Below are 70,035 nucleotides of genomic sequence, written 5' to 3' on the forward strand. Positions count from 1 at the left end.
CTTACAGACTGATAGTTCAGGGGCTTCCCCTCCTCGAGGGCCCTGAGAGTGGCCAAGGGGAGGTGCCCAGGCAGAGCCTGCAGGGGTGGTGGGACTCTACCTAAGTCTGTCATCTCTCCAGGCACAGGCTCCTGATGCCCTGCTTTATAGGTGAGGAAACTGAGGTGAAGTGACTTTCAAGGACATTTATGGAGAGGGTTCAGGTGCACTCAGAAGCTCACAGGAAAAGGTTCTCCCTAAACCGCTGCTCCAACGGGTACTGGCCCAGTGTGAGGCCACCAGGGCCATGCTGTGGTTTGTCACCCAGGGCTTGTTCTGTGACTATCAGGCCAGGCCCATGGTACCTGTACTGGCCCAGCCTGAGAACAGAACACAGCTGTGGCTAGGACATGTCTACGTACTATGGTAGGGGTGTGTGTGTGTGTGTGTGTGTGTGTGTGTGTGTGTGTAGGTCAGAGGTCAACCTCAGGTATTATTCCTCAGCTACCATCCACCTTGCTTTTTGGAGACAGGGTCTCTTACTGGCCTAGAATTGGCCAGTTCAGCCAGGTGTGCTGACAGGGATTCCACCTGTCACCACCTCGCCAGTGCTGGGGTTACAAGCACATGCCGCCATGCCTGACTTTTCTTGTGGGTCCTGAAGATGGAAGTCAGACTCTCAAACTCATGCCATAAGCACATTTTGGTTGCTGTAATAGAACATTGTTATAAAGAGTTTGACCTCGCTGTGTGTTGGTGCTTGATGGTACGTTCTCCTTGTAAATCTGATCCCATCATCATTATGCCCACTTGGCTCCTGGCTTTGCGCTGAGGGTTTTCAATGCCTTCACCTGCCACCTAGCGCCCATAGTGTTCTGCCTCTTCAGGCTTTTGCGCGGGAATCGCCTGCACCGCTGGTTGGCCAGCAGCAGGGTGAGGTGTAACCCTGCTGTTCCCTTTGGAGCAGGTAGCTAACGGAGACCAAGAAGACAGTTCAGTGCCTGAGGACCCAGGAAAGACTCCCTGGAGCTATAGGTCTCTGAGGTGGATTTTGAAGGATGGCGAAAGTTTGTTGTGCATTCATTATAGGACAGAGGAGTCCGAACAGTGGAGGCGGCATGCGCAAAGGCTAGAGACACATCCCCGTGGGTTGTCCTGAACCCCTTGTATTTCCACAGCTTCTCCTGCACAGCTCCTATCTGTATACCACACCACTGCCCGAGAACTCAGTCCACGCCAGCTGGCCTCTATATTGCCGTCATGAGTTAGCAAATGGAATGGAGCTGGGGACCGCCATGTCACCCATATGTTGAAGCCCCAGCAAAGCCATACTTGTTGAGGACATATTTCCTCAACTTCCCAATAGAGAGACAAGATGTGACAACCCTGGGAGAATGAAGGTGTCCAGAGCATATGCTGAGTCCCAAGGGGACAGCACTGGCACCAATAAAGAGGCTCAGAGTGTCATAGGTCAAAGTCACCAAGTAATCCCAGGGGAAATAGGTTGTGCCTTGCCTACGAGAAGGGGCTCATGGCAGCCACCTCTGAGGCTTTCCCGAGAAATCTCTCACTTTGGAGCATGGGCAGCTGATCTGGGAATTCTGAGAATGTCCAAACATTTGTGCAGGCTCTGGTCAGAGCAGCTCAAAACCCAGGATCGTATACTAAGGTGACCCAAAGGCAGAAGCTGTGGGTTACATGTGGACATGGCAGGAATGGCATGATGTCTTTGTTGGTCCGTCACGCTGGCCCCTTTCTCCCATTCCTGGATCATGACACCAGTTGAGGGCTGTCACCCTTCAGAGTTAAGGACCTCGTGGAGCCCTAGTGCAGAAGGGCCTCTGGGCGTGGACGTGGGGTGAGTCGGGATGTGGGCGGACAAGTTGGTCCCTACAATCTCAGTAAACATCTGGCCACAGGGCCCGGCAGGAACCTGACCTTGTGGGTACCACTCGGCTGGCAGCTGTGACCAGTCTATAAATACATTCTGAACTGGACCAGCCCACATGCATTCCTGCCTCCGCACCCCAAGTGCCCTCCCAGCGGAAGACAGGCCGCCAGGGGCCTTGTGCCTGGCCAGGCAGTCACTCCTGGTGAGTGGGACTATGTCCACCCTGGGGTCAGCTCAGGGCTCACAGCATCCGATCGTCATCTGCGTACCCGCAGCCTGCCCAGCACCGGCGTCTGCATTTAGCTTGGGGAAAAGCTCCCGTGCCGGCAGCCTGCTTTTCTTGGATGTCTAGGCTGTGTTTATGCCAGGCTGGAGCCTGGGGAGTAATTAGAGTCTCCAAGGGACCTGCCTGCCCTGGGTGGCCAGGGTCTGTGCACCAATGCTGTCAGAGCCAGGGACCCTCTTGGGGAACAGGAAAAGGGGAAAGGTGGTTTTGGCCCAGGCTAAGCAGCCAGCATTCAGCAGGAGGGGACTTCGAGTGGGGTCAGCCCTGAAGCTGTGAGCTTTGTTGAAGTATGTTACCTCTTGGAGCCTCTGATTTCATCCAGAGATCACAGGCCCAGCCTTTTTTGAACAGGGTGAAGCTGGCAACTGATCTGAAAGCCTTTGCACACCAGGGGCTGGCTCTAGTGCCCCAGGTTATTGTCCCCACGGAAAGTAGAGCTGGTGCTGTCCCCAGACTCTCACTCGGGGTATCTTAGATACATTGTCTAGCCAAGGCCACCAGGGCTCTCAAAACATGAGCAGTGTTGACCTCAGGCAGGAAGGTCCACATCCTCACCTGTACCCGCTACGCAAGATGAGTGTGACATTCAGTGTCCTTTGAGAAGTTGGAGTGGCCACATGAGGAAAAGCAATGGGTGGCAGGTCCTCGATGGGTGTGATTTATAACAAACCACTTATATTCCACATGAAATATGTGTTTTTAAGTATCTGAGATATGTTTTCTGGTTTTTAACTCCCAGATTCAAAGGCAAGGGTCTGTTTGTGTGCGTTGCATCTTGGGAGCCACACATGGCAGGGAGCACTGAGGGGCAGACCTGGAGCACACAAGACAAATGTCCCAACCCTGGCCCTTTGGGCCATTCCTAGAGTTGTCCTGGGGTGGTGTCCCCAGGACACTAGCTGTGAATTGTCATTGACTTGGTTCTAAAGACCAGGGGACTTCAGGGGTTCAGAGTCAGAGGATTGCATGTCTCCCAGACGGTGGCTGTGGCATCTAGAGTCTGCTCAGTGTGGCTCCCCTTGTGATCTGTGGTCACTGCAGGCACCCACGTCGACATCACCCATGACCCTCCCAGCAGCCTTTCCTCCCTCCCAATCTTCAGGTGACTTTACTGTCTCATCCTCTGCGGCAGCTTTACCAGGCCCAGCTTCTCTCTCTCTTCTGGGATCCGGACTTTACTGCCAGCTTGCCTCCTGCAGCTTTGAGATTTCACCCATGGTTCCCCTGGGAATGGGTTATCTCTAGTGACCTTTCACCTGGAGGGAGTTTCAAACAAGAGACGATTTCTCTTATGACTGTGGTGAGCTCACTGGGGGGGGCGGGGGTATGGGCAGGCAGATACATATATTTCATACATCCTTGTAAACGTGTACTTTTATGGAGCTATATGTTATTCATGTTATTACATAAATAACGTGTAACTATACATAGAAGTATATACCGTCACATGTGTGTGCTATGTATTTTTATGAATTGCTTGGTGATTGAGTTTGTGTGTGCCATTCTTGACTATCTCAAACATCGAGTGGGACTTCGCCCTGATTTTTGGTGCCTGTAGCAGGTGACAATAATATGCCACTTCCCACTTGGGAATCAGAGGCTGAAGTGAGATTGCAAGACCCCGCAGGCAGACAGGATGACGACCAATGCGTAGACTCTAAAGTCAGACTCCTGAGTTCTGCACTGGGTTATCTCCAATCCAGGGAGATAACCTGGCACATGGCACTTGGGATGTCGTGTCAAATGCACGCGTCAGCTGGCATCTTTGGCCTAGATCAGTTAGAAGCAGGTGCCACATCCAGAGAGCTCTTGCTTTGTCTTCAGCGCCTGTGCCCAAATGCTGTGACTTTGGCTGTGTAGGTTCCCTTGGCAGGGCAGAGGGCATCCACGGACAGTGTCCTAATGGCAGAGATGAGCGAGGGTATGTGCTGCCTGGGCTCAGGTTCCACATTCAGCAAGCAGAGGTCCTCAGAGGGCACCAAGCTCGGCTGTCATTTCTAGGTTCTGCTGTACATTTGACCCTGTCTTATTTCTCCCCATGACCCTGCCCTTTGGTTGGCTGTCCTTGCACTCCAGGCTCAAGAGTGAACAATAGAAATGCAATTCAGACGCACAGAAGGGAAGTTACTGCCTTGTGAGCACAAGATATATGCAGAGTGTGTTTCAGGCAGAGGTAGATCCAGGTTCCCTGGCAGTGCTGTCAAAATCAGCCACATCCCTTAGCCCCAGTCTCCAGAAACCCTCTCCAGAGTAGCTCAGAGACCACACACCTCAACCAATTTCTCTAATCTATGATGGACAAGCTCTTCTGCACCCAGCTCAGGTCACATCTATTCCGAAACCTGCAGTATGATCAGCCCCTCCCAGGGCTCCAGGGTGTGAGTGCTCTTCCTCCCTGCCCTGCATACCTTTGTCCCCAGCTCTCTAAGGCTGTTGTTTGAGCTAAGATGATTGCTAGGAAGGGCACAATGGTAGAGAAGAAAGGCTGGGCAGTGAATTTCAGACTCTCTGGGATAGAAGGCAAGGGCACACCGCTGCTAACTATGAGGGCATACATTACACCGATGATCAATGAATGGATGACTGGAGAGAGAGAGAGAGAGAGAGAGAGAGAGAGAGAGAGAGAGAGAGAGAGAGAGAGAGAGAGAGAGAAAGACAGAGAGAGAGAGAAAGACAGAGAGAGAGAGAGAAATGATAAATGCATAGATGGCAGAGGGATAGATGATTTTTAAAAATTGTTTAATGGTGCGTACTCCTCTGTGAGACTTAGGAGATTTGAACAAAGATGTCATGGCCTGAGAGTTGAGGGTCCCCACTGGAGAGGCCTAGGACTCTCCATTTGGAACTGTGTGTGGGCATGGGCACCGAACTCAACAGTGGTACATGTACCCATGCCCACCTCCCACTGGGGACAGGCCCCTGGAGATGAGAACGCTATACCTGCCCCTGTACACCCTGCCAGAGGCTGTCGCAGGGGCTACAGGGTGACCAGCAGCTAAGTGGGCAGAGGCCTTCATTAGGTAGCTACACAAAGCCTGTTAGGAAAGATGAACCAGGAGCCGAAGGCTCTGTCTATAAAGAACACTCAGGAAGAGGGCCCTGTGCTCAGCTTGGCCCTTGATCCTGACACCTGTGTGTGATCCTGCCACTGGGCCCAACTCTAGTCTCCAGCTCTTTGAAGTAGCAGTGGGCACTGGGTCCTCCTCAGCACTATCCCTGCCCTCACACACCAGAGGAAGGGTCTCAGAGTGGGCACTGCCCTTCGCCATCAGAGATGTCGGGCAGGGGGTTGCTACAGAGACACAGTACAGCTGTCTGCAGCTTCTCATTCTCTGCAGTTTGGGGCTCCTTCTGCTCTTGCCTACCCACTCATGGGGACTGCTTTCAGTTGGCAATTGGATTTTTATTTCAACCCCTGGGAGGCATTTTGGGGAGTCTCAGTGCCCTCTACTCCCCTCCCTCTACATGAGAGCAGAGACAGCAAAGCTCCAAGGCCCAGACTTTCAGGATGTCACTTCCTCCTGGTCATGTTAGTCGAAATAGGACAGGGGCCAGCCTGGGCCCTGGGTAGGGGACATAGTTCCTGTCTTGATGTGAGTTGCCACACACCCTTAGTGGCCACAGGATGTTCCCTGTGGTGTCTCTTGGTTCAAAGATGGTAACACTAGAGACTGAAACAAGTTTGGGTGAGGGGCTCTTTATGGTGGGTGCCATAAAAAGCCCCTCACCCAAACTTGTCTTTATGGTCTGGGAGCCACAGATGGCCAGGGAGTGCAGCATACGTGAGCCCAGTGGCATGACAGAGACAGTTCCCCTCTAGTGAGCCTCATGGACACAGGAACCTGATGTCCAGATCATCCACGATGTCTGCACTGTTCCTGTGCAACTATGCATCTAATCGTTGATGCCTTGGAGGGTAACTACAGCAGCAGCCCCCACCCTTCTCCTCACCGAAGACTCAGGAAGCTGGAGCCAGGACCCTCATTGCCCCCTCCCACCCCAGGGCTCTGCCATGCTGGGCTCAGCAGATGAGCAGGAGTCTGGGACACAGTGATGTGGTAGGAAGAACACCTTCCCGTCCCTGCTTTGGCTTCAGGTGGTAGAAGCATGGTGGCCCTGCCCCAGTGAGCTGTGTCCTGTGTGAGCTACTCTGTATGTCTCTGGACCTGGATTCTTTTTCAAGAATCCAGGGATTATGTCATTGCTGCCCCTTCAGGGATTAATACAAGAGTCAGCCCAGATATGGCAGTAGATCTTGGGGTCAAGGTGGCGTCAAGGAGGCATCTTTATTGTGGGGTCAGGTAGCATCAGGGGAACACTTCTGTCACCTTGTTCCAGAGCCACGGCTGAGACCCAGAGTCCACAGAAAGCCTTCTGGGGTTGCAGACCATAGTTGGGATCTCATTCTGCCTCAACCTAAGGGGTCACCCTGAGCTCCCATCCCTTGATAGGGTGGATGGATACTGGATGAGTGGCCCTGAGACACAGCCTCTGAACCCTAGCATCCATATGACCCCACCACCAGGAGTCCAGAAAGAGCTGTGCACACACAGGCCAGCAGCCCACAGCCTGGCTGAGGGACTAGCCAGCAGGGACGGCAGCCGCTCTTCAGATGTAAGAATGAGATAGACAGGGCCCAGGCTCAGCCTCTGCCTCCCTGGGATCATCCTCTGCCTGCCAGTCAGGCCAGGAAGGAGCTCTTTCTGGGCTGCTGTGGGTCATGGGACCTCCATGTCAGGTGGTCCCCTTGGAGCATGAGATGAGATGTTTGGGAGCAGCCACTTCCTCTCGACTGTGAAAACAGCATTGGCATCAGAAGGGCAGACCTTGTCAGCGCCTCACAACCTCTTTAAAAAACAAAGCAACAACAAAGAGTATATGTGGTGTGGTATGGGGGTGTGTATGTGAGTGCGTGCGTGCATGGGTACATGCTTGCGTGTATGTGTATGCCTGTGTGTGTGTGTGTGTGTGTGTGTGTGTGTGTGTGTGTGTGTGTGTAAAGAATCTGTGTGTAGGTGAGTACCATCTGCTGGGCACTGTGCCAAACGCCAGAAGCACAGCAGTGACCCTGTCCCAGGCCCTGCCTCCTGGAACTTCCTGCTGATGCAAATTCACCCTCGTCTTCTTGGGCTAAGACTTGCTCTTTCCGTGCTGAGATCTTTGTGTTCTGAGCAGACACTGCAGTTGGACCACAGAGTCACAGATGTATGACAAGAGAGGTCTTTGGGGGAGGAGAGGCCTGGAGTGCCTGTGGGCAGAGGGTGCTGCGTGGCCATGTTGCCTCTGAAGATCCCCACGGAGATGGATGTGTCCCTGCCTTAGTTTGCCCTATGTAAGTTTACCCTTTGTGGTCGATGGAGTCCGTGCCTGCGCCAAACTGGGTTCATCTCTCCATGGGCTGGCTCCCTTAGCCACTCATTTTACTAGAGGGGAAACTGAGGCGGGAGGGCCAGCCCAATGATACAGATTCTGTTAGGCTGTCCCAGGGCTCTGCTGACTAGTGGCTGGCTGTGACTGAGAACAGGAAACTGCCCTTCAGGGAGATGACAGCAGAAACCATCAGCCACATACATCAAAACAGAATGCCGTGGAGATAAGAGTCTGCAAAAGCCGCGTGAGCACACAGAGGAGAGAGGCAAGGAAGGAAAGCAAGCGTAAAGGAGGCCCCAAAGGAATCAGGGCCAGGCTGGTAGCCCCATGCAAGGTCCTGCTCCCCAGTTTCCTGCCTGGTATAGATTCCCCCTGGTCTATGGTAAGCCAAGGATTCACCCCTGTATGTAATGTGGCTGCTTCCTCTATATGTCCAGCAGGGTGACCGTGTGTCAGGGTTTCCCTAGAACGGTCCCTGATGCCCCATCCTAACTGGCCAAGTCTTTCCTGTGTTAACTGAGCTCAGTGGCCTCTAAAACCCTCTGAACTGGTGCATAACCCTAGGCAGGTCTCACACATGTCCCGGGAGATGCTCAAGACTGTCTTAACTAGAGTGGAATCAGACAGGCTTGCCCATGGGACCACTATCCCACACCCTGCAGACCCGCTGCCATCTCAAGAGCAATGGGAAACAGGGACGTGCTGCTTTCTGTGATACAACAGCTTCATACCAGTGGGATTTGTTTGAATCCGAATATTTCCAGAGACAGCCAGAACTTCCCCAGTGATGGTCGCGCTCATGTTTTTACTGTAGATCACTTTTACACCTCCGCAAAAACAGCCATTGAGGTGTCTCATGCCCCACATTCAGCCACCGGACAGACAGGGGTGCCACCCTGGGCATCTGATTTCATCAGCCTGTGTTCCTCGCTCGTTCTGTACTGTCAAAGAGCATCAGAGATGCCAGGCTATACTGCTGTAGGAAAGCCATATCACGTAGAGACTTCCGCCAAGACAGCAGGCACCCTGTGTGGCAGGTGTGAGAGACAGGGCTGGCATCTACACGGTGTGCTGACAAGCCACTAGTGTGAGTTGGTCATCTATGCCATCTCAGCTAGCACAGTGTCATGGTGACTGTGTCCTGGTGGTATCCTTTCTCGGCTTCTTGGAGAGAGGGAGGACCACAAGGAGACCCTACCCTAGCTACAGGTCAGGCCCTGGGGCCACCTGGAATCTTCTGAGACAAGAGTTCCTAAGCACTCATGCCTGGGCCAATGCATAACCGAGTGCACTCACCAGCTGGCTTAAGCTTTCTGGGCTGGTGAATGTGGGGCGTGGGCACCCTGGAAAGGAGCCACAGACAGCCAAGGCGGAGCAAGCAGGTATTAAATGAGGTCTAGTGTGATCGTGAGGCCTAATCCCCGTGGCAGCCACCCAGATGTGTGACAGACCCATGACCCAGCTGTGAGTACCCAGCAGGACCACCTGTGAGTCCCCACGTGGGTTCAGGTTAGTTATATACAGGGGGAAGAAACAATTTAAAGTAGGCTTAGCAGAAATGATACCATTGGCTCAAACAGCTTGGCTGCGGGGGAGTCCTTCAGGTGTGGCTAAATCCAGGAGCTGAAACATGGACTAAGATGGGAGAGGGGACCAGGGACAGATGCCCATAACAAGGGCCTTTTACAGGACGTGCCAGGGAGGAAAGCAGGCAGAGGAAGACCCCTGCCCAGACCCCCAACTGCAGACTGGCAGTCTTGGCCATCCCCACACAGCGTGTGTTTGCAAGCCCAGATGACTGACTGCCCAAGCTTTTGTAGAAGCAGGAGAGGTGTCCAGGCTGAGCCTGGGGGGAAATGTGGGGTTGGGCTAGGCTCTGGTGCATGGGTGGCAGCTGTTAGTTCTCATATTGCCCTGGGTCTCCAGCACGGTCTGTTTCCCACCTGCCTCGATTACCCCCTCACCCAGCACCCAGGGATACTGCACAGTGGACCTTGCTGGAGGTTTCCAGGGAGCAGACGCAGGTCTGTACTGAGGCACGGGAGGCTGTTGGCACAGCTGGGCCTGCAGACTCCAAGGGAATGCCAACAGATCTTGAGGTCTCCAGACCCCAAAGCCAACCCCTCTACACCTCCGTGGTGGGGACCTGACTCATCTGACCTGTCCCAGGCCCTTCCTGCCAGGACCTTGCCCTACCTCTGCCACTGACAGGCCAGACCTGCTCTCTGCTATGGGCTGTAGAAGCAGAAAAGTCCCTGCAGCTCCATGTGGCCCTGTGTTCCCCGACCCCCCGCCCCGACACACCCCAGAGCTCTTGGCAGCTGGAGAGCGCTAACGTGGCTGAATGGCTTTGGGGGACTTTGAAGGAGACTAATTAAAACCAGCTGAGATGTGGGAACTGGGAGGTGGGGAGCCAGGGGCACTTTCCACAGGATGTGGAGGGTACAAAGGCCCTTGTAGTGGCCCACTGCCTCTATGCTGTGACCAGGGAGTCTTGCTGGGCCCATGACCCTCCCAGTCCACCTCAGCCTAGCTAGAAGTGAAACCCTTCTATGAGGTGGGGGGCTGACTACAGGAAATGGACAGCCGTGTGGTATGTTTTAGGGTTCACGTGTGCGTGTGTGTGCACGTGTCTCACATGACTGTGTTTATAAGTGCACACATGGGATGAGTGACTCTCAGAGTGGTCCTGTGTGCATGCCTCAGTTTACCCACTGTCCAAAGTTGCCCTGCAGCCTTTGCTCAGTTGGGTGCTGCCTGCAGGGTCAGGGCCAGCCATTCAGCTTGATCAGCCAGTATGGTGTTTAGCAGAAGATGCAGGACTCTGTGGAAGACTTGGCTCTTGGTGTTTACATTATTAAAGCATCCCTTGCCGTGTGCCTGATGTCCAGAGAGGATAATGTGGGGAGAAGAGCGGTAGTCACCACCTCTGTGGGCACTATTACCTCTAACTGCACACACCTGGGCAGCAGAGGGCTCTGATTGGCTTTGGTGGGGTCAGAAGCCATGTTTGTGGTGGTTACTTTTCCATTTCACTGTTCACGGTGTCTGACAAGGAAAAAAAAGGAAGGGAGGGAGGGAGGGAGGGAGGAAGGAAGGGAGGAAGGGCTTATTTTGGCTCATACTTGCAAACCGTTGGTTCCCTTCCATCGTGGTAGGGAGAGCCTGGCAGGCAGCCCCATTCATGGCAGTGGGAAAGTGTGACAGAGGCTGTTCACATCACCATGGGCCAGGAAGCAGAGAGCACACAGTAAGAGCCAGTGGCAGGTACAGCCTTGCATGGCCTGCATCAGTGACCCACTTCCACCAGCCACGCCCCACCTCTTGGGGTTCCTAGGACCTCCCAAGATAGCTGGATCGAGCACTCAAAGCACTAGTCTGTGGTGGCCTTTCGGATCCTAACCACGGTAGTGCCCCCCTGCGTCAACCCGGCTGGATCTCCCCCTTTCCGTAGTGCAATGTGGTATGCCCCACTGAGCCAAGGGGAGACTGTGGCTGCTTCCCCAGAAGCCTAGGTATAAGAAAGCCAGCGCTGCGCAGGCCTCAGCCTCACAGCCAGGGCCGGGGAGATCCGTCATGCCTATTTTTTCTAATGGGAAAGTAGAGTCTGGAAATGATGTTTTCATTGCTGTTGGTTTTCATTTGAGCTGGATGTGGTAGCACAGACCCACAGTCCCAGAACTCGGGAGGCCTAGGCAGAGAGAAATCCACTCGTGTGTGTGTGTGTGTGTGTGTGTGTGTGTGTGTGTGTTTCATGGAGCTGAGAATGACCTTGAACTTCGGATCCAGTGCTGGGATCATAGGTGTGCACCACCACACATGGGGGTTGCTTTTTGGTTTTTGTTTTTGTTTGTTTGTTTGTTTAAATGTGGCTCTGAGAATCAAACCCAGGGCTTCATGCTTGCAAGGCAAGTACTCTACCAACTGAGCTATAGCCCCAGCCCTCAGCAGCCCCATTTATTTCCCTCCAGTGCAGGTCCTCACTCAGGCAAGACAACACCTTACTATGTAGCTACACCCTGGCCCCCAAATCACTTTTTTTAAATTTTTTTTATTTTAGGACAAATCCTTTAGGGATTTTTATTTATTTATCTATCTAATTTTTTTTGGCGTACACTGCATATTTATTTATTTATTTTCTCAATTTTTTTATTAAAGATTTCCATCTCCTCCCCTCCGCCTCCCCCTTCCCTCCCTTCCCTTCCACCCATACCCCCACTCCACCCCTCTCCAAGACAAGGGCCAATCTCACTCATGAACATCGATGCAAAAATTCTCAATAAAATACTGGCAAACGAATCCAAGAACACATTAGAAAAATTATCCACTATGATCAAGTAGGCTTCATCCCAGAGATGCAGGGCTGGTTCAACATACAAAAAATCTATCCATGTAATCCATCATATAAATAAACTGAAGGATAAAAACCATATGATCATCTCATTAGATGCTAATGGACCCAAATCACTTTTTAAGTAGCTGCATCCACTCTATGTTTAGACCCTGTCTCTGCCTCCCTAGTGCGGGTTGGGACAGACAGACACACAACAGTGAAGCCACAGCCAGGGTCACTGAGAACGTCACCTGCTGGACGGTGAAGCCACAGCCAGGGTCACTGAGAATGTCACCTGCTGGACAGTGTGTTCCCACAAACTCGGTTCTCAGACCTGTTTGCAGGTGGCACAGGAAGCTCAGAGAGGCTGAGTCAGTTGTCTGTGGCCACACAGCAAGGAAGTGCAGAGCCTGCCCTTTAACCAACACCTACAGAGAAGGATTTATAGCGGGATTTATGGCACAAGTGTGTGGGGCCAGGACCTTCTTCTCTGGGTCATCCTATCATTAATGCCCTGGCTGACCAAGTCCACAATCATGGACTGTCAACTGCAGTCAGGTCCCTTGTCTGTGTCATGTGTCTCATCCCAGGCCCTCCGGGGAGAATGGATCTGTGAACATGTGCCACCACGGCTGCCATCTTGGCCAGTGGAGCTTCCCCTCCAGCCCAAGAGGCTCTGGATCCCCAGAGCAGCAAGCCCAGCAGGCTGCCGATACACAGAGCACCCTGGGATCCTTCCCATCACCTTTACCCAATTAGCGGCTACTCCACTAATTACATTAGACTTTCATACTTTGGGGTGTGATGTCCCCAGGGGTCTAGACTGGTGAGCTCTCCTGTGATGAGGCCCATACCCTACTGTTATACCCCACTTGTGGAGGGGTCTGAGGTGAGTGATAAGGGACTTGTCGTGCCTTGACTCATGGGCAGCTGGGCAGAGGCATTGAGTCAGATGTGGCAGCACCGTCAAAAGGCGAAGGGGGCTCCGACTGGTTACGGCACCTGTGACGTGGGAATGCACCGAGCATCTGTGCTTGGTGTTGGCGTGTGTGTGATATACACTGCCTCCTCTAGATCGCCACACATTGTGGGGTCAGATTAGTTAGAAGAGTTCTCAGAGGACACTCTGACACCCTTCTGTACTCCCCTTTTGGGCAGAAAGCGGGAGAGACAATCTCACTGTGACTTATTCCCTTTTTGCCCTGGACGTCAGGAAGCTCCTCCCATACAGCTTATCCTTCCCCTTTGTGTTGTGAGCTCCTCATCTTTACTAAGCTTGTTTGATGCCTTTTGGGCAGAGAGTGCACAAGTTTTGAAGAAATGGAGTTGGGCTGAGAGGATTAAGGAATACATGGGGAAGGTTGCCACAGTGGGCCACTGTGGAGACAAGCCTCAAAATGGCCAGATGACTAGAAATCCATCCTGCAGTTATGTATAAAGCCCTGGCGTATGCATAGAACTAAATATAAACTCACTCCTTCCAGAACCCTCTGTCTCTTTCCTGCTTACCTCTGTTCTCATGGGCTTCTAAGATGGCCCTGTCCTCTTACCTGGGTCCTCCCATGTGGGACTCAAGCTGGGCCTCACACTCTTCACCCAACTCCCAGGCCTCTTGCACCTTAGCCCAGCAAACACCCTCCAACTGGAAGAAGAAAACACCACAGGGAGGGGGAGAAGCAGCAGGGAGGAAGGAGTGGAGTGGAGGGAGAAGGAAGGAGGGAGGAAGAGCTGTGCTGGCCCAGCCAACACAAGCCTGCAGCCCACGGAGCTGCCCGTGAGATGAATGTTAGCCTTATTCAACAGCACCCCATTTCCCTCAAACGGGCCCCTCTGTAGCCAGCTGCGGGAGCTGGGGCTGAGCCCAGTGAGGGGCATCCCTACTAGGCCCCTCTGCATGAGTGGGTCACATGACCCGTAACCACAGACTCAGGTCAGTGTGCAGGGTGAGGAAATTCCTGACCTCATTGTGCCTCAGTTTCTTCACCTGCAAAAGTTGGGTGGTGACCGAGCCAGAGTGGGCGTGTGAGACCAGGACTCAGTTGTATAATCTGTGACTTTGGTAGGACCCACAGCAGGGATGCAGGCTGGAAACACATCCATACTGGGGCAGGGGGAGACCACAGTGGAGAGGAGTGACCTTATGATAGAAACAGGAAGACCCCAGAGTGGGAAGGGAGATGGAGACCCTGAGGAAGGAATGGGGAAACCCCACGGTGTGAAGGGTGACTCTAGTGTGCATGAGTAGACCTGCTTAGCATGCAGGAGACCATAGCAGGGTACAGGAGATGAGATGCTGTAGGTTTCATGTGTGTGTGTGTGCACGTGTGTCATGTGCCCACGTCTTGCATATATGATCCCTGAGTACAGGGAGGAAAACAGTGCCCTGGAGACAGAGCTGGTTGAAAACAGGAGGAGCGCACACAGGTTGTGTGGCCGCAGTCAGGGGGCTTTGCTGTTACCTGGCCATCTGCTGGCAGCTTGGCCAGACCCAGGCTTCTAAGTCTTGACAGCCTCTACCCTGCCACGCCCCCAGAGCTGACCCTCACAGGGTCCTTCCCACAGCCTTCTGTGCAGACATGAGCACATTCCTGATCCCCTCTGAGCTCTGCTGCATGGGCAGCCTACAAGGTGGTTGTGAAAGTCACTAGAGCTCTCCAGAATATGTAAACCCTTTTAAACCCAGGAGACCTCTGAGAATATCCCAGCTGGGCCAGTGGGACCAGTCAGTCTCAGCCACAGCAGTGCCCCATTAGTGAGGCAGGGTGTAGTGTGTGGGTGAATGAATGAATGAGTGTGTGAGTGAATGAGTGATTACACAAATGGGTGAGTGTGTGAATAAGTGTGTGAGTATGTGAGTGTGTGAATAAATGGGTATGTGGGTGTGTGAATGAATGGGTCTGTGGGTGTGTGCCTGCAGTGAGTCTGTGAGTCTGTGCCTGCACTGGGTGGCGTGTGGTAACTGTGTGCGTATGTGCGTGTGTGCATGCCTGGGTGCGTGTGTCCGTGTGTGCGTCTGTGCGTGTGTGCCTGCCTGGGTGCGTGTGTCCCTGTGTGCGTCTGTGCGTGTGTGCCTGCCTGGGTGCGTGTGTCCGTGTGTGCGTCTGGTGCGTGTGTGCCTGCCTGGGTGCGTGTGTCCGTGTGTGCGTCTGCGTGTGTGCCTGCCTGGGTGCGTGTGTCCGTGTGTGCGTCTGTGCGTGTGTGCCTGCCTGGGTGCGTGTGTCCGTCTGTGCGTCTGTGCGTGTGTGCCTGCCTGGGTGCGTGTGTCCGTGTGTGCGTCTGTGCGTGTGTGCCTGCCTGGGTGCGTGTGTCCGTGTGTGCGTCTGTGCGTGTGTGCCTGCCTGGCTGCGTGTGTGCGTCTGACTGAGCGACTCCGTGCGTGAGTGCGTGGACAAATAAGTGAATAACTGAGTGTGTCTGTGAACAGGGAATACGTAGGTGAGTGTGTGAATGAAGGAGTGAGTGAGGAGACGAGTGTATGAGCCGGCTCTGGTGAGGACAGCTGACCCCGTGTGCCCAAAGGAAGGTCACTGTCCGCAAACCACAGGCTGCAACCAGCCGACGGCTCCAGCCCACGCGGTAGTTATTTTGCCGTAGGTGAATTTGTTGCCAGGTCTTAAAATGGGGAGATTTCACTTTAAAACTTGGACTTCAGACGTTTCCTGAGGAATCCTTAGTGTCCTGACAACTACCAGCAGCCTGGCTGCCACGGCACCCACTGACCAGGCAGGGATGCAGAGAGCCTGGGCATGTCATCCATCACACCCTTTCCTCCAGAAGATGCTGGCCGTGTCCTCTGTCCCAAGCAGTGTCCCTGGCAGTGGAGGACATAACTGTGCGTAGGACACAGAAATGTCAGCCCTCGGAATACAGTGCAAGAAGAGGTGTCGAGGGCAACAATTCTATGTCAGCGAGAAAGGAACTGCATAGGTCAGTCACCCTGAAAATGTCAGTACCAAGGAAGTGAGGGTCCCTGGAAACGGGTGGGCTTAGTGGGTGGCTTTCACACAGGGACCCAAAGGATGGGAAGGGTGGTGTGTCACCCCAGCCCTTGGCTTTATAAGCCAAGGTGGATTGAGACCGCCCAGGGTTCCAAGCCCCAGGGTGCAGAGCAGCCACGCAGACAGCAAATTACAGGCTGGGTGGGGCAGCAGCACTGGGGAGGATGTGGTAGGCCAGAAGAGCTTGCAAAGGAAGCTCCAGACTGTGAGGCCTTCTTAGGCCTGGGAGAATGGACATGGTGACCACCCTACCCACCTGTAGGCCCAGGTCTTGGGAGTGACCTGAAGTGGTGGGGTAGATCTGTAGGCATTTGTGCATTTGGTCAGTCCAACAGGCTATGGCATTAGGAGCAGTCAATGCCAGGGCTATGGTCACTGTAGTAGGCTTCTGATGTGGAGGGGATTGGGGGTAACAAAAGGGGTTCAGAGTCAGAGACCCAGGTAAGGGGTGTGTCTTGGAGCGGAGGGCAGCCTGCATTTGTTGTATAGCTTAGAAAGCCCTGACTATGAGGGAGGGAGTCCCTGGGACCACAGAGTCCTAGCAGCCCCTATGGCCTCAGACCCCCAGCAGGGGCAGCAAGAGGTGTGGACTCCTGTGTGAGCCATCCGAGAGAGCAGAGCAGCTAGGGGAGCCGGGAAGAACACAGCAAAGAGGAGGGTCTGGTACCCAGTAGGCAGGAACACCTATGAGTATGAGGGACAAACCCAGGTGACTCAGCAGGAAGGACCAGAAGCCAAGGGGGCCACTGGGAGAAGACAGTGGGCAGGCCCTGCAATAGGAAGCCATGATGGGATCCCGCAAGGCTTCCTTTGCCCTCCCGGGTTGGGGTCTCCTGCCATTGTTGTGGGCCATCTGGGGAGGACATTCTGGTAAGAGTCAGCTCTGATCAGGTACTTCGGAGTCAGGGTGCACTAGGCCACCCCTCTCCCAGGCTACCGTAGCCAGAGGGCACATGTGACATCCTCCGCCTTGTGCTGCTTTCAGCTGAGCAGGAACCTTGGCAAAGGGCAGGGACTAAGCCTGGACTATTTCTGGCCATCCTCCATCCACCCGAATGGTCTTCCTAGACCACTTTGTTTTGTTTGTTTTTCTGGAGATACAGTCTCACCATGTAGCTCTGGTTGTCCTGGAACTCTCTCTGTAGACCAGGCTGGCCCTGAACTCACAGAAATCTGTCTGCCTCTGCCTCCCAAGTACTGGGATTAAAGATGTGTGCCACTGTGCCCAGCCGAGATTGATACTCTTAGATGTCCCCATTAGTCACTGGCCAGCCAGTCTAGACGAGCAAACCAGGCCTCATGTTTCCAGCTGCCCAGTGACTGAGTGAGGTCACACACCTTGAGAAGGACAGCTGTAATTGAGACGGCTTCTGCTCTGAGCCACGAGGAAGTTCGTGGTCCCGGATGTCTTCTCTCTGTTCTATGGCCTTGGAAGAGTCCCTTGCCCTGAGCCTGTCCCTCACCTGAGTAGAATCTTAGAGAAGATGGCTGTGGTAGCTGTCTAGAGATATCCTGGGCCTTGGGGCTCTTGCTGGCTACAGTTGGGCAGGAGCCTTGACAAAGAACAGGGACCATTTCTGTTGGCAGACAAACCTAGGCCCACCCACTGCCCTCCTTTGGCCTCTCAAACCTCAACCAGGGCCAGTCCTAGAGGACAGAGGGACAGCAGCTGGGTGTGGCTTGGAGCATCCCATCCAGAGGGCCCTGTGCCATGGGAGATGTCACACCCATTTTAGAAGTGAGTAATCTGAGGCCAAGACCCCTATGCTGGGCTTGCACCACAGAGCTAGCTGGGATGCTATTGTGGGGAGGGGCACAGACACGCTTCCCATGGGAGATCAGGACATTCCTCGTGTTCCCCAACCGAGGGGAACCTAGCCCTTCAGTCTCACTCTGCAGAAAGTCCCTGGGGTTACAGCCACAGTCCAGGTAGCCACTGAGACACATTTGCCCAGGCGCCAGCAAGAGGCGGTAACCGTGGGCAGAGCCTGAGAGTGAACACGGCTGGAGAGAGTACCGCCCATGTGACAGCCGTCTGACCTGGAGCCCACACTCGGTGCCTTCTGTTCCTTATCTGTACTTGGGGAATGGGCGCCTGCTTCCTAGAGCGTGACATCAACAGTGACACCATGTAGCTCCCTGCCACGATTGACCGGACAGGGCTTGTCCTCACACGGTCAGCACTTGGGGGGCTTCCTTCCTGGAGCTGGGGCAAGTATGTAGCCCTAAGCAATGCCAGTCTTCCTCCCCCCGGCCTCTACTCAACCTGCTGACCCTCGTATCCGTAGGCAACAAAATTATAACCACTTTTGGTGGGAAAGGGGTAGACAGGATCAGAAACGAGATGCAGCAGGAGAACTATACGCAGTCCCCAGGAGTGTGTCAACTTCATCCCTTGGGACACATTTCTTTGCCCATACACGGCCTGTGTGAACCTCAGGAAGGAGACAGGCACAGATGATCACCAGGTCACATTGTCCCAGAGGGGCAGCTCTTAGGGGCTACAAATACAGTTCCCTCTTATTTACCCCAGGCACTGTCAACCCCCTCATCAGTGACCGGCTTGGATAAAGCCCCAAGCCCATAGGAAGGTGAGAAGACAGCCCGGCTCACCTCATGCCCACCCTCTCATCGTGTCTCACACCAATGCTGAGACTGTGTGGCATCATGCAGGCTTCCTACTGCATGCCCAGGCCCAGCCTAGGGCTCCAGTCTCATCACAGATAAGACCACTGAGAGCCAGGCAGCACAGTCAGTGTGGTCATGGAAGGCACCGTGGGCTGACACCCCAGGTGATGGAGCTGTGGAAGGCAGGTGCAGCCCCCTCAGTACATAGATGTCCACTCTAGACCCCATCTGTAGCTGTCCTGGAGCGGGGTCCACAATGGTATCCCCATTTGGAGTTCCCAGGACCACTGAGCCCAGCCACACCTCTGCGTAGCCCAGGATCTTCACGATGGTAGAGGACATGGTGTAGGGGCTAAGCTCGGTATTAACAGTGAGAAGTGAGCTGTGTGCCAAAGCCCTGGCCATTGGGCACCTCGAGACACAGGGCTAACCCTCTGTTCCTTGGTGCCTAAGGAGTGTAAGTGACTGCCAAGAGCCTTGGAGAGCCGAATCATGATTTTAGGCTGTTGGCAGCATTGACTCTGGTCATGAATAGCTTCCTAGTGGTGATAGCGCCTGATCAAGGCTGGTCCTGGAAGCTGTGTGGTTAGCTGAGGAGCCTGGGTGCCGAGTAAGGTTCTAGCAGGCTTGTGCACAGTTGATGTGTGGAGTCTGGGTGAGCTAAGCATCTCTTCTCGGGACCAGCATCACGTCTCTGTAGTACAAAGGATGAGGAAAGAGTGCCCGGTACCTGGCCTTGCCCTATGCCAGCTCTCAGCTATTTGGGCAGCGGTGTGGTCCTGCCTTCAAGCAGGAATCTTGCCTTTCCCACTGCTACCTCCTTGTCATCTTGGACAACATTATTGTGCCCCCTCCCACTTACACTCCCTTATCTCCCTTCTGCTAAAGGATCTCATATATGCACCCCGATAAGGCAGCGCAGGCCCCGCTTCCCAGCCCCATCCCAATGCTGGCCTCTACTTTCCCCAGAGTAATTAAGATAAATGCAGCTGATAGCATGCGCCGTATTCTTAAGCGCACCCTCTGGGCCACATCGCAGATATAATTTTACCTGCAGAGGTTTATCTGAGCGCTCGGGTAACAGTTTGTAAGGAAAGCGGCGGCGTTTGAAGAAACAGGAAAGGGGAATGGCTGAAAGGAACATCAAGGCACGGGGCTGCAGCCCCTCCCCAGGATTCTGAGCAGCCCAGGCCGCTGAGAGAAAAGGAATGCCCCACCCCTCCAGGGATGCTGGGGCCAGCTGGGGATCTGGGGCTTGGATCTCTCCTCCAGTTCAAAAGGGTCCTGGCCTGCTGAAACCCACACCAACACAACAGCGCCGAGGGGGTTTGCTGGGAGCCCAGGCAGGGGAGAACCCTGCTTAGTCCTTGCACCCGGACAGGGAGCCAGGGCCTGGTACTCTAGCTCAAGGGTGCTGATGGCAGAATATGAGCGCAAAGACCAAGGACAGAGCAGATTGAACAAGTGGAGACAGCTGTCCAAGAACCTGGGACCAGCCAGGATGGAAAGGATGAGGATCAGGTGCTGAGACAGGGCCTTCAGGCTTCGTTGGGTGTAAGAGAGGCAAGGAAGGATACATGCTGTCTACATTTATGCCACTGCTTGGTAATGTTCCCACTGTGTCATCTTGGGCAAGTCACAGACCTCTCTGACTTCTATAGCTATTCATTGCCTGTCTTTACAGTAACCTGGAAGCCATGAATCAGTCACACCTCGTGCTTGCCTGGCACAGCATCTGGTGCAGGTATTGGCTAGTGGACGACTAGATAGATATCAACAGATAGATTGTAGTGTGAATGCTAATTGGTCTTCATGATAAAAATCCAGAGTCAGGTATTAGGGGGTGAAGGCTGCTCTGCTTCTCTGATTTTTAGGCAAGCATTATTAAAGCACAAACAAAATGTCACCACAGATAAATGGATGGATGGCGGGTGGTAAATGCATGAATGACAGATGGATGGATGGGTGGATGGGTGGGTGGATGGATGGATGGATAGGTGGGTGGGTGGGTGGGTGGATGGATGGATGGATGGATGGGTGGGTGGGTGGATGGATGGATGGATGGGTGGATGGATGGGTGGATGGATGGGTGGATGGATGGATGGGTGGGTGGGTGGATGGATGGATGGGTGGGTGGGTGGGTGGATGGATGGATGGGTGGGTGGATGGGTGGGTGGATGGATGGATGGTGGGTGGATGGATGGATGGATGGTGATGGATGTTGGGTAGGGGAATAGAGTTCTGAGCACACTGGTGGGATTGCCAGTTTTGAGGCCTGCTCTTTGGGGCCTGTAGGCGGTTTGACACTATGGCACTAGGCAGGCTAGAAGCCTCAGGTCTGATGGCTCCTGGGGTGTACAGTAGCTAGAACACAGCTGTGGCAGAATGACTTACAACACCCGCCCCAGTGGGGCTGGCATTTACTCTCTCTGCTTCAAGACACACTGAAGAAAAACAGCAAGCTCCATTAGGGCTCCCCTCTCATGCAGGAACAAGCAAGGATCCTCTGGAGGAAACAGAACACCTCAAATTCTAACACACTGTCACCTCTCTTTGCAGCCAAGAAGATCCTGTTCCTCGGGCAGTTATTCAGAAGTCCAGTGAGGGGCTCCAGGTCCCCAGGTATGTCATGAGTACATGTGGGAGCCACTGTCACTGACTGGAGGAGGTGCCTTGTCCCTGAAGCTCCATCCACCCCAGCGTGCCGCTCTTGTCTCCCATTCAGACAGTAAATTGGCTGGCCTTTTTCTGAGCCAGGCCATCTGAGCAGCGTAGATGGCAGGGTCACCTGGGATCCCAGGAACCTAGCTCTAACGGCCCCTGGAGTGTGTGTGGCTAGGGTACAGCTGTGGCAGACTGGCCCACACCACCCACCCACCAGTGAGCTCAGTTCTGCCCTAGGATGCCTTCCTGAAGCCAAGAGGTTCACTAGGAGCCCCACCTTCTCCTTAGTCCTCCATGAAGGCTCCTCTTCTTAGCTGGTAGTGTCACCCATCAGGTAGGGTCTTCATGGGGACCCTGGTTGCTTATGTCCCCTGCCACCTAGTCACTGGAGTTTCTGGATCCAATGTAGCATGGCTGAGTTCTGCATTGGACTGGAAGGTGCCCCTCTGGAGGGCTCATTCCCTCCACAGTAGTGAGGCCTTGGGAAAGTTGCCTGGGTTCTTTACCCATAATCAGAGGTGACAGAAGCAATTCTGACTGTCTGAGCCTCTGTGGACAAAGGAGTCAGATTCAGCAGCGTGGTGGTGGTCTTAACACCATCAGCCCCACCGCATAACCGGTCAATAAACAAGTCTTTCCCAAGGACCTAGTTGCCTGTCGCAGTGAGGACCATAGAAGGGAAGGAGACTCTTCTCCAGGTGGGTAGGCTGGAGAGGAGCCTAGATGTGGCAGATGAAGTCCTGTGTTGTCCTGTACTGTCCCTGCCACCCAACCAAGTCTACCCTGTTCTCTGGTCTGCTGTGGTTGCTTCCCAGTGTGAGCGGTATGCTGCCCACTGCTGGTGGACACTGGAACTTCATCTACCCTGAAGATCTGAGACAGGCCTGCCCTAAATTAATGGTGCTTTTCATGCCCAGCAGGTAGCAATTGGGACTCCTCTGCAGAAGCAAGTGGTCTTCTCAGATATTCAGACCCCTCTCCCTTTTTCATTTTCTCCCCCCACCTTTTTACATACCTCTCTAATATCCCTGGCTCCATTTGTAGGGGGGATCCTACTGTCCGAGCCAGTCACCCTCTTTTCTGAGACAGGTGTTTCTGTGATAGTCACACAAGTATTGCTGCTCTGGGCTTAGACATGGTCTCCATAGGAGACTTCAAAGTCCAGCATGGGCTTCCTGCCCCAGCCCACCCGTAAGATCCATCCCCCATGAACCTGCAATTCATTTATGGTCTTTTCTGGCAGGCTACACGCAGGACCATGAGTATAGGCTTCCCTGAGCCCCGTCAGGGGGTGAGGATGGCCACCCAGCCCATTACCTGGGCTGCTCCTCCAACCACTGCATCCTCCTAGCATCCGGGACCGTGGGGCCATGCCAGGAGAGCGGCCCCCAACTCTGCCCAGAAATTTGCAGCCCTGCCAAGTTGCCAGCAGCCTCGGGTGCCCCTCTCAACAGCCCCTCAAGGACCACAGCTCTGCCAACAGGACCACCCGGGGCATGAGAGATGAAGGCAACAAGGCCCAGGCCCAAGGTTCCCCTCAAGCGCAGCTGTCTCAGGCCAAAGAGGTAAAGCAAGAGGACCTGCTACTGAAAGCGCAGGCCCCAGCAGGAGAGAGCTGTGCACAAGCTTACTCATGGCTGGCTGGCAGGATGGAGAGCAGTCACCCACCGCTCCACAACCTAAGCACTTCAAGGATCAGATGCATCCTGGATGAGCCAACTACAGACCTACGGCATGAAGTCCCCCAGGTGTCGGAGACCAAGGCTCTTCGGGTCCAAAAGACCAGAGCCCGCCGCAGGCCCAGCATCCCAAGGGCCCTCCCCTCCCCGGAAGAGAATGGTTCCCAAAGGTGCTTTCAGGAGGCCCCTTCCAGCTTTACCTCCACCAACTGTACCTCACCAAGTGCCACCCCTGGGTCCTTACCCCAGAGGGCCTCCCAGAGCAGTGGCACCAGCCCCCATAGGCCTGCTTCTGGCCCTAACGTCCAGGCCATTGGGACCAATCCCTGGCCTCCTGCTGCTGAAAACAGCTTCCCAGGTGCTAATTTTGGGGTCCCCTCTACAAAGCCCAAGCCCTTCCCTGAAGGGAGCAGGGCTAGCAGCCCCCAGAGGGTCTCTGTCTCCTACCCTTTCCCTGTAGAGACGGCCCAGCATGATCAGGCACCTGGGACAATGTTGTACACCTTCCACCAGCCCTTGGTGGCTTGGTCTGAGGAGGCCCTGGGTACAAACCCTGCCTACCCATCCCTACCCTGCAACCCAGGCCAGTCGGTGGGAGCTAACACTCCCAGTGATCTTGGAGGTGCCCTCTCCCCACCTGGTGCTGCTCACTTGGTCCCAAGCCCCTTCCATGACAGTTTGCACAAGAGCCTGACCAAAGGCCTTCCTGAAGGGCCCCCTCCCATTCGTGATGGACTGGGAAGTCCCAGGGGTCCCCCAAATCCTCCACCACAAAGGCATTTTCCAGGGCAGGGATACGGAACTAATGGGGTGGGTACCAGCCCAGTGCCTCTGGACACAGAGCTGCCCACCTCTGGGCCACCACCCGCTCATCTGCCCCAGCTGTGGGATTCCTCAGCAGCTTCCTACCCCACATCCACCCTGGGACCTGTGGTTGCTGCCAGGACAGCCTTCTTCGAAGACCAGCAGCTCTGCCTTCCCCAGAGTCCCCCGCTGCCCTGGTCCCCGGCGCTTACCACCCCTATGCCAAGTTCCCACCAAATGGGGGTGCTAAGCCCACTGACATTCCCCAGGGGGTCTTCTGAGTGGCAGGGAGACAGCCAGGGAGCTCTGAGTGCTTTGAATACAATCTCCAGGCCTGGGGAGACACGGTCAGCTCTCAGGAGCAGCCCTGGTCAGCCAAGCAGTTCCCCAAGGCTGCTAGCCTATGGTGGGTTGAAGGACCCTGGAACCCAGCCCCTGTTCTTTGGGGGGAACCAGCCCCAGGTGTCACCCCAAGGAGCCCTCAGCCTTCCCCCACCCAGGGTGATGGGAGCCTCTCCCAGTGAGTCCCCTCTTCCGTCACCTGCAACCAACACAGCCAGCAGCAGCACCTGCTCGTCTCTGTCGCCACCATCCAGTAGCCCAGCCAACCCCAGCTCTGAGGATAGCCAGCAACCTGGACCCCTCAGGACCTCAGCCTTATTCCTGCCCCCCACCCACTCCCAGGACACCAGCAGCCCCTTCCCTTCCCCAGAGCCCACACACACCCTCCCTACATGCTACCAATCAGAGTCGGCCAAAGCCTTCCCTCTCCCCACAGAGGGGTCAGGAGCTGAGGATGCCTTCAAGAGCCTGGAGGGAGCCCCGTTCCCCCACAAGAGCCCCTCCCTGGGCAGAGACAGGGTGCAGGGCTTTGCTCCACAGCCACCACCGTACTCTGCCCAGCACTTCTCCCTCAGCAGCGCCAGCCTGGACCAGCTAGATGTACTGCTGACCTGCAAACAGTGTGACCGCAACTACAGTAGCCTAGCAGCCTTCCTGGAACACAGGCCATTCTGCAGCCTGCTGCTAGCCAAGACCAAGGATGGTCCCCTGCAGCCTCCGGGGCTACCCACACCCACCACCACCTCAAAGGCACCAACCGATGCACACTCGGGCTTGCTTGAACACAACCAGACTGTCCCCTTCCTGCTGACCAGAGATGACCAGGGGGACAGCAAAGATGACTCCCTGAGATCAGGCTTCCTGCCCGCCAGCCTGGCTGTTGCCCCATTCCCACTCCCCCCCACCTCGGACCTTGACATGGAAGATGATGCTAAGCTGGACAGGCTCATCACTGAGGCACTCAACGGCATGGAGTATCAGTCGGACAACCCTGAGATAGACAGCAGCTTCATTGATGTCTTTGCTGATGAGGAGCCTTCAGGCTCCAGGGGGCCCAATGCTGGGCATTCCCTCAATACCCAGCTGGGAGCAACTCCGAAGAACACTACCCAGCCCCAGCTCCCGTCCAGAGTTGTCATGCCAGAATCTCAAACTCCCTGCACTGAAGACAGGAGCTGCCCAGCCCGAAACAGGCCCAAAACCCGCTCCCTGGGCTTGGCATCTGCAGAAGCAGATGCCACCACCCTGGTCAGGCAGCAGAGGAGAGGGAAACAATTCAAGTTGTTTCGGAAAGAGCCGGGTGTGACCAAGAGCACTAATAACCCTGCCAGAGCCATCTGCCTAAGACCAAGGAAGAAGGGCCACAGTGCTGAGCGGCCCCAGCCCAAAGACCGTAGAAGTCAGGCTCGCAAGGGCCATGCTCACACAGACCTCAGCACCCCCAGGACCTCCTTTAAAGAGACCAGGAGCTCCAAGCACCTGCAGCTGCCCTCTGGGAAAGACACCAGGAAAAGGAGGGGTCGAGGTGGCTCCTGGAGCAAGGAGCTCATCCACAAGATAGTACAACAGAAAAACAGATGCCACCGGCGGCAAGTACCACGTGGCCAGGTCTCCCACGTCTCTCTGTTGCCTGCAAGACCACCTAGCACCCAGAAGGGCAGGCTCAGGGGCCAAGGCTATCCCTCTGAGTCTGAGGAGGAGGGTGGCATGCAGCAGCGGGATTCAGGGGGTCCTGCCCAAGACTGTTCCCGCCACAGCGGCCAACGGTGGCGCCAAGGCAAGAAGAGAAAGAAAGAGGATGCGACCCAGGACCCAAGAAAGGTCATGAGGCAAGAGGCTGGTGAAAACCAGGGCTCCCTGACTCCAAAGAGGACACACAGCCTGTTGCAGAGCTTGGACGCTAGAGAAGTCCCTGTGGAGAGAGGCTCTGAGCATAGTGATCACCCCACAGTAGCCCCAAAACATCCTCCACATGTCCTCACCACCACCGAGACCCAAGAGGAAGCAACCCTGGGCTTCCCCCAGGAGGTCAAGAAGCTTGAAGTTGCTGCTGAGCTACACCTGGACACCACAGAACTCACAGAGAGGTCCCGTTCTCCAGCAAGCTGTGGCAGGAAGAGCCCCAGACCCGCTGCTCCAGTGATCCCACAGGCTGACAGCCCCAGGCCATCCAGCAGTCACCCTGAAACACTATCAGGAAAGAGCATGCCAGCACCAGATGCAGGCTGTCGACTGGGTACCTCTGGGTGCATGGAGTCCCCCGGTTTGCATACCGGAGAAGACTCCTCTGCTGCTCAGCCTGGAGGGTGCCTGGCACCCATTGATAAGGCGGCAGATCCTTTCCACACTGAATCCAGAATCCCGGTTTTCGAGAACTCTGGTTCTGGTTGCAACCTTGACCACTGTGACAGACACTCTATAGGGTGTCCAGCTGCCAAAACAGGGCCCCTGCCTAACAACGACAACCCCTGTGAATTATTCCTCGGATCCAAGGACCTAGCTAACTGCTTCCCTGAAGATCTGTGCTCCAAGCCTTTAGCTATGGACACACCGCCAGCCGGCAGCTGCTACCTTGGGCCACAGAGTATGGAGACTCTTGAGTCAGCTCCACCAAAGAATCCACCCTACCGGGTTGAAGCAGACCCAGGCAAGGTGCCTTCGCCACTGACCTTGGAATCCACATCCCTATTTGCAGGTCTGCCTGAAGATGGATTTGATCCACCACTCTTTGACAGTTTGTCTGCAAACAGGGTCACCCATGTGCCCCTGGTGTGTACTGACCCTCTCCCTAAGAAACCTCTGACAGATCCCCTGTATCCCCCGTTCCTGCTGCTGGAGGAAGTTTCTCCGGTGCCGCCTGGCCCCTTTCCTGGCCTCTCCAAGGGAAAAGTACTCGGTAAGAAGTGTCGCTTTGAGCAGACAGTGTCTCCCAGCCCTCCTGTACCTGAGAATGGAGGTGACTGTAGTGTTACCCTAATGAGCAATCTGTGCGCAGATGAACTAGAGATCAAAAGGTTGGTGACTGAACTAGAAAGCCAGCTGCAAGGGAAAGGGAGCACACAGGGGGCCTTGGGAGAGCCTGAGGAAGCTGCACCAGAAGGCAGGATGGACCCAAGCCCACGGCAGGCCTCCCTGCTGCCCGCACCTCCGTCCACCTCACCCCACAGAGACATCCTCTCAGCAGCCAACCTTACAAGTCTTGAGGGGTCAAGTTCACAGCAGGAAGGGGCCCTCAGGAACCCCCAGAAACAGTGGTCGTACCTAGCCTCCTGCCACACAGGCAGTGCGGCAGCTCCCCCAGGTACCCAGAAAGACCCTGATTCTGGGGCTCCTCTCAGTCCTAAACATTTTAGCCTCAGTTTTCGGACAGTGCAGGAGGCCAGCATCTCCAGCACAGACTGTCCAGTCCCCCTAAGTGACCCTTTGCCTGACTCCAACAAGCAACAGGCACCCTTGTTACATGCCGAGAGCTTAGTCAAGTACAGCCCAAACCATGAGCTTTTGTTTTCTAAAAATAATGAAGTTTCTGGGACAGGGGAGACTTCCCCACAGCTGCTTCCCAGTAAACATACAAGAGGGCATTCTCCAGACCCCTGTGAGGCCCAGGATCCCTGCCCCAGTTCCTCTGCACTAGAAGGATTCAACAACCCCAGTGCCTACCTGGCCTTAGAGCCCAACTTGGTGCTTAAGGGTGAAGAGGGTGTCACCTCCCCTCCAAGTGTTAGCTCCAGCCATGACTCCAAAGGACACCTTGAGGGTCAAGCAGGAAGTCCCATAGGAACGATGCTTACCAACCCCATTGCAAAGGATCCTGGCTTTAAAGATGAGTCTGTCCCTGCAGGGGCCTCTCCACTCTCTACTCTCCAGAGTGGCAAGGCCTGGTCCCATCCCATACCAGATCCTTCCTGGGTGACCAGTGCCCCCCATGGACAGAGGCCCCAGGAACCAGCCTGTGCCTCCTTTCCTCTGCTCCAGATCCTGGGTGCTAGAGCCAAGAGTGAAGACAGTACTCAGGGCCTTCATCCTGGGGACCCCTCGGAGGCCAGTGTGAAAGGGGGCTCCTCGGAGGCTGTAAAGATGCCAGCTCTAACTACAGACATCCAGAAGAAACTGAGTTCCAAAGTAGATGGACATCTGGGCTCACCAGGTCAATCTAAAAAGACCAAAGGCCAAGGTCAAGCTAACAGATTTCAACCAAAGAACTGGAGGAACCTGGGGAACCCGGACACACTTGCTAAGGTCGGGGCCCGTTTGGAAGAGAGGCCGGCCAGGAGCAGAGGGGCACGTCAGGGGAACCGAGCAGCCCGGAGCTCTAGGGAAGAAGCCATGCCCTCCACAAGTCCCACCCACCCTGATGGCACATCCTCGGCTTCTGTCCTGACCACACCTCCTCTCCCGACAGAGCGAGCGGAGGGAAGCCCAGAGAGGGCAGTCAGCCCACCGCTGCTGTTTAGCAATAGGGACCTGGCCCTCTCTGCCACCTCCCCAGCCACACCTACTCCCAATGACCTTGAGTCCCTACCCCAGGAAGACCCTGAGGCCAGAGTCAAGCCTATTGGGCCACCAGCACCTTCCTCCTACGCAGAACTACCCAGCCCCTTCCATCAGCCAGCCTATGCTGTCTTGGCACCTCTGGGAAAGGCCAGTCATGGCCAAGACTCCAAAGCTGCTGGGCCACTAACAATTCCTACATCACCGGTAACAAGTCACTGTGGCTCTGAAGAGACTTTATCCCACCACTCACTCCCAGGGACCAACGGTCCCAAAGACCCTTCCTTGGGCCCACTTGGCCCTATCAGTTTCTCAGCCCCTGTAATACTTGACAGGGACAGCCCCAAAGGTATCACAGTAAGAACATTAGAAGATTCTGGAAAAGAGGAGCTGAGGACATCTCCTGCCCATGCCACTGCTCCTCCCCCAGAGGGTCCCAGCTCCCCCAAAATAATCATCAAAACTGCCCCTCTGACCAGCATTCCCACCAAAGATGACCTAGATTCAGAGGAGAGACTTGAGGTGCCAGACCCCCACTGCATGGAAATCCCACCCCTCAGAAGCCCAGAAAGGACATACTGCAAGGACCCTTCCTTAGGGGCCCAGAGCTGCACACCCTGCCCTGGCCATAGCGAATGCCACAGCATTGTAGCTGTGCCCACAGACCTTGCTACCCTGGGGACTACAGGACCAAACTCTCAGCTCTGCCAAGAAGATGAGGCAGCAGCCAGCATCAAGGAACAGGACAACCCAGGGACACCTGGGGCAAGACACTCTGATGTGACAAAGGTACCCAGAGCCAATGCCCAAGGCACGCCCGCAGGGCTTCACTTGGCCCTGACAGCTTCTCTAAGCTGCACAGCCCCTGACTCCAGACCTGAGTCTCAACAGCATGGAATCAGTATATCTCACCCTTCTCCCCAGAAGTGCCCCTTCAGTCCCAAAGAGTCTAAACGGAGGCCCCGGGGCTTAAAAAATAAGCCACACTCGACAGAGAAGAACCCAGCTGGGCTACCCATGATCTGTGACCTCTGTTCAGCCTCTTTCCTCTCCAGAGCAGGCCTAAGCCGGCACAAAGCCAGGAAGCACCGGCCATGCAGGGAGGCTAGCTCCCAGCTGAGCCCTATGACTGTGCCAGCTTGCCAGCCTCCAGATTCCATGACCCAAGCATGCCAGACCCCTGGGAAGAAAAGCTGCAAGTTGCTTGGGAAAAGAAGACCAAGTCACTCACCCATAGGCCCTGGCCACTCTTCTGGGCCACTTCTCCTCCAAGCCTCTACAACATCTGAGGACACCGTGGGTCCTGAGATGCTGAAGGTGACTAGTGAGAAATCTGAGGGACTCAAGACACCAGCTGTTCCTCTCAACCAGCGACCACACACCCCAAGTCTGACTGAGCAAGGAAAGGGTGCGAAGGTTCCAGCCTCTAAACCAAGGAGAGCAGATGACTGCCCAGCAGACCAGCTCCATCCCAACCTTGCAGAAGTGAAAGGCCAGAGACAAGGTGGGGAGCCTGCTGATTCCTCCAGCCACTCAGAGAAGAAATCAAACAAGAAAGGGGGAAAGCCGAGAGAGAGGAGGGAGAAGCATGGTCCTAGAGACACTGCCCACGTGACTTCAAACAGGGACCTCTCAAATCCACCAGCCACACATGGCAATCATTTCACCCCCTTGAGCCTCTCACCCAAGGGAGAATGCAGAGCAGCTGTTAGGCCACCACCTCTATCCCCCACGGTAGAGCCCAGAGTGCTGGAGGACGATACAGATATGGGCACAGGGGCCCTGGGTCCAGAAGCAATGCCAATACAGAATGCCCCCCAAGAGTGGCGAGTCTGTCAAGGGATGATAGATAGAGAACAACCAGATGAACAGAAGGCAGCCTGGGCACAGTGGTTCTGGGGACCAGGAGAGGCCAGGCCATTGGATGGTGGAGGAGAACCATCTCAGGCTGTTGAGAGCCAACCTGCAGAGGACAGCAGAGGTAGGTCAGATGGAGGCGTTGGTAAGGGGACATCTAACTCGCCTGACGGCACACATGGTCTTAAAGTGAACAGCACCATCAGCAGCTGCCCGCAGAGTCCTATCGATGACTCAGAAACCCCAAGTGAAGTTCCAGGGCCCAGGGGCACCACTCCTGAAGCCCCCAGCCCAGGTCAAAGGGAACCTCTAGACTTCGATGACGAGGTCTCCTTCTCTCAGCTCTTCCCCATGGATGGCCGCCTCACTCAGAAGAAGAACCTACGTGTCTACGGGAAGCGCTGCAAAAGGCCAAAGCGCCCACCACCAAAGGAGCCCAGCCCTGAGGTGGTAGACAATGCCTCGCTCCTCTCCACACGCCTGCCCACAGATCTCAGTGACTCGGGCTCCCTCTGCCTGTCCCGTGAGGAAGAGGACCCGTGGGATGATGAAACCAGGAGTTTGCCCGAGTCCTTCCTCCTAGATGGGCTTCTTAGCAGTAAGGCACCTGGCCTTGACCCCTGGACCCCCAGCTTCAGCCTGTGGGCCCTGGACTCCAACAGAGAGGCCACCGATATGGAGGATGGGCCCTCCTGCTTCACCGAGAACCAGGATGAGTGGTCTGAGGCCATTCCCCAGCTGCACATGGTCCCAGCAGCCTGGCGAGACCTGGAGCTGTGTAGCCCTGCCTGTGAAACACCCTCTTCCCTTGGAGACATGAGTCCAGAGCCCCCTAACCTGGAAAGAGAACATGATGTTAGACTTTCCGGGAATGCTGGCATGCCCCCACTTTATGTTAAAGACTTTGAGGTGCTCAGCACCCAGCTGGAGATACAAGACCTGTGCTTTCTAGGACCCTGTGATGACCTTGCTGACCTCCCCAACCCGAGCATCTTAGACTTCCAAGCCACAGCAAACCCACAGGGGCCTCCGGACAAAAGAACAGAGGAAGCTGCCAGGGCCAGGGGAGCCAAAGGCAGAGACCGGCCAGTGAAGGGTAGGAGGGCCACCTACAAGTGCAGGGTGTGCTTCCAGCGCTTCCACAGCCTCGGTGAGCTGGATCTACACAAGCTGGCACACAGCCCCTCGCCGCCCCCTACTTGCTACATGTGTGTGGAGCGCAGGTTTGGCTCTCGGGAACTTCTTCGGGAGCATCTGTGGGAAAAGCACGTTCAGGGCAAAGCCGGGCCATGGGCCTGTGGCATGTGCCTGAAGGAGGTGGCCGATGTCTGGATGTACAACCAGCACCTGCGGGAGCATGCAGCCCGCTTTGCCCGAAAAGGACAGGCTCGGCAAGCCCTGGGAGACCTGCCGGGGTGCTTGGAAGGGGAGGACACTCTCACGCATTTCCTGAACAGTATTGTGGAGCGAGCAACCAAACCCCAGAGGACCAAGCACTCAATTGGCAGGGCCAGCAAGGAGGCATCAGAGCAAGAAGGAGAAGCAGGGAAGAAAACCCCAAGGAGAAGGGTGAAACACAAGGTGCCCGGCTCAGTCACTCCCAGCCACGGCCAAGATGGTGCCTTGCCCTCACTCAGTCCGGCAACCGAAGGAGGCAGCCCATCCGTTCTGACCAACAGCTCTGCCATCTGCTCTGGCTCTGTCAAGACACCCCCGACTCCATCCCCAGACCCCTGGTCCCACAGTGAGTCCCTCCTCCAAGCGGTCCCAGTGCATGAGGACTGCAAGGACCCCTCCCGCGACTGCCACCACTGTGGAAAGCAGTTCCCCAAGCCCTTCAAGCTGCAGCGCCACCTGGCGGTGCACAGCCCACAGCGTGTCTACCTGTGTCCCCAGTGCCCACAGGTCTACCCTGAGCACTGGGAGCTGAGGGTGCACCTGGGCCTGACCCACGGGGTGAAAGAGGAGAAGGAACTGCCACACATGCCTCTCTATGCCTGTGAGCTCTGTGCCAATGTCATGCATGTCATCAGGAGGTCCTTTGTCTGTAGCTCTTGCAACTACACCTTTGCCAAGAAGGAGCAGTTTGACAGACACATGGACAAGCACCTGAGGAGTGGCCAGCAGCCCTTCGCTCTCAGAAGTGTTAGACGGCCCGGAGTTCCTGGGAGGAAGACCCAGGTCCCCCAGGACGTGCTACCCAGCAAGCAGCACAGGGTGGCCATGCCCTCCAGCCCTCCTGAGCCCAGCACTGACCGAGGCCCATCCACAAGCAGCCCCACTCCTAGAGAGGGCTCCCTCCCTGCACTACCCCTGATCTGTTCAGAGTCAGCTCCTAGCCCCATACTAGACCAGCCCAGTTCTCAAGAGAGGCCTGTGGACCAGGCAGACCACTCACTAAAGGGGAGCGACCCACCGTTGACTGGCCAGGACCATCCACCGCCATCCTTGTCTCCTTTCTCAGCTGCCTCGGCTGAAGGTACAGGTGACTGTAAGCTGGACAGAGCCCTGGAGAAACCAGAAAATGAGGCTTCCTTAGGCAGCCTTGAACCGTGTAGGTGGCAAACTCCCCCAGGCGAAAAGAGAGCCCTTCAGCTGTTCTCAGGAAAACACAGGAGCCCAGGCACCAGAGGCAAGTGTGCCCCTGGCTGTTCCCCAAGAGACCCTTCCCAGCTCCAGAAGGAGAGGCTAGCAACCGCACACCACACGGTACCTGAGGGGAGACAAGAGGTTCCCTCCCAGAAGGGAAGTGCCACCAAACCAGAGACCTGCTTGAGTTCCTCCAAGCACAGATCAGCAGCGCCCCCTAGCAAAGTGCTAAAGCTGCCCCCACCGCCAAGAAAACCTATAGGGGTGGGGACCCCTCCATGTGGAGGGCTGGTCCAGAGTCATGAGGAAAAGGGAAGACCCAGCACTTCTAAAGTTAAGCTGAGACCCAGCTCTCAGGGCAGTGGGGGTCTACAGCCCCCCACTCAGACAGGGGGTGGCAGCCAGCCCCAGCCAACCAGTGGACAGCTCCAAAGTGAGATGGCTTCCACCCCCACTGAGCCCAGCTGTCCTAGCTGGGGGAGCTCCACCCCTGACCAGCCCCCACCTCAAGCCCACACCAAGGGCAGCACCCGGGGTCCCAGAGAAGCTGATCATCAGGGGGTCCAATTGCATTCAAGTCCCAGGGAGAAAAGAGAAAACAATGAAAAAAAGAGGAAGGACCAGGCCCTGGGACTGGCCAGGCATGGAAACATGGAGAGCATGGGGAGAGCCCCCTCCGCCCCTGAAAAGTCATCCAGGGCCCCTCGAAAGCAAGCAACTCCCAGCCGAGTTCCCCCTGTCAAGTCCAGACCCAGTAGCCAGAGCGGCAGGACAAGGCCACAGTCATCAGCACAGAAGAAAGGGGACCTGGGCCACACTTCTGAAAAGGGCTCCTTCCCCCAGGCAAGACCCCTGTCCAGGCCATACAAACGGGTCAGAACTGTCTATGGCGTTGAACACATGGAGCCCCGGGAACACCGGACGGCAGAGGCCCAGAGTGACCTCCTCAGCCAGCTGTTTGGGCAGAAACTGACAAGCTTCAAAATCCCTCTAAAGAAAGACAATTCCCAGTAGTCCACACTAGAGGGTGCCTGGGGGCCCAGCTGATGGGCTCTCTGTCTGGCCTTTGGAGTTAGAGGCAGCTCAGTGTGAGACCACTCTCGTCTGTTTCTCTGCACCTGACTTCCCACAGATTCTCCAACATATCAGAGGGCTGATTGCTGCTGGGGCCAGGGCTTTGTGCTGGAAGGCTAGGGTTGAGGGAAGGACCAGCCTCAGCCCCGCTGAGATGGTGCACCTGCTTTCTTGGTACCAAGTACTTAGAGAGAGTGGCTCACTGGAACCATGCCCTGTTGGCAGGGTGCTTCGCGCAGTAAAACCCGTGTTTGAAGGTTTGCACAGGGTCCCCTATCTCCTAACAGGGAAGCACATTAAGGCAGCCAAGCCAGACATTGGCAGCTGCCTTGTCTTGCTGCTGTTGCTAAGATTCCACAGTGACCTTGGAAGTCACATGAGAGAGGACCCACGCTCTCTTCTTGGGCCATTTCTGAGCCACCTGGTCTTTGAGAGCGTGACAGGACCATCCCCCAACCACAAAGTCATGCTGGCCTCCAGCTGCACTGCTCATGTTCCCAGCACCTTGTCCCCAGGGACTGGGCTCCTATAGGGGATGCAGAGAAAGCCGTACTTTGGCCAGTGCCCAGCAGATCCCTTGGCCCTATGGCCCCTTCCTAGTGCCTTCTTCCCCCATGGGGCTCAGTCTCTAGGTCCCAGAAAGCCTGATCCAAAGGTTCTGGTGCTATTCCCATGCTGTAATGTGAATACGGGCCCCCTGGTCTCCTTTGAACCACAGGATAATTAGGGTGGGGAGACCTAACCAGGGAGGCTCCAGCCCAGGCCTTGAGCCTCACAGGTCTCCCCAGTTGAGCTCCAGTCCCAGGGTCCCAGCAGTGAAGAGACCCTCAAGGCTGGACTGTGGGTGTGGTTTGTGCACTGGCATGATCCTGCCAACTACATACCTGCCGAAATAGCATTGTGTATCAAAATGGGCAGGAGGAGACGCTTCCCGTTTCTCCTAGGGAGTTTTAGAGTTTCCTGGCTTGTTTTTGTTGTGTAGTTTTTAGCTTGGGTGCAATGTGAGTGTCAAAAGGTTTTATTTTGACATTTTAAACAAGACCAAATCAGGCCCAAACTGCCTCCGTAGAAGGTGCTGGGGTCTTTCAGAATGCCTCTTTCAAATGGAAAAAGATGTGGGCAGGGGGCCCCTGAGGTCGTACTGTAAAAGTTACAGCTAACTCGTCTTTTCAAATATATTCCCACTATTTTCGCAGAAACCGCTTGGCTCTGTGGCATCTTTCCTTGCTCCTCTTGCTGCTGGAGCCCATAGGTGGCTCAGGAAGCACTTGTTTTGATGGCCGTTTCTCAGGGCCACTGTGTGTGCTGTGAACCAAGCCGAAGCTTAGGGTGGGCCAGAGAGGGCCTGAAGGGGAATAGGAATCCTCTAAGATGGATTTGGGAAAGCAGAGAAGTGGCATAAACAGGAACAGAGAGGGGCAGGGAAGGGATTTGACCATACAGGGCCCTCGCTAGTAGTGTTTGGGCCAGAGATGCTCAGAGGAGTGGCTTATCTGGTTTGGGTCTTAGAAAATATTTGAAGGATTCCAAGGTGGAGACCCAGTGGACCAACAGGGTCCACTGTCCTCCCCATCCTTCATCAACAGGGTTCAAGTAGCACCCCAATTAGCAGCAACCCCATCACCTAGGACTAGAGTTACTGGTCAGATGTCACAGACTGGTGGAACTCTACCCTCACACACATCCTAAAGAGCTGACTTAGGGTCAGTTTCTTGGAGACATACAGGCTCTACTCAGAGCTTGACATGAGCAAGCCCAACTCCTGTCCATGCATGCCATCATCCTGTGACCCATATACACACAGAGGGTATAACCCTAGCCTGACCACCAGGTGGCAGCATCCACCCAGTCTGACTTGTCACCTGAGCACAAAAACAGTCCTTAGGAACCTAGTGGGTCTCAAAACACCGCGAGGGAGCTAGGGATTTCCAAATGCACATGCATCCGACAGGCAGGTACCAATGGGCACACACTGCACACATGGCCCACACGTGAGTGCTCACACGTGTACAGGCACTCTCTGAAAGTACACCTGCTCAGCCTCCAGGACACATCCAGGTGCCCACTGCCTGCCCGACAAATACCCTCATCTGTGTGATTTGGGATGCATTTGACAGGCAGGGACTTGGCTCTAGAGAAGCACTGGGTAGGCTTCCTTGAAGTATACGTTGAAGTGAGAGCCAAGAAACAGTGAGTTACCCAGAAGGGGGACTGCAGGGACTCCCAACCCTGGGAATCATCAGGGCCACTATACCACAAACCTTTCCCTTGTCCTCAGGCAGGGCCACTTCACCCCTGAGGCTTCAAGGCCCCTCCTGGCTGCCATTTCCCCTCAGGAGCTGCCTCAAGGGGAGGAGGATATAGGTGATAGTTTCCACAGCATCCATTACAAGTCCCCAAGTCTATATCAGCCTATATCAGGGAGGAGGGGAGGAGAGATGGCCAGGCCTAGGATCAGATGGGGGACAGGAGACAGGCAGAAACTGAGTTTGAACTGGGGACTGGACAGCAAGAGGTTCAAGAGAGCCATTGGCAGTGTGGACAGACACACTTGGTGTTTCAATGGCTTGAGCCCATAGTCTCTGGGGAACTGAGGCTGGAGGTTCATGGGAGTGTCTGCTATCATGTCAGCGTGGCTCCAGGGATGGATGACTGGGGGAGTAAGGAAAGGAAGAAAAGGCAGGCACAGAAAGACAGAAAGAACTGGGCTCAGAGGGCCGAGGTTCTCTGATGGAGAAACCGCAGCAGCCCGGAAGCTCAGCGTGTTTATTATATAGAATCGAGCAGACGGGAGGCAGCGTTATTGCAGACAGCTGAACAAGGAGGAAGGGTTTATGGCGTACAGCCGGATGGAGGAGGCAGGTTTAGATCAGCTCAGGAGCAGTCTTTGGGTCTTGTTGGTCCGCTGGGTCTCCACCTCAGAGCGGTCTCTGTAGGGAGGCGGTCTTCAGGCCGTAAACACGCAGGGGGAGAAAGCTAGGGTGGCCAATTTCTGTACACACTGTCAACAGTCTCACATGGGCCAGAAGAGAAGGCTTTGCCATTCCCCTCAGGTTCTGGGGTCCTTGACATGGCTGTGCCCGTGACAAGTACACACATTTCCTCAGGATCTCACACACTCAGGCCTTCCTCTGCTTCCCCCACAGCCTGCTTTGGACAGCCTGCCTCGGCTCGGCTCGCTGTAGCACCTCACAGAGTCTGTGCTCCTGGGCCTAGGAAAGCGTGACTAGTGTGGGAAGAATTGAAAGGACAGGATTACGCTGGCAAGATGGCTCTGTGGGTAAAGGCATCGACGGTGCAGGCCTGCTGGCCTGTGTTCAGTCCCCAGAACCCACATCAAGGTGCAAGGAGAGCCGGCTCTGGTGTTCTCTGCCCTCTGCCCTCTCATGCACTGTCATACACGACAATAAGGCAGGAGGGAAGGAAGGAAGGAAGGACAGACGGACAGGATCCAGAAAGTCACCTTTAGGGAAACAGAAGCTGCCCAGGTGTGGGAGAGTACAGTATAATGGTAGGCGCCCATGGCTGGGTTCCTTGTCGTGTTCCCATGAGGCATTGGGGCTTGTAGATTCCAGGGATCCTAGGAATCCCACCCTGGCCCATTTGGGCCAGTCAGACCTGGTTGCAGCCTACAGGTTCTTCCAACTTCCAGCAGCTGAGGTGAGTGACACAGGGCCTGCCCCAAGCCACAGTCCCAAACACCCTAGGGGTGGGGCATCATAGGCAGGCAGGCACAATAAGGCCGGTCTGTTGCCTTCCCAGTGTGCAAGGGGACCCAAGGTCACAGGCCACTTTCACGTAGAACACAACTCATGTCTGCTGGCATGGCCTTGAGGGGAGAAGCTCAAGGCCCCTGGTCTCCAGCCCTGTAGAGGTGGGGAGAAGAGGCAGGAGTAGTCTACCTAGGCCCAGGATTTGGTGGGGAGTGGATAAATAGACTCCCAGTCTCTGTTTTCCAAGACACCCAGTACTGTCTCTGGGGCCCCAGGAAGAGAGCATGTGACTATCCCGGTGATGAGAGTGACAGGATTTGGCTGCTTTCCTGCAGCCCTAAGTGGATATCATGCTCAACACACATCCTGCCACCCTGGCACCCAGCAGCTCTCTCCTCAGCCCCAGCTCCAGATGCAAGGCTGGCTGCGTGGAACATCTGGGTTTCACGACCAAGCCTTGGGCTTAAACGGGCTCTGTAAAGTCTAATGAGCGGCTGTGAGATGGGGAGAAATGGGGTTTGCGAGTCTCTGGGCTCGCCCCCATGATAAGCAGTCAGTGGAGAGAGAAAGCAGACAAAACAGCTGGGGTGTTCCACAGTGCTCCTACTGCAGGCCTCAGAGTGACATCACAGTAGCTCCCACAGTCCCCAGCAGGCCAGGATGGGGCCCCTTCCGTGATGAGGGCGGGGGGTGGTGGTGGTGGTGAGTGGCACACAGCAGCTGCAGGCCAAGAGCAGCTGAGATCCAGCCAGGTGATGCTGGTCTCCAACCCTCCTGAGCGCCCACAAGGGTGAGGGTGAGGGTGAGTCTAGGTTTGCTCTTGAGGTCCTGCTCCCAATGGACTGTCCACTGCTTCCTTAGGACAACTGTGACCGCCAGGCAGACCTCCCTCCCCTCTACCTGAGCACAGCCGAGGGTCGGAAGAGCCCCTGAGTTTACAGGGCCTCTGTCCATGCCTGCAGTCACCCCAAGAATCTTGGCTCACATTTTCACCAAGGGCTACTCTCCAAGGACTTCATGAGCGCATCCCAGACACACACTCCAGTGTGCAGGCATCTCTCTGAGTGGTCCTTTCTGACCCCTGGCGACGGGCCACGGTCCTATCTTCCACCGGGCATGTCGGGGTCCTTGTGTATTGCCTTAGTTCTGTTTGAAAGCAGCAGTTTGTCCCCCAGCTTCTTGTCATAAGCAGCTATAGGAGCCACTACACATGGACATCCAACCTGGCCATAGTTGCCCATGACCTGAGATCCCACAGGTCCCCATACCTAGGGTGTAGCTGATGACCCTGGATGTCCAGACAGGCCACTTCACGTCCGTCATCTGCAGTTGGCCCCACAACTGGTGCTGAGTACCCCACTGCATACATGACTACTGCCTTATAACTATTATTCCAGAAGCCAGTGCTGAATGAGGAATCAACATGGGTGCTGGGTCTGGGTGCTGACTGAGCAGGTCCTGCTTCTGCCTCCCCTGGCCTCCCTCCAGCAACTGCAGTCAGCTGAGGTGACCGAAAGCCAAAGCAGGCTTCCTAGTGACGTCTGCCTCAAGCCAGTCCATTGCCAGAGGGTTTTTTTTTTTTTTTGTTTTTTATTTTTTTTTTTTTTTTTTTTGGTTTTTCGAGACAGGGTTTCTCTGTGGCTTCGGAGCGTGTCCCGGAACTAGCTCTTGTAGACCAGGCTGGTCTCGAACTCACAGAAATCCGCCCGCCTCTGCCTCCCGAGTGCTGGGATTAAAGGCGTGCACCACCATCGCCCGGCAGCCAGAGGGTTTAAAAAGCCTGTACAGTCAAAGTCATCATCCTTGCTGACTTCCCATTGGCTGGAGCAGGGCGTCCGTCAGAGTGAGGGTGAGCCGCGGAGGACTGGTAGGTGTGGCCTGCTCAACCCACACCTGGCCTCCCCCAGGTATCCAGCTCCCTGTCTTACCTTCTGATTTACTCTGGTCATTTTATCACGGGCCTCTCCTAGCCACGGCTGTACTGAGGAAAGCCCATGAGTCAGTTTTACCTTACCAGCATACCCAAGGTAACCACGCAGTTCAAAAAAGAAAGTTTCCAATTTGCTCATAGCTCCAGAGGGTCAGGGCGAGCACCTGCATCTGCCTATTTTTGGAAGGTGATGGATGGAGGGCATCCATGGCCAGAAATCATAGGAGAAACAAAACCCACTTGTTGATTAGGAGAAAGAAAGACCAAGAGCGGATAGGGACTTCCTGTCCCCTTGTGTGCAGATCCCAGTAACTAAAGGGCCTCGACGGAACCACAATTTGTAAGGCCCCAGCACCCCCAAACATTGCTACCTGAGAAAAACTCCAACATAGGCATTGGTGGGAGAGAGACTCAGCATCCTAGCACCCCAATAGCACCTCCAGCTACAGTGTCCCCCTTTTTGACTTTCCAGAAGGACACATATCCTTCCATATTCTACACCTACCCATCACAGTTAGCCTTCCAGAGCTCCCGCAAAACTAGAGCGTCTGACCTTCCAGTGTGCCCATCTCTGTCGCCATGTTGGTCTTTCCCCGCTCTCCTCTGCCACCCACTGCCTCTAACCTTCCCGTGTGGTCCAAACCACCCATGACTTCTGTCTATTGTCTCCCTCTTTCTCTACCCTGCACCCGTGTGGCAGGGATGTCTGGTTCCTCACTTATCCCAGTGCCTCAGCTTGGCCCATCATCTTTGTAGAGAGAAGGAAGGGGACAGAAATGAGACTGGGGAGGAATGAGGGACGAAGCAGGAGTGGTAAACATGTCGAAGGAAGCAGGTCCTGCAGGTGACACGTTCTCTGGCTTCCAGCTCAGACATCGGTGATGTCCAGAGAAGGCTGCATTTCTGCTCACACCCCTGCCTGGAGGGGGATAGAAGTCACACGAGGAGTAACGTGAAGGGTGGATCTTGGCTTAAGCTCACAATATCCAATAACAGTGTCTTGGTGTAAGCCTGTGGTCCCTGGCTGTCAGAGGGCATGGCTTGTTAGAGACCTCAGCCGTGTACGTGGCCCTGGAGGAGGTGAGAGGGCTTAGGCAGGTGGCCCAAGCCAGCTCCTTCTTCCTCTGCTGGCTTCTGACCTCTGTAGTGGCCATGAACGGGACAAGGACTGTCTGAGCCCTCTTCCCAGAGCCCTTCAGAGCCATGGAGAACAGACCAACATTCCACACTGCCTAGACAGCCAGCCGGATCTGGGAGCCAGCCCCACTAGGCCTGCCTCCTTCAGTGGCCTCCCAGTTCCTAACTTAATTTATTTTGACATCCTGGCTGCCATTTGACCTCCTTAGGGAGTCACGTGGTGTTTAAAACTCATTATCCGCCATTGAAACAGGAAGTTAATTAAACCCTTCACACAGCTGGCGCTGATGAATGTCAGGATGGGCCCCTGGCACGGCTGCCTGGTGTCTCCAGGGCCCAGAGTGACTGGCAGTAGAGGAAGAGAAGCCTGACCCAGGCAAGAGATAGGGGAAATGTCTGGGCCTCTTCCCCAAAGCAGAATTCAGCATCTATTCTAAGGCAGAGTGTGGGCATTTTTTTTCCCAGGGGAATCCAGCTCCGCCCTTACATGCTGTGTGGCTTCAGGCAAGTGACTTCACCTCTCTGAGCCTCCATTTATCTAGCTGGCAAATGGTAATTCTATCAGTTCCTCCTTCAGAAAGCTGTTATGATCAATACATGGACAAGGCAGTGCTCAGTTTAGAGGCTGGTACATGGCGCCTGTCTTTGTCACTGCTAGTAAGGGATGACCATGTGCCTACTGCTGAAGGGCTGGCTACCTGCAGCTGCCTTTCAAGCTAGAACAGAAAGGAAAGGGATTCCCTCCAGAAAGGTGAGCAGGATGGACCAGGCGATGAAAGGGAGGGGTGTACACAGCACCCAAACAGCTAATGCAAAGGCCCTGGGGCCACAGGACTTTGGGACCCACATGTAGGACCTTTAGAAATTAAGGCAGGGGAAAGGGTCTCACTCAAGGCAATACTGGAACTCATGGCAATCCTCTTGCCTCAGCCTCCCTCATAATGAGATTAGAGGCGTATACCACCACCACACCCAACTAAGACAAGTGTCTGTGTAGTTAACATAATGGCTCCCATTGTTTCAGCCTCTCATGGGGATGCGAGTGAATGTGGGGACCGGCTGGAGCCTGAGACAGTGGTCAGGATTTGGAGGGCCAGAGGAGATGGGGCAAACCCAGGTCCTAGAGAACCTGAGCCACCAGGACATGAAGCCACAGAGACTGATGATTGCCGTAGCAAGTGGAGTTTGGGGGAGACTGAGGAGCCACTGCAAACTGTCATCTTGCAGCCCCGATATCTGGCCCAAGACCTCATTCCCCACTTCCATTCTAGCCTCAGATAGTCAGCTGCACGCTCACGCCTCCCAGCCTCTGTGTCAGGGCTACCCCCATTCCTCTATTCTGAGCATCCTCTATCCTTCAGGGTCTAGCGTAAGTTTCTAAAGTGGGCTCTGAGTCGCTTGGTTATCATCCAAAAGCCAGTGCAGGGGTGAATCAGCACAGAATATGCCCACCAGTCCGAGGAACCAGCCATAGGGTAGAAGACAAGACATAAACCTAGACCCCCAAGGATGGGGGATGGGGACTGAGGTCTGAGAAGCCCTTGGTGATTATAACCCACTTCCACCACCAGGAGGAAACCAAAGTCCTCCCCAGGGTCCCACCCTTCAAAACAACAGAAGAGGATCCAAGGCAGTTAGACCTGCGTCCAGCCCAAAATTTAGCAGAGGACTCTGGGGTTGCTTCCTGAGACCACACCCCAGCTCTCTGTCTCTTTGAAAGGATCTGGGCCTGTCCGAGCCTTGGTTTCTGCATCTGTGACATCCCTGGGCCGTCACCAAAACAGCAGCATTAAATGTCCTAAATCACCCTGCTGCTTTCCGCCTGGAAGTTGTCTCCTCCACAGCATAACCCTTTGAGACCTACACAGGGTTCCAGAAAACCCAAGCCACCTCTGATGGCTCAAAGAACGCTGACAGTAATAAAACCTCCAGCCTGTCCTTTGTGCCCATAGCCCCCTTGGCACCTCTCAGCAAAGCCCCTGGGGACCTACTACTAAGCCTTGGGTCCCTGGGAGAGCAGGAATCCCTGCAACCACAGCAGGACTTCCCTGCTCAGAGCCGAGTCTACCTGCTCTACACAGGGAGTTGACCACAAGGCCCTTGACTGAAACCATCCTGTTTCCCTGCTGGCTCTGGCTGTGAACTTGCCACTCCCGGTAGACACTCAGAAATCGGGGCCCACAGTGGGAGTCTGTGGAAGGTAGAAGGGAGGGAGGAAGGCACTTGGGAAGCTGCAAGCCTACGCAGTGGCAGGACTTTCCATTTGTCACAGACCCCTGGAGACACACGGCCCCTGGTGGGAGGATGTAGGGTTCAGCGTTCTGCTATCGCCGTGCTGGGAGTCTTCATTTTCAAACAGGAGCCCCATATTTTCATCTTGCTTTGGGCCCCACAAATGATGCAGCCTATCCTGGTCGACAGGCTCTGTGTGGTTGAGTGACCAACCTAAGCATGTCCTTTTCTCTCAGCCTGGCCTCTGGACACAGCATCATACAAGTAAATCAGGTCAGGAGAAGAAGGGCCCAAAAAGATGCCATCTCCTTTTCCTGCATCCCAGGCAGACATTACTAATCAAAAACCAGTTTCCTCTCACGACTCTCAGATTCCAGCTCAGCACAGGTTTTGTCCAGCAGCTCCAGCCTACACGATACTTCCCGAGTACCCAGCTTCTCACCACTGCCCTACATGCCAGCTCCTGGCCACCTCCCGGGACCCCCCCAACTCCTAAGCCCCTTCCCGAAAAGCACCCTTCCCTTGAGAAGAGGCAGGACCAGATGGATGCCTTGTCCAGTACTGACACGTCTTGGGGCCCCTAAACTGAGAAGACCCAGCAGATGTGGGGTTCCCAACTCCTTTGGGGAAGGGGCGGGAAGCTGGGCAACCATATGCAGATCCTGGGTCCTGGCCTTGGTGTTCCTGTATGACCAAGGGAGAGGGTGTAGCATCCTGTCCCACTGGGCAGTCCTGCACAGAGGCCTTCACTGCGTGGGAGTGATGGTAGGAAGGGGCTAGCCACCCTCCTCCTTTCTGCAAGGGCCTCAGTAACAGACACTGGAAGGAAACAGGTCTCACACCAGAACACCTGATACCTGGCATCTGGCAAACTTCCAAGGGGACATGAATGGTGACAGTTGTAACCAACTGAAGGCTGTCTACCAGCTAGGTGGGGGCCAGGTGGCTTCCCTGTGGGGACTTTGCTTCCCGTGTGCTATGAGGAGGGGCAGTAGAATCAATGACACCCATCTGGATGTTCCATTGGATTGAGGACCTGACTCCCATCCCCAACTGTGACATCTTGACCATGTCTCACATCTCAATGTCCTCAAAGAACACGAGGAACGTTCTTGACTGTGTGTGGGCTGCTGCAAATCTGCCTGCTTGGGGCTGTATGAATAGGGAAGACCGGTGAGGGCTAACACCTCCTTGGCAGATATCCACTGTGACCTAGGCTGTAGTTAAGCAAGGAAAACTGACCTCTGGCTCCTTCCGGATTTCCAGACAGGTCTGAGTTCAAGAGAGTAAAGCCTGAGGTTCCCCAGCCCATTAGAGATAAGACTGACCCACTAGAGGCCACAGCGCAACCATCAGAAGCTGCAGAACCCAGGGTTGCTGCGTCCAGGAGTCTCATATTGAAGCCTCCTTCCAGAGCAGAACCTCCGTCACACTCCAAGTCCTGAACAACACAAATTCTGTGTCCAGGCCTGGGGCATCAGAACCCCACCGCTGGCTGCCTGGACCTCAGAGCTGCAAGGGGCAGCACAACTTAGGCCATGGGGGGCGGAGCTCCAGAGCGGAGGGGCAGGGCCAGACAAGCCAGGGGCCTGCTCTGCAGGGCTGTTCTGAACAGAACAGGTCTACAAGTCCTAACCAGGCCTGCGGACATAGCCTCGGGAAACTGGAACTAGCGAAGGAGGCTAGAGGTCTACCAAGAACCGAGGCTGGGAGTTCGGGACAGGGCCAGAGCGGCCTGGGGCCAGCCTGCAGGAGGTGAAGACGAAGTTGAGGACTGGGCAGACGTGGGCAAAGCTGGGGGGGGCGGGGGGCGGGGAGAGGACCGGGCTTGTGCGAAGGACAACAGGGCAGGGGCGGGGCTAAGGAGGAGGGCGGGCCTGCTGAGGAGGGGCTAGGGCTGGGAAGTATGAGACGTGGGCGGAGCCAGCACCGGGAGGGACGGACTCGGGGCAGGACCAGCGCGGGGTGGTGGGGAATCCAGGGGCGTAGCCCGTGGGAAGGACGAGCGAAGGGGCGGGGTCAGTTTGAGGACCGCAGAGCTTGCGTTCTCGTGAGGAGGACGAGCTGAGGGGCAGGGGCAATGTGAAGAGATCAGAATGAGGAACAGGGTCAGTGTGAGCCGCACAATTGAGGGGCGAGAGCATTGTGAGGACGGGATCAGGGGCAGAGCCGATGGGCAGGGTCAGCGAGATAAGGTGGCTGAGGGACGGGGTAAAAGTGAGGAGGATGGGCTGGGGGCGGGGTCAATAGGAGGAGGCCGGGCTGAGGGGGTGGAGTCGATGCATGCAGAATTGGCCGAGGGGCGGGGTCAGTGCACGGAGGACGAGCGAGTGGTGAAGCCAGCGTGAGGAAAGACAGCCAGGCAGAGGCTGGGTGAGCACGCGGAAGCCCGGGCGAGCAAAGGGTTGAGCAAGAGTTTGGGGCGGGGCCAGCGGGAAGGACGGTCCGGGGCGGGGCCAGCGGGGGCGGGAAGGCGCGACGGCGGAGGATGGACAGGGGAGGGGCGAGAGGCGGGGCGGCCGCCAGCTACGCGAAGGCCCCGCCCTCCTGGCCAGCCTGCCTGGAGCGCCCTGGCGGCGGCCGCGGGATCGCCGCTTGCGGCTCGCTGCTCGCAGGTTCCATTGAGAAAAGCCGAGTGGCGGCGGCGGCGGCGTCTGAGCCGGAGCAGAGAAGCCGCCACCAGCCCGCCGCCCGCCGGGCAGTCCGCGCGCCCGAGCGCAGGGCCGTGGCCTCGGGCTTCCGCGGCGACGCCGGTGGCCCACGCGCGGCGCGGCGGGCTGGGGGCGCGGGCCGAGGCAGCCGTGGAGCCCACGGGCCGGGGGCATGAGCCGCCCCGCCGCGCCCCTGCCGCCCGCCGCCGCCCGCCAGGGGCTAGAAGCGGCCATCGCGAGGGCGCGAGGCGCCGGAGACATGTCCAGGAGGAAACAGAGCAATCCCCGGCAGATCAAGCGTGAGTCAAACTTTGCCCGCGGTGCCCGCCGGACCCCCGCTCGCGCCTAGCCTCCCTGCGCCGTCCCTGTGCGGCCGCCCAGCTCCGCTGCGCCCGCGACCTTCACCCCGCGCCGCGCCCCCCGCACGGAGTGCCAAGCACGCCGTAATCTAATCTCTGCCGGCGGGCAGGGCCCCCGCATCTCGGCATGGGCACCCAGGGGGTCCGGGCCCCGAGAGGGTGGAGGGTCCCCAGAGCCGGAAGGAGAGTGGCTGGGGGCGCGGCTCCGGCAGAGCCCGGCCACCTCGAGGCCTGCACCTCCCCCGCAACTCAGAGATGGTGAGGCGATAGGGCGGCCCTGATCTGGGCTCAGATAAAGTTTAAAATATTCCATTCTGCAAGTCCCATCCTGATAAGATCGCTCTGTCGGGACGGGCTGAAATTGTGATCTTATCTGGCGCGCTTGACTCTCCCAGGCTTTGTATCTAGAGGCAGAAGGAGAAAGACCTGGGAGTAAGAGGTACCTAGGGCTGCGGGGCGGGCCGGCGCCCACCGCAGCGCTTAGGCTGCAGAACGGCGTGGCTGCGGGGGTGAGGCAGTGGAGGCTGTTACAGCTCAGGCGCCAGGCATTGACTGACCAAACCCCCTTTATCCGCCCCAACTCTGGAGTTTTCCATCTGACATCGGCCTGCTTGGGAACATATGGAGGTCTGACCCACCAACTGCCCCTAACAACTCTACATGGGCAAATAGTATTCTGTGTGCCCATGGGCACCTCTCCTTCCACCCCCGCATCCGAGTGGATAGTCTGAACCAGCCAGGGACCTCAGGGACTCGAGCGTCGTTACTGCGTGCGTCCAAGTTTCTCACAGGTCCTCCGGTGGGCACTTTCCCGAATAGGACAGGCTCTGTACTCCATCACCCATGCCCCCATAATGGGAGCTTCTTGTGCTCTCTGGGTCAGGTTGCGGGGCCACTTGGCTGCATTAGGAAAGAGTAAGCACACAGGAAGAGCTCCTCCCCACGCCACACCAATAATAACTTCGCGCTTCTCCCGGCAGGGCGCGGGGCTTCCTCCCTGGAGCTTCCCCCTGGCGGGAGAAACAAGTCATCTGGGCTGCCCACGAGGTGACAAGGGAGGGGGGCATCCGGCTTCCCAGTTCCAGACGCCTGGCTGCCTCCTCTGCCCACATGACGCTGCTGCCACCAGGACCCAATGTGCATTCTAGCCTATGAGAGTGTCCCTACCACTGAGGTCTCGGGAGAGGGGGACCGAAGGCAGGAATCTGGGTTCTGGTAACCCGACTCCCCAAATTCGAGCCGGACCTGTTTTCTGAAAGTCTCCTTCTATCATGTCAACTCAAGTATTAAAGCCACCCACAGGTCCCGATCTGTGCTGGTTCTCTGGTTTCTTTTTCCCCTCCTCCCCTGTGCGCCTCTGCCGGGTTCTGTTCTTGCGTGTATGTGTGTGTGCGTGAGCGTGTGTGTGTGTTTCAGTCTGATGAGAAATGCAGATAGCTAGGGCAGGGAGATCTCAGGTTGGGAACGGATCGCCAGCGCTGATAAGGCCGCGGGAGCCCAGCAGAGCCCAACCCACTTGGGTCAGCGAAACCCCGCACTCTGGGAACCAAGACCGGGACTGTGCAGGAAAGCCCCTCTGACCCCCCTCACAGTACCCCACGACTGGAACAGAGGAGGAGAGCAGGCCTGGTGGGGGGCGGGGCCCCGGGCCCGGAGCCCTCTGTGCAACTCGTGGCCTGGGCTCCTCCTCCCTTAGCAGATCTAAACGCGTTAAGATGCGAACGTTGATTGTCACCAAGCGGCGGCGCCTGCCCGCCCGCTCTCTGCCCAAGGCCCTGCGTGAGGCCCTCGCAGCTGCGCGCCGGCTGCTGCGCTCGCCTCACCTGTGGCGGGTCTCAGGGTGCGGAGGGGAAGCAGGCTGAGCTCTAGGGGCCGCCGCCCTCCACGCCCCCACCAAAGCTGGGTTGCAGCTGCCCGCGCCTCCGTGCGCCTTTTGTTCTGCGCAAAGATAGATGTGCCGCTCTGATAAGGCTTGCAACCGATGGCAGCCGCGATAGCGCTTCCATTTATTAACTTCAAACGTGGGAGAGGGGGGGAGGGCGAGGCAGGAGCGCGGCCTTAGCCGGCCAGATGGCTAACATGATAGACCAGGCCCCTGGAGGGGGCGAGGGGCAGGGTGTAGCTCGGGACCCCTGATGCCCTGGCCCGCCAGCTCTCCTCCTGCCCAGTCGATGTAAGCTCTGATAAGTGGGGGCCTAAGCGCGGGCCAGTCCGCCCAATGGTGATTGCCAAGAGTGATAAGAGGCCTTATCTACGGCCACCAGGCCCCGCCGGGTTCGAGGCAACAGCAGTGTGGGGGCGTCCGGTGGCAGCAGGGGACCTGGGCAGCAAAAGAGGGAAAAACGGGGGCGTCCATCTGGGACACTTTCCCCAAACACTCTTAATTGGCAAGAAGTTGATCTTCCCCCTGCGGCCAGTGGTACAGTCCATCAAAATGAAAGAAAACTGACTTCTTGCTGCCTGCGGGGAGGGGAGAGAGAGAGAGAGAGAGAGAGAGGACACTCCTCCCCTCATTCCAATTAGGTTGCACTCTGAGGCCAGGGGCGGTTTGTCACCTGCGAAGGGTGGTTTCCCCTGAATCATGCTGAGTTGCTTTTGGTTCCTGGCAAGTCTTAGGTGTGACTTGCGTGGAGTTTTATTGAAGAAAAACTCGAGGTAGTTTCCACTGACCTGACTGCTTTTGGGAAGTCCAGCAGGTATACATCCGGAGAGATCTGTATAGATCTGCCTGAGCAAACAAGTGTTTATCGAGAACTCATTGCGTGCTGTGTGCAGTGGAGTGCTGTTTTGTGTTCCTGCAGTATGCAGTTCTGTATTATTGAGTACCTGCTGTATGCAAGCCCTGACTCAGCTCTATCCACGGTATGAGGAAGGGAGAGGAGAGAGAAAGCACAAGCAGATGAGAAGTTTGGGGTCAGGGCCACTTCTCAATACCTGGCCTTTGGACTGCCAAGGATAGGCACTTTGATGGATAGTAACCTGGCCTCGGCTTTCTGCTTTGGAAAACTGGGCTGTTTGGGGATGTGAGGAGCTGAAAGGCAAAGTGTCCGTAAGTGAGAATGAAGTCAGGAAGGCTTGCCTTAGTTTCCCTCTTTGAAAAATAGGGCTGAGATAAGCATTCAGGGCTACAGAGAGTCCCCGGGTCAGGCAGGAATTAGTGATTCCAGATGCTAAAAGACCTAGGTCACTGGACAGAGGCTTAGAGGAGGCATCCTACCTGGCGCAGCCGCCCTCCATCTCCGAGGAGGTGTTTTCACACATTCTTACAGTTCAGTTAAGCAAATTATTGGTAGCCACAGGATGACTAATTTGCTCCAAGCTCAGAAGCCATCTGCCAACTCCCTCTATCACCTCACACCCACCCACAGGGCCAGTGGTACTGACAGCACGGGGCAGCCCCGTTCCCTGGGAGAGGCAGGGTGTAGCTCCAGCAGGAGTTGGGTGGGTTTAGCTGTATTTTATGGACCCGGAGCATCCTCCACTCCCCTTGGCCGTATAGGTGGTGCCTGCTGTCAGGTCCCTCAAGGGCATTGGTGGCCCATAAGTCCTCCTGGAGATTCTCCTGCCTCTCTGTCTTCCCTTTGTGACAATGTCTGTCATCCAGAGCTCAACTGGCCTGGTACTTGATGGTCTCTAGAGTCCGAGAGCACAAACATGGAGCCTATGCAGAGTGGTCCAAAGCAGGAGGCCCTTTGTGGGGAACCCTTTCCTGGCTCTCTGGAGACCACACGAGGTCTCGAGTTCTTGTTCGGCCTTCTGATCCCACCTGCCAGTGGCTTTCCTCCCTTTCTGGAGCCTGAGAGGACAGCCTGGGCCAGAGACAGCAGCATTACTGGTCACCGTGACACAAGTGCTTGCCCTGTGCCGGTCCAAATGGACTTAGGGAAGCCCCATGCTCACAGCTTATACCTCCAGGGAAATGAGTACTAGAGAATTAACTTTGTGTCCCCGGAAGTAGTGAAGCCAGAGTGGGAAGCGTGAAGTGGACGCTGCCCCTTACTGTTGGGACCAGAATTCCATCAAGGTGTCTCACCATCTGGCTTTTGCCTGCTCTCAGTCACAGGCCTTAATTTTCACATCTGTACAGTGGACCTATGGGCGGAGTGAAGGCCTCTGCGGTCCGGTCTTTTGCAGCTGCCCTTGCCATCCTGGTGCTCCTCTCTGAGATGCTTCAACTCAAGGGCAACCCCTGGGGAAGCCTCACCCAGTCCTACCCTGGCCTGAGCCCCGGACCCAGTCCCTCTGGCCCAGGCCCCTCCCCGGAGGTCACAGGAACCCAGTATGGCACCGATTTAAGTGGGTCAGTTGGGGAGAAAGGAGGAGGAATGTGATGCCATTAATTGTGCCCCTTATCTCCTGTTTCTATGCCAACCAGACGGTCCCGGGGCTTGACGGCTCGTGAATAATACTGTAGGCCGGCCTATCTGCCATCGACAGGCCTCACGGAGGCAGCTGTTGCCTCCCGATTGGTATCACAAAACCCATGGACTCAGCCCGCATGGAAGCTGCCTGGCCATACTCAGGTCTTGGCTGGTTCCTGCCCACCATCCCCTTAGGCTGCCTGGAGGTGCCTATGGCCTGTGTTCCCATTTCACAGATTGGGGAAACTGAGACCACAGCCACACATTACCTTGCAGCCCTCTTCTGGCTGAAGAAAGTATGGTGCAGCGAGAGGCAGTAGTGCCACCGGTCATTCATGCCCCCACCCACTCCCATCTGCCGGACCATGTGACCTTGGCAAGGCCCATCCCCGTGTGGCTCACTATGCTCACCACGTGTCATTAGTCGACCTGTAGGTAAGAACTCAACTGCCTACTGGTTACACGAGTGTGTGTGGCCCTTCAATGGGGTCGAGGCAGCGCACTGGGGGCTTGTTCTCCAGTAGAGACCTGGGGGCCCCAATCAGGCATATTTAGCATCTGTCCTTCTTTACAGAGCTGTTCCAGCGCACAGCCTCTCAGGTTCCGGGGCATCTTTGCTGCCACTCAGCTCCTCAGGCTTCTAAGGAGGAGCCTGACTCCCTCGGGTACCACTCCTTGGGCCACCAAAGCCAGATATTTGCTAGAAGGTTCTGCCTCCCCTGCCATTGCCCATAGGACTGTGTGAAAGGCCTGTCAGGAGGGCAGGAACCTTGCTTTCTCATCCACAATGTGGGGGTGACAGTGCCTGTCTCCCAAAGCAGCTGCATCCCCTCCCCTATGTCCCCCTTCCCTTTCCTCTCTCCCCTGTCTCTTCATGCTCAGGTCAGGTCTGTGGTTCCCCGCCTTTCTGAGATGGAACATCCCTGTTCCCAAGCTCTTTTCCATGAGATCTCAGTGTGTTACACACAGGGGCCCTGCCTTTTGACCCACAGATGTGGAACAGATGTGGGATCCTGGTACCTCCCCTGTCACTGGCCAGCCTCTCCCTCCTGTATATTGGCATTGATTTGTCAAGGGAGCACCAGGACTGTGCAGCCTTAGTGTGCGGCTTGCCTTCTGTGCATGGTGATCCCTTGTCAGGGAGCCCCAGACCAGAGCCTTTGTGATCTTCCTCTCCTCTCTGTGCTCTGTAGTGGTCTGGATCCAGGCATCCGGGCGGAACCCCTCGGCCCTCCCAGGTTAGTGCCCATCTGCAAAGGAGCCAGTAGTCTGGTGAAGGAGGGGAGTCTTGGGGTTGGGGGGACACCAGTATGGGGAAGATTGAGGAGCTGTCTATGGCACGTAAGCTGCCTGAACAGAGCCCTTCATGTCTCAGTAGCAGCACAAGCCCCCACCTCTACCCCATGTGGGGCCATGTACACACGTATGGCCTGCAGGAAGCTGAGCTCTTACTTATGGGCTGGCTCTCCCACTAATGACACATGTGAGGCCCACAGAGATGGGGCTTGCTGAGATCACGTGGCCTAACAGGAAAACATCCCTGCCAACTTCGCATATGGATGCCCAGGGCCCAGCGAACCACAGGGAATGTTGAGAGCCTAGGCAAACAGAAGCAGCCCATACTGGTGTCTGGTGATAGCTGCAATACTGGCTAGGGCTGTCCCATACCAACCCTGGGTGGTCTGTCTCTAAGGGGACAGGGACCGCCCTTCCCCATCCTTCCCATTCCAGTGTGCATTCATCCTTAGTATATGACCCTGACTTTGGGATACTCAGCTCCCAGCCCCAGCTTCTTCCCAGGGGCCTCACTCGGTGGCATCCCAGTGCTCAGCCAGCCTGGGTTCTGTCATCTGAGGAATGGAAACAGCAGGTCCTACCCTGTCCAGCGGTGTTCCCCACTTTGGCAGGGGTGATACGTAGTAGGTACTTAAGGAACGGTGCCATTCAGAGTGGACCAATCAGAGGGACCCTTGGTCATATGACTCCCGTCACTTGTGAACTCTGGGCTATAAAGCAAGCCCTTGCCTAAGCACCAGACAGCCACAGAAGGGTCCTCTGGAAAGAGGCTCAGCCTGACTTCTCAGGAGACCTATGTGTAAGTGGCCCTTCCTGCCTCAGTTTCTCCTTGCTGAGTAGGACCCTAATAAGAGCACCTCCTTGTTGTGCTCATAGGGGGAGCTTGGTGGTACACACGAAGTACCAGGTGACTTGTTACCAAGTGGCGCTGCCGGTCCTGCTGGCTTTGGTGTTGGCATATGCCAGAAGCCCAAGTGTCGTGTGTCACACACCACCCTGGTGGCCTCTTCACACCCCTGTTATGGGTGAGAACACCAAGGCCTTGCCCGAAGCCAACCAACACAGAAGTTGGGTCTGTGACCAAGGTGGAGATTCTCTGAGCAGAGATCTGTAACCCACAGGGTCAACCCCACCATCCTGCATGTCTCTGGGGCCTCTACAGGCTGACTTTTCTCTCCTCCCTCCTCAGCAGCCCTCTGAGCTTATGCAGAATTGGGTAGGCACATCAGCAGCACCTCCCACACACCTCAAGTCCTCCGTCCTTCACCTGCTCCGGCTGGCCGTGAGCACTAAGCCTCGGCTTCTCCATTTGTGACGTGAGTGGTGTTTGCGGCGCTCTGCAGCCTCTCTGAGCCCATGAGGCGTAGGCTGGTTCTCATGCCTTGAATGAACAAGGACTGCAGTAGACGCGGCCAGTATCACCCATTACACCCAGTGTTCCCATGTGCTCAGCACTTCCTCTACATCTCTCTGCATCTCTCTTGGTACTTCCTTAGGTTGGGGTTCTCCCTCTCACCCAGAAAAATATAGAGTGTTGGAGTGCTATTTTGGTCCATAAGAAATGGAGGACCAGAGCGGCTGCCTCCAGGTCTCACAGCCAGGCATGATGTTCTCGCTGTGGAAAGAGCCTGCCTGGGATGGTCTGCATAGCCCTGTCTGCTCCTACCATACAGGTGGGTGCACTATAGGGTCTTTGGGGCCCTCGTGTGAGTCCCAACCCTGTGAGCCTCCGTTTCCCTACTGCACATAGCACTATGATGCCTACCTGAGGTGGGGGGAGGGGGAGAAGGATTAAAAAGAGCGGACAGAGGAGACATGCCAGCAAGAGCCAGTGATGGGGAAAGGGGGCCATTGTTCCCTCCCCCTGCTGCTGATGGCCGTCTCCAGGTATATCTGTAATTCTGTCTCCCCTGAGACATCTTGTTGCCAGTTCCTCCTGACATCTGACTTCAAGCCCTATAGCTTTCCCTGATACTTTCCATCTGCCCCTTAGGCTTATTCTTCCCTTAGTTTCCTATTCTCTCACCCCAGAGGAAAGAAGGAGGCCAGGGCTAGGGGTCTCAGCTCCTTCCTGCAGAACTCCCTTTGCTGTTTAGGGTCAAGGTATCCATCCCCACCTTGCTGAACTGACCCCCAGGGAGGGTCAGGGCCCACAGCTGCCCTTCTAGGACCCCTCCGGTTTCTGCACACAGAGATTTGTGATAGATGGGAAACTGAGGTTCAAAGCCCTGGGCGCCACTGGTGTGGATGACCCACCTGGTCTCCCCACACTCAGCTCAGCTGCCAGGTATCACTGTGAGCGCAGACTGAATAGACCTGGGTTCAAAGCCCAAATGGGGAAACCAAGTTAGAAAGCTGGAGGATCAGATCCCTAGGAGAGCCACCCTCTGAATGTTTGGGTTGGGAGAGAGCTATGGCCACTGATTGGCTGGGTGGGGGCGGGGCAGCCACACCCATTTTCAAGCCCAGAGTCTGAGACTCTCAAGTGGGTCTCAACCATAGCCAGCTCTGGTCCCAACACTGTTCTCCACTGTGTAACTTTGGGCCAAGGTTTTAGCAAAGATCAGAGCTGCGCAGCCTCACTGGGCTTCGCTCCCATGCTGCCTCTTCCCACTTTCTGGGCCACCATGGCACCTCCTGTCTCAGTCTCCCCTAATGAGTTCCACACCCAGCTTGATCAGGTACAGTTGCCCAGGGACAGGGGCATCCCAACACACGCCAGGCAGCCTAGACCGTCCATGGAAACCAGGCCTTCACACAGTTGGCCGGCCAGCCCTCTCCTGGAGCAGCCGAAACCTGGTCCTCTGCACTGTCTCTGGTCCCAGCCTCCTCCAGCGCAGGTTTCAGCTCCCGTGATAACTCGGAAAGTTGAACTGGCCCCATTACTGCACTGAGATGGTTGGCAAGATACGGCTCGATAATGGAGGAGATACCCACGTCTCGGTGGCCAGCGGCCTGGGCTCCCGCCCATTAACATTCCCCACCAGCGATCCGCGCTATCTCCTCTCCTTCCACTCCTCCCGCAGATAAGAATGGAAATTCTGACTTCATAGCTCACTGATTAAAGTGTCTGGATTTCTTGATAATACACAGATAAATTATGTTTTTGAAAAGGAAGGTAGGGAGGAGGGTGGAGAGAAAGGGGCCCTAGAGGGGCGCCCTTGGCCGGCTCTAAGGAGATGGCTCTCCCAGCCTCTAGACCAGGCTGGTAGCCACCAAATGTCCAGCCACTGAAACTGCAGCCAGACCCAGTTAGGTCCAGCAGGCCCCACTCAGAGAAGACGCTGGCACACAGACTCCCAAGCCATAGAGTCCAGCCTCTAGGGCTGATGGCAGCCTCTGGCACACATGCACAACCTTGGGCAAAAAAGGCCTTGTTTTCTCAGCAGACATGGTGCCTCTGCAGCACTACCAGGCAGCTTTGCCTGTGTGCCCTGCTGCCCTGCAGTGCCTGGTCAGACCATAAGTAGTTCAGTAGGGGTCGAGGTGCCCATGCAAAGCCACGCCTACTGGCCGTGAGGGCTTCACAGCACTCCGAAATCCAATTGGCTCCAGGCCTGTCCTCAGCCATCGTGCTTCCTAGCTTGGCCCAGCTGCCACTCGTGACAGGCAGCACCCAGATGGGGCTCGGGTGCCATTGCAAGCTTGTCTGGATAAAGCTGCCTCCTTCAGCTGATCCGAGATCCTTGCTGATGGTGTGATGCGCCAAGATTAGGGCTGCGCCAGGCTAATCCTCCCGCTGAGGGACAGGTAAGGCAGCCATGGGGGAGTGAGGCACCTGCTGTGTGAGAAGAGAAGCCAAGGCCTGTCAGCCCCAGTACCTCTCGGGGTGATGGCCAGGCCAAGCTGGTCCCATGAAGCCATGTGGAAACCCCGCTGGGCCCAGTGGGGTGGGGGCACTCAGCTTTGCCCCTGTCCTGTGTTTATAAAATCACTCCTGAGAACTCAAACACTGGAATCCCAGAGATGGGAAGGCCTGAGGAGGGCAGGACCTTTCCCGTGTTGTCCTGGGTCTTCCCAGGTATAATGATCCCAGTGATGGCCACACTGAGGAGAGCTATCTTAATTGAGTTGTGTATACACCCTTGGGCTTATCCTGCCTAAGACACTGAGTCCTCCTATCATCCCACATTTCTATTCTAATGACTCAAGGCTCAGAGAGGTTGAGTAAATCGCCTAAGGTCACACAGGAGGCACTCTGACCTAGAGGCTCTGTCCAAGTCTGAGTCTCCATCTACCTAGAAGTTCTGGGGTATTTGCAGTTATAAACCCCCCCACCTCTATAAAGGGGCCTGGTTCCTCTGTTTCAAAGAGAAGGAGTGGCCACAGAGAGGACAAATGCTCAGCACTACCCAAACCTGGATTGATGAAAATTGGTCTGGCTGGCCTTGAATTCAAAGACCCTCCTGTCTGCCTCCCGAGGGCTGGGATTAAAGGCATGCACCACCATGCCTGGCTAAACTGGTGTGTCTATACTTCTGCTTATTGCTTGGTGTCATTTCATTTGCCTCATAGGCTCCTTTGGTGAGGAAGTTGGTTCGAGGGGCTGGAGAGGCAGCTCAGCCAGTAGAGTGTAGCGATTGGAGTTCAGATCCCCACTCCCCCATACGTGAGCCAGGCATGGCAGCGTGCACCTGTAGCTTCCCTGCTGAGGAGGCTGAGGTCTGCTGCCCCTGGGAGCCACCATAGCCCTCTAGGACAAACGGCTCCCACAGGGCTGCGTGCTGAGGTGTCAGGCTCAGGGTTCCACCTGGATGATTCTAGAATGTTTGTCTTTGTCAGCCTGGGTCATTATCTCCCCCCCACCACCACCACCAGTCACCGGAATTTCATACCTGGAGTGTTACAGAACTCACATACTGAACCAACCAACCCAGGGACACAAGAGGGGGTTAGAGTCCAGCCTGCCCATTGCCCTTCAGGCATCTCCCTATTCTGAGCCTCGGTTTTTGCATCTGTAAACAGGGCTGTGGATGCTAAGATTGTATCCTGCAGACCCTGGATGCGCTCCCCAGAACCTTTAGCCATGTTTGCCGGCCACTCCATGGGCCCCGTGCCCCCTAGCTGTGCCCACCAGATCTTAACCAGGTTGTTAGCCTCCAGACCAGAGAGGCATAGCTGGACTCTCAGCTCCACCTGCCCTGGTCGTGTGTCCCTGGCCCAGGTACTTAACTTCCCTGGGCCTGACTACCTCACCCATCAGACAAGGGAGTGAGTGTCCTTGCAGGTCCTTGTGAGGAGCTGATGAGACAGAGCTTGGGAACCCTAGAATCCTGGCAGACAGGTGCCTCAGAACCCCCAACCTCTCAGGTGCTCCTCGGGGCCTGTGTCTCCCTTTCCGGCTGGTGCCTGAAAGAGGGAGGCCTCCTCCCTAAGCTCCACGGGTGTGGGAGGGGATGGGGTGGGTATGCTCCACCCTCCCAGGCCCCCAACAAAAAGAAGAAAGAAAGGGAACCTTGATAAAAAGAGTGATAGGCGCCGTGCGTGGAGGAGCCGCTATCGTCCCATCTATCTGCCTGCTCCCTCGCGGTTCTTTCCCCTTATCTCACCCCTCCAAATGCCAGGAACAAAAGCACTGCAGACTTACACATACTGCCAAGCCCATGGCCCAACTTGGGGCTGCCAGGAGAGATAGCCCCTAAATCTAAAGGGAGACTTGGGCTTCTCACCCTCTTCATTTTGCAAAGGGAGGACTCACATGGCCCATTCTGAGACATTGCAGGCGGGAAGGAGTTGTCAAGGAGTGGGCACTTAGGGGTGGGGGAGGTCCCCATAGTACCCCTTGCATATTGGCTATGTGACTTTGGCTCAGTGTTTTCCATATAAGGCACCCAGGATGGATTTGAGTTGTCCCGAATAGTTACAGTGGGGCTTTTCCCATAAAGTTCCTTTCTGCCAGAATCTTCGTCAGATCTCCCAGAATCTAACACTTCCTGGAACACCCCTTACACTCAGTCCTACCTCTGCCTCCCACCCCTTCACCCCCACAAACCCCAAAGCCCTATCGATGTCTTAACTTCCTGGGCTCCTACAATCAACACCACTGGGCCCCGCCCCCAGAGCAGAGCATAGGCCCCTCCTACTACTGTCCAGCCCCTGCTAGCAGCCAATGAAAACCGAGTACAAATGAGCAGATTTGAGGCTCAGGCATTGGCTGAAGTTCCATAGAGGGGGTAGGACCTTTCCTTAAAATGAGAGTGTGCACCTGTCCAGCCTAGACCAACAGGGTGACCAACAGGGTGGGAAGGCCTCCCAGGCTTCCCAGCCTTCTTCAGGATCCTTGTGTTTGCCTTGGACAGGCTGGCCTTTGAGTAACCTCTGCTGACCTCAGAACTAAAGCCACACCTTCGGGCACCAGGACCTGGTCATTCCACAAACAGTGCAGCCAGCTCCGGTGCCAAATGAGAATGAGAAGGTGAGAAGTGGGGCCAGGACAGACGGCAAAGGCTGGCCACTCCCCCAGCTCCCTCCAGACCCTGCTCATGCCATTGTCTTCATCCCTGGCTGTTCCCCTGTGACTCATTTGCTATCCAGGCCTCTCTGGCCCTAGGCTCTGGTGAGGACAGGAATCCCTATTTGTCACACCCTGGCTTCCTAATCTGTAAAACGGGAGGAAACCTAGTCCCTCAGTCTGCCAGGATGGTTTCTGGACCCCTCCCCTGCCCCAGGCCTTGGTTTTCCCACCCACATCATGGGGCCATTTGGGATGCAGTAGTGGCTGGAGTTGCTCATCCCATACCTGTTTGTTTCGAAGCCCGAAATAGACACCTGACCCTGCCTCCACCCCCTCCACTCTTCAATATACTGTGCTGCAGAACTGGACCCACGGTCACAGCAAGGGGCACACTGACTCCCACAGCACTCTCAAGCCACAGGTGTGGTGGGTTTGTGCAATCTAGTGGCAGGATAAGGTACACCAGAGAGAGCCTGGTCTGAGACCTAAGGGAAGAAGAGTCAACAGTGACCTCATGACCTCGGTCTTGACCCCCACACTCTGGGTCTCTGTCATCTGTTTTTATAACATGGGTGTGCGGGTCGGAAGTACATTCCTTCACTAAACCATCACCAGGCCTTCCGGGCCGAGCCTCAGCCTCTGCTAAAGGACCTCCTTCTCACATGGGCAGCTCTGCCCACCCCCAAAAGCACAGGGTGTCTATTACTAGATAAAGGCTTACCTGTTTGGTTTCTAGATCAACCTGGTCTGGCTTGGGGAGAAAAGGAAAGGGACTAGGAGTCAAGTCAGCCGGAAACACGGGCATTAACACAGACAGAGGAACCTGAGGAGTCCTGAGGGATCAACCATGTGCTTCGAGATGGAGACAGGGAAGGGACCGTGACCGGAGCACTGATGATGTGGGAGTCCCACAGTGCTGAGAGCGTTCTTGGATCAGAGATGGAGGGGCAGACGCTGAGCGGGGTTGGGTTGAGTTGGGGGAGGGGTGTTGGTGAGGGTGTGAAATCACACAGCACAGGGTCTCGTGTGTAGCAGGGCACTGAGAGGATGGGGCACGCGTAGTGGGTTTGGGTTGCGTGCTAAGAGCACTGTGCTCTGCCCGACAGCCGCTGCGGGCTCAAGGCAGGCTTGGAGAGGAGTGGGCACAGCCCAGCCCGCCGAGTGAGCGGCTTGTCACACAGGAACCATTGCCTCCTGCTGCCATCTGCCTCCGTCCCTCTGCCCTGTACCACGCAGCGATGGCTCCATTAGTGAAACCCGCTCACATCGCTCAGCTCTTATCGCCCATCTAGAGAAAGAATCACTCCGGGCCTCAGCGCCCATCTCCACCATTCTGTTTCCTCCTCTCTTGCTCCAGGCTCTGAGCTGTGGCCTCGGCCGCCCCTGCCTGGCACGTGGCCCCCACAACCCTAGGCCCCATCCTGGCACGGGGGGCCCCCAGTGCACTTAGTGACCATCCTCAGGGTGCGCGGCTCCAGCCCCCCGTGGTGTTCTGGGCCCTCCCCCATGCAGCCCCTCCCCCAGAAGCACAGGCCCTGGGTTCCCGGAGTGAAACAATCTTGTGTAATCTATCAGTGGCTATCAGGCCCATCGAGGGGAGGGACGGGAGTGGCTGGGCCTAGAGATGGCGCCAACCTTTAGCGTTGATAAAGTTTCCGAGTTCAGCTGTGATGAATGTTGAGTAAGCGCAGGCCGCAGATAGGATGTGGACTTGGCAGGCCCGAGGCTCCGGCTGAAACCAATCTCTCTCTATCAGCCAGGCTGGGCTTTCTCAGGCCCCCAGCCCTCTTCCCTCCTCCTAGCCTCCCTTTCTCTCAGCCTTGCCCCACCCAGGCCCCTGCCCCGGGGGACAGGGTAGGACACCAACTTGCCGCTTAGAAATGGCCTGAGAGAGGGACCAGGCTCAGGTCAAGGGGAAGATCCTGAGGGAGCCCACAGGGGTAGCTGTTGAAACCCCAGGGAACCAGGGCCCTGCATCCTCAAGCTTGATATCTGGCAGTGCTGTTCACAGATTAAACCTTAGCTCCTTCCCAGGCCTTTAGCCCTGGGTGCTCAGCTGGGACTTTCTGTGGGCCCTCCCTGCCCTAGGTCTTCCTGCACACACTGCGTGAGTGCCCTCCCTGGGGTGTTCTTAAATGCCACTTCCTCTGAGAAGTCCCAGTACCCCCACATCCACTGTAGACTGAGCTAGCCCTCAGAGGTCCAGAGGCCTATATCCCTGTCTCCATCCCAGACTGAATGCCCTGTCTTGTCTGCACAGTCAGTCCCCAGCCTGGGATGGACCTGCCTGGAACTTCCTGATCCCTCCCGAGCCTCTCCATTCACTCTTCACCAAAGCTCTATAAGGTCAGATGTGGGCCCCTGAATCTTGCAGCCTGGGCAGCTCTCCATTGTGTATGTCCCGAATAGCAGTGTGAGCAGCTACCCTAAGGCCAGGCGGTGGCCAAGATGGCTGCCTTCTGCTTCACTTTCCTCGTCTGCCCATGGAATCTACATCCCTGTAGGGTGAGGCTAGTAAGGCTGACAGACCCAAGTGAGCTATTGAGGGCAGTGTGCATGTGTCTACAGGAATCGGGGCCGAAGGAGCCAAAGCTTCTAAAGATTACAGATAACGGGGGGGGGGCAGGGACCTCCCCACAAAACAGGGTGTCCTGACTCCAACTGTGCCAGGAACAGCTGGCAGAGAACAGTCTCTGGTTCCAGGAACAAAGGGACCAGGGATGGAAAGAAGCAGAGATGGGAAGGAAGATGTGGGATCAGGGAGAGAAACAGGCCCAACAAGGGGAGAAGCAAGACCTCAGTCCTGAGGTCCTTATGGACCTGTATCTGAATCCTCCTCAGTAACTCTAGGCAAGGCCATCCCTGCTTCTCTTCACTGTGAACCAGGATTGGGGATGGCAGGGCTCCGAGAGCCATACCAGGAGCTGCTCTGCCGGTAGAGAGACCCTGCTACTCTGTGCCTCAGTTTCCCACACTTAAAGCAGTATAAGAGCAAATTGGAGAGCTAATAAGAGTCAGGTGGCACTAGAGTTAGCATGCTCAGAGCTCCAGGGGCCCTCCCAAAGCCCAAGGGCCTGGCCAGATCCCTGGCACCATCTCTGGTCACTTGAAGCACATGCCTGGGGTGTCTGGGTTCCACACAGACTAGCCAGAACAGCAACACCGAGGCCTGGGGGGCAGTGAAGCCCACCACATTCTGTCAAGTCAGAGCTGACTTCTGTGCGAGGTTTGGAAGCAGGAGTGAGAAAGATTTCCAGGAGGGGAGAACACTAGGCCAGCCCTGCCCTGGGCACCAGCTCTGCCCTGGGCAGGTTCGCAGCTGCGTGAAGCCCTGGGTCCTCCGGGGACAGGCCAGGGAAGGTGACTGACATCAGAGATGTTCAGTGAGTCCTTTCAAAGTGTTTGGAACCAGCTTGACCCCAGGTCATCAGCGTGTGTTTCTTTCCACGAGGCGGGGTCACATAGCACCCTGTATTTTATCTGGGCTGTGTGTTGCCCCCCCTCCACCTGTCCTTTCAGTAAAGATCTGTGCCTTTAAAAGCCAAGCAGCAGGAAAAGCCTGTATTTCATTGTGTGTGAATCATATCTCAATAGGATCTTTTTAGTGTTTGAATGCTGAGGTCTGCCTGGACCCATGTTTACTAGATTATGGGCCTTGACTCTCCATCAGACCCCCTACTTGGTGCCTCTGTAAGACCGCCCAGGGACTAAGGAAGGTATATATCACCTTCCAGGGTGTCCTGAGCTCCGAGTCTATGCCAGTTGGGGTTAGGCCCTCCTGCTCCTCACAGCTCGGCACAGAAGCAGTCAGCAGGTCAGCCACCTGAGACCTCAACAGGATAGAGAGAATCAGGCAAGACACAGACGGTCATAAGGGCTCAGACCTCTCAGAAAGAGATGTGAGCTCTCCATCCCAGGGTCTGTGGGAGTGCCCTCTGTGATACGCTAGGTAAGAAAGGCTACCTGTCCCACCCATATCTATTCAACCTTATACCACCCATGCAGTGAACAGTGTCTGTGTCCAGGCTGTAGGTCCAAAAACCTGTGTGCTCTGGCCACAGCCCCAGCTTGACTGTGATCACCGGGAACCCCAGGGAGCAGGCATCTGTCTCTTGCTGGAGCAGGTTGTACACTCAAGTGAACAAGCCATACTATCTGACCAACTCTTTTGTGACCAGCGTAGTTGTGGGCAGTGCCCCTCTAGCTCTGTATGATGGTGTCCTCCACCGTTGTACTGTCTCTTCAGCACCTCCCCAGGGGCATCCTCAGTTGAGGCTGAGGTCAAGGTTGAGACAGACACTGAGGCTCAAGTGGCCCTTCACCCTTCCCAGGCACGCTGAGCACCTGCAGGTCTCTGACCTTGTAGTGTGCAACCTGATAAACGGTGGTACGGAGGAGACGGACCACCCCACTAGAGGACTCTGAAGGGGAGTCCTTGAAGAGACTGAGGAGGGCCGTAGGTGGCTCAGTAGCCATGCAAAGACAGGTCTGGGCACTAGTGACGGATGCCCTACCTGGAAAGCATGTAAGGTGGGTGCATGCTGAGGGGCTTGGACCTTCCCACACTGGCAAGACAGCTTTGGGCCAGTTCCAAGTAGTATGGCTGGAGGCGAAGGGGACTCTACTTGTGAGAACCCTGCCCCACTGCACCATACATAATATGGCCTGAGGTGATCCTGAGGACTTGAGGCAATGGGGTCAGAGTCATCTCCGAGGTTCCTCAACTTGCTCCTGCCAGTGCTTTTTGACAGGTCACCACCAAGCCATTAGAACTGAGAGTGAAGTCAAATGTTTCTGAGGAGAAGGCTGCAGCTCTGGGTGCCATGTGCCTCAGTTTCCATCTCCCTGCATTGGCTGGATCAGAATCCCTGCTTAGATGGGTCCTGGACTCCACCTCGTCCTGCTAACCAGGACCCACTGTCATAGGTCACGGTGTCTGCTAAGCAAGAAGGCTTTAGACCTTAGACTGTCTGGCCATCGTCCTCCCCTGGGCTGAGTCCTGTGATGCTAAACTCCCTAGATTTGGCCCCTCAGGGAGGACAGGGCTATCTTGCCGCCTGTCTGTCCCCACCATGGCCCTAGCTGCCCGCTGCCCAGTGGTGGGAAAGTCTGTATCTGTTGCTATTTTCTCTCTGCTATCAGGGCCTTATCTGGCAGCTGGGTCCTGCTGGAGGCCAGGGTCTCCTTCCTGGCAGTGCCAAGCCATTCCAGTGAAGTAAGGAGACTAGGGTTCTACCAGCCAAGGTGGGGGGCTTCCTGTTCCCTCTGATGGCCCTCCCCAGCCCTGGAAGGAACAGCATAGTCACCATAGCCAGGCTGTGCTCCCAGCCACGGTCCCATATGGCTGTGTGGACTCCATCCTCCTCAAGAGACTGCCCTCCTTTTCCATGTGGGAATGGTCCTGCGTTGCCTGGTGTGTGCTGCCCCTCTACCCCACTACGTTCTCCCTGGCTCCAAGGGCAACGAGCCTCATCTCTTGCCAGTCCTTGCCACCTCCTCCAGGAATCCACCCCACAACAGCTCTCCCTCCTGCCATGCATATTGCCACCTTTTTCCTGTCACTGCCTTGTCTCCTGGTCCTGAATCTGGCACACCAAGGGCATGGGAAAGGTTTGATGAGTGAATTCAATGCGTAGACGAAGCAACCGGGATGAGGAATGAGGCTGTGTGTTCTCGGGGGCGGGTACCTGGGATCAGCCTCTGAGCTCTCTTGTCCAAGGATGGGCAGGCAGCTGGTCCAGATCATCTTGGGTCCATTTTTAGGAAGGGAAGAAAGAATCTCCAGGTGGTCTTAAAGAAAGGACCTTGTGCCAGGCCGGCTCCAGTGGGCCTTGGTCCACTGGCTCCTGTTGGGTTTGGAAAGGTGGGTGCTGCCCTAGTTCCTACGGTGGTTTCTATCCCCATGGGGTGGTCTGCAGGGGTCTCATCCATGACCAGAATCCTACCTGGATCAAAGACAACCCTCCTTGCTGCCTGGGGGACACAGACTGTGGGATTTTGTCCCTCTTCAGAACCTGCAGTGACCTCCATGCAGTGATTTCAGAATGACCACCACCCTTCTGTGCAGCTCTTCAGAGCTGGGAGACAGGGACATGGAAGGGAGTGGGCATCAGCCTGCCACACAGAGTCTGCCTCCATAATTCAGTTTTAAAGCATGAAAAAGGGAGTTGATGAAATTCCGCTATCAGCTCTGAGCCAATATGCAAAATATCTCACCCCCAATCAAATAGCTATTATGTTTTCATTCCCAAGCGGCGTCCGGCTTAATGAGCAGGAGACGGATGGGCGCTTGGGCATCTGCTCCTTGTGATAACCAAGGGGCTCGGGGCACTGTGGGGGCTGCTCCCACTGCTGTCCTGACTGTGGGTGACCACCATGGTGGCCTGTGGATGCCACTGAGCAGAAGTGCAGTCTTGTGCCCAGACATCTCCAACATGGGCAGTAGCCAGGCAACAGGGCCAGCATCCACCTAACTGTGGGTACCTGCAGGTGCAGTTCGAGACAGTGCTCAGGAGGCAGCCTGTCTGCTCAGGTCTTAATGTTGTCCAAGCTCCTTTTTCTCCATGCGCCATCCCCTTGCCTTTTCCTTGAGGACCATGGGCAAGCTGCTCTGCTTTAGTTGGGTGGGCCACAGTTTACCCATCCATAAAGTGGGTATAACCCAGACTTCCCACTAGGGGGGGTGTTTGGCACCTTATGGAAATGAAATTTAGACAGGACTGGCCTTAGGTTCCCCACTCTACACCCTCACCGTTATTTGCCCCCATTCCCATGGCACCCAGTCTGGCTCATATTACATATTCTGTATTACCTCTACATAGATCTAACTCAGCACAAACCCTCTGTGCCTTAGTTTCCCCTTTGAGGCAGGACTGGAAGACGACCTCACTGGGCTATCTAAGTGAGAGGGGTTAGGGAAGGACATTTGTGAAGTGCTAAGCCAAGGCCCCTTGTGCACGGTTGTGCTTAATAACCCCTTTCCCCTGCTGGGCCCTTGGTGGCAGTCACCAGTGACAGCTGGTGTTTGCAAAGCACTGGCCCCCAGCACCCTCAGCTGCACTCTGATGGTGCCAGCAAGCTGACCTGGGAGGCTGCAGCTGTGAGAGTTTCCGTTCAGAGCTGAGGAGACAGCGTGCAGAGAGGTAGCATGGCTTGCCCAAGGTCGCAGAGCAAGGACACAGTTATATCTGCCACTCTGCCTGGTTGGGGACAGTGAGGGTCCCCAGAAGGACCCTAGCATTGGACATCCTGGGAGGGACAGTGTCCAGCCATGGTTCACGGATACCCCTGACATATAGGGCCAGCGTCCCCCACTTTTATACTTCCACAGCCCTTGCGGGTCTAGGTGTACCGGAGGGCCCAGTGCCAGCTTAGGCTCCGCTGAAGCCAACGAGGGCTCAGAAAGCCGAGCGGCTCCGGGCAGAAGTGCCACATCCCATCTGTGGGCTTTCTCTGTTTGCCGTGGTGATTCTCTCCTGCATTATCATAGCCATTTTAATTGTTCTGGAAATGGATTAACAACGTCAGAATAAGCTGCTTGTCAGCCTGGCTTCTTTCTCCACGCTCATCCACGAGGCTTTGTGAGAAGCACTTTTGCCTTTGTTCTTGTAAATTGAGGAACATCCCAGCTCTAGGCGCCTGGGTGTGGGAGGTCCGCCTGGGTGGGCACCAGATTGGGCTCCATGACATTACTGGGGAAGGTTGTTTCTGCTTGTGCCCTCTTCTTGGCCCAGCTCAATGACAGTCCCAGAGTTGCTGAGAGCGGGCTTCATCCCATTGCTCGAGTAGGCAACTGAGACTCCAGGTGCCTTTCAGCCCCTGGAGAGGCATGGAGCCCCTCCAGAGAGATGGGTGCATGGGCCTAGGCAGGGCAGTCTCCTGTCCTGGGGTGGCTCCACTCAGGGTGGACCTCCACCGTAGCCCTGTTTTCCAACCCTAGTTCAAGGTCATATGGGTCAAGGCATGTGTCTGCCCCTGTGAGCCTTAGCCCTGTTCCTGGGAGTCTGGGTCCAGCGCTAGCACCCACAGGACTGCAGCTAGGAAACCTACCTCTTCCTGGGACTTGTGATGTCACCCCCATGCCCCAGGCTGAAGATAGACTCCCTCCTTTCCAGACCTCAGAGACCAGTGTGGCGGGGCTCTGCCTGTTAGCTTTCACGCCCACTCAACTACACTCAGTTGCAGGTGCACCCATTTTCTCCCACACATCACATCACCTGGTCTCAGCCCTGCACTTGCTCTCATTCCTGGCTTAGGAACCAATATGGTTCTTTGGTTTTTCCTGCCCCCAGGAGCCACAGACAATGTCATGAGGCCCGTGCATCCTGCATCCTAGAGTGATGTCTGGCCATCTGAGGCCAGTGTGAGCAGGATGGCACTGACCCCAGTAGTGTGGTCTGGATTAAAGCCACCGTAGTCCTTCAGATACAGAATGTCCCCTGTCACTTCTGAAAGATCACTCTACAAACCTGCCCCTAGCCTGGCCTCTGTTCCATCTTCATGGGTCCCCATCCCATTGACATGACAAGTACCATAGATCCCACAGTGGCTTTAGTATTGGGTGTGAGCTAACACGTATTGGTATTGATTGATGGCCCTGCCACCGGCCTGTGGGTCTCCCACAGAACCCCCATTCCTCCTAAAAAGGAGCAGCCCTGAGCCACTGTTCTGGGGAGCAGCACGTTTCGTTAACTGTGTAAAGCTAGAGGCCCCAAGTGTCAAAGGGGGTGCATCTTAGACCATCCCCCTACCTGAAGACAATGGCCTGCCTCCAGAAATGGCTGTGAAGTGGCGAGGACTATTGCTCAGTTGGTATAGAGCGCTTGTCTGCCATACACAAAGCCCTGGGTTAGATCCCCACACTGCATATACCAGGCGTGATGGTGCATACCTCTAATCCCAGCACTCAGGAGGTAGAGGCTCCTGCCTCTACCACATAGTAAAGTGGTTTTCAATCTTCCTAATGCTGTGACCCTTTAACACAGTTCCTCATGTTGTGGTGACCCCCCCAACCATGAAACTATTTCGCTGCTACTTTATAACTGTAATTTTGCTACTGCAATGAATCATAATGTAAATATCTGTGTTTTTTAATGATCCTAGGCGTGACCCCCAAGTTGAGAACTGCTGAGATAGTAAGTTCAAGGCCAACATGGAATACATGAGGCCCTGTCAGAAAGACAAAACAGAACCAAAGATGGCCCTTGCATGCCTTCTGTCCCCTCTACTCTAGGGTATCCTCGGACCCTCTGACACATGGTTTAGGGGGTTATTTTCTCCAATGTCTCAGGCTCTGAGACTCAAGGCCCCTTCAATGCCAGTGGGTGTACCCTAGACACAGGCTCTTCCCCTCCTCAGTGACCACAAAATGACAGGACAGCTGTCTCCTGCAAGCTGTGGCTTAAGAGAATAAGCTGGGGACCAGGCTGAGCAAGGGTTTCAGTTGGGTCTCAGTTCTGTTCCCATCGCTGATACCCTGGGGTGACCTCAGAGGTTGCATCACTCCTGACCTGTGCTTGGTGTCCTCTGGGAGTCATTGTGGAACCACGGGAGCTTATTCCAGTCTGCCATCTCCCCCTGCATGGTGGATGCCCCCCAGCTGGTCTGGAGGGAGGGGAACAAAGAGGCCCAGTCCCCACTGTGAAGGGCACCTGTGTCCTGACCCAGTCCAGCAGTCGTGAATCTGCTATGTTTGTGCCCATCATGTTTTTGCCCAGTGTAGTGAGCACAAGAACTCACTGTTGGGGAGCTCTGGACCAATCCCCAAGTGTGGGGTAGCTTGACATATGGAGCCTGAGAGTCTTCCTGTAGGAGATCTTAAGCAAACATTAGAATGTCTACTGTGTGAGCCCGTGAGTCTGTGTGTGACCCTGTGGGTCTGTGTGTGAGCCCGAGAGTCTGTGTGTGACCCTGTGGGTCTGTGTGTGAGCCCGAGACTCTGTGTGTGACCCTGTGGGTCTGTGTGTGAGCCCGAGAGTCTGTGTGTGACCCTGTGGGTCTGTGTGTGAGCCCGAGAGTCTGTGTGTGAGCCCGTGAGTCTCTGCGTGACCCCGTGAGTCTCTGTGTGAGTCCATGGGTCTGTGTGTGACCCCGTGGGTCTGTGTGTGAGCCCGAGAGTCTGTGTGTGAGCCCGAGAGTCTGTGTGTGAACCCATGAATCTGTGTGTGACCCCGTGAGTCTCTGTGTGACCCCGTGAGTCTCTGTGACCCCGTGAGTCTGTATGTGACCCTGTGAGTTTCCGTGTGAGCCCGTGAGTCTGTGTGTGAGCCTGAGAGTCTGTGTGTGAGCCCAAGAGTTTGTGTGTGAGCCCGTGAATCTCCGTGTGAGCCCGTGAATCCCGGTGTGAGCCCGTGAGTCTCCATGTGAGCCTGTGAGACAGGAAGACCTAAAGCATCTGTCTGAGCCCCAAAGGACCCCATGTTGATTTCTATTGGGAGTGTACGGTTGGGAGGGGCTGAGACGCTTGTCTTGGCGAGCAGGCATCCATTACCTGAGAACAGACAGACAACATGAAGGACAAGGATAGGAAAAGCACCAAGTGACACCAAAGCTTAGGAATTGTTGCGGGGTCAGGGTTAAACACAGAGTGAAGCTAACATACTAGATTCCAGGAGACTTACACAGCCTCTGCCTCGGTGAGGAGCTGGCCCTGCCCTCGTCCTGCCCACTCTTCCCAGGCACCAAAACTGAGCTTGTTTGGCCATTAGGAAACCAGGGTAGCCTTATCCAAAAGCACCTCATGATTTCCCTGCGACTCATGTCCGCAGGTTCCCTCAGAGATATGGAGGCCGGAGAAGAAACCCAGGCCATGGACATCAGCCCCATGGAGCAGGAGGCCGCATCCCCTGAGGCCCCAGCCATAGAGGATCCCCCAAGCCCACCCAGAGAAGGTGAGTGTGCAGATCAACATCCTCCTAGAGTTCATGGGGAGACAGTGGGCCTCAGCAGGCAGCTGCTGTCCCTAGGACCTGGCGAGAGCCAGGGGAGAGGGGTGTCTGCTGTGCGTGAGTTGGAGGTCCAGCCTCAGGCTAAGGTAACTGAGGCCTAGGTGGGGAATATCCAGTCCAAGGCTAGACCTCAGGAAAGTCACAGCCACTCCCAGCGTGTTTATCCCTGTGAAATGGTGTCCACGGGATCTGCAGAGCTGTGACCTGGGCTCCACACACAGCATCAAGCTGCACCCAGGAAGAACTGCGAGGCTCTTCGGAGGCAGAGAACACACTGTATCCGCTGAACTGAAGGACCTAGGCCCAGATAGGTTAAGAAGCTTGTCTGGGCTCACGGCCCATACTCTGGCCAGGATCCGACCTAGGTCTGGGTTTAGATTCATCCGACTGTCACGCTGCCCCCTTTCCTTACCCACATGACCTCCTTGGACTCAGCTGGGCCTCCTGGTTGCAGTTGTTCATGTGGATGCATTTCTGAAGTTAGAGTCAGGCCATGGAAGGAAACCCCGCAGACACCCACACTACCCAAACCCTAGGAGGCCAGTTCAGGCCAGGTGCGGGATATAGGGCAGTGAGACTTCAGATGCCCCCTGAAGTCCAGAGAAGAGGGACTTCACAGAGGCAGAGTCCTTGAGATCAACATTTTGCTTGTGTTTTGGAGGCCACTGAGTTCTGGAGAGGTGATAGAGAGGAACCTGAGGGATACCGGCATCCTGACTCAGTGTGCTGGGCTCTACCTGGCTGTGAGTCTAAAGCCCTGCCGTGTCTGTCTGCAGCTCTGAGCTTCAGGATCACCTCACTCCATACCCATGAGCCCTTGTTCCACCTGCCGCCCCAAGCTGCAAGGGCACACCATTCCACATCTGCTATTCCTTGCAGAGCCTAGACTCTCCCCACCACCACCCCAGTGCCAGAGTTTAAACCCAGGGCTTCAAGCATGCTAGGCAAGCACTATATCATCGAGCCATACC

The 70,035-nt window shown here is 55.7% G+C and overlaps 2 protein-coding genes across 6 annotated transcripts in view; both read left to right on the plus strand.

Annotated features, from left to right (window-relative positions):
• Positions 1-22,519: 22,519 nt before the first annotated feature.
• Znf469 (zinc finger protein 469) lies at positions 22,520-33,940 on the plus strand. The gene has a single exon (XM_038313038.2). The coding sequence runs from the start codon at positions 22,520-22,522 to the stop codon at positions 33,923-33,925; it is 11,406 nt and encodes a 3,801-aa protein (XP_038168966.1). The 3' UTR covers positions 33,926-33,940.
• A 10,669-nt stretch (positions 33,941-44,609) lies between these two features.
• Positions 44,610-70,035, plus strand: part of Zfpm1 (zinc finger protein, FOG family member 1) — a 59,149-nt gene continuing 33,723 nt past the window's right edge. The window contains exons 1-2 of one of the 5 annotated variants that reach the window (XM_038312465.1): positions 44,610-44,752; positions 68,885-69,007. In XM_038312465.1, coding sequence (XP_038168393.1) covers positions 68,899-69,007 — 109 coding nt within the window. In that variant the 5' untranslated portion in view covers positions 44,610-44,752; positions 68,885-68,898. Of the gene's footprint in view, positions 44,753-45,085; positions 45,106-45,296; positions 45,371-45,801; positions 45,948-57,886; positions 58,080-68,884; positions 69,008-70,035 lie in introns of those variants that run through there. The other 4 variants (XM_038312468.1, XM_038312467.1, XM_038312464.1 and 1 more) reach the window with 4 other exon arrangements.

This window comes from Arvicola amphibius, chromosome 15 (genome assembly GCF_903992535.2).
Source record: "Arvicola amphibius chromosome 15, mArvAmp1.2, whole genome shotgun sequence".
Classification (NCBI taxonomy): Eukaryota; Metazoa; Chordata; class Mammalia; order Rodentia; family Cricetidae; genus Arvicola; species Arvicola amphibius.

Coding starts and splice junctions, on each gene's coding strand:
- Znf469 (XM_038313038.2), top strand. CDS start 22,520: ATGCCAGGAGAGCGGCCCCCAACTCTGCCCAGAAATTTGCAGCCCTGC.